This window comes from Triticum dicoccoides, chromosome 2A, assembly GCF_002162155.2.
Source record: "Triticum dicoccoides isolate Atlit2015 ecotype Zavitan chromosome 2A, WEW_v2.0, whole genome shotgun sequence".
Classification (NCBI taxonomy): Eukaryota; Viridiplantae; Streptophyta; class Magnoliopsida; order Poales; family Poaceae; genus Triticum; species Triticum dicoccoides.
In genome coordinates this window covers 585318938-585391026 of record NC_041382.1, presented here as the reverse complement: position 1 = coordinate 585391026, position 72089 = coordinate 585318938, and the positions used below count along the sequence as shown (strand labels likewise).

General features: G+C 46.7%; 2 protein-coding genes, 2 long non-coding RNA genes and 1 pseudogene across 5 annotated transcripts; 2 read left to right on the top strand and 3 right to left on the bottom strand.

Annotated features, from left to right (window-relative positions):
• Positions 1-26441: 26441 nt before the first annotated feature.
• Positions 26442-30165, top strand: LOC119355524 (F-box protein SKIP14-like). Of its 2 annotated transcripts, XM_037622339.1 has the most exons (4): positions 26442-27732; positions 27826-28359; positions 29083-29836; positions 29920-30165. In XM_037622339.1, exons 1-3 carry the CDS (start codon positions 27160-27162, stop codon positions 29611-29613), a joined length of 1638 nt encoding a protein of 545 aa, XP_037478236.1. In that variant the 5' UTR covers positions 26442-27159; the 3' UTR covers positions 29614-29836; positions 29920-30165. The 2 variants fall into 2 exon arrangements, with proteins under 2 accessions (XP_037478236.1, XP_037478235.1); XM_037622338.1 differs by having other exon boundaries at positions 26443-28359.
• Positions 30166-31168: 1003 nt separating this feature from the next.
• Positions 31169-33082, bottom strand: LOC119355522. The gene is made up of 2 exons (XM_037622337.1): positions 32880-33082; positions 31169-32207 (listed from the first exon to the last, which is right to left on the bottom strand). The coding sequence occupies exons 1-2, from the start codon at positions 33001-33003 to the stop codon at positions 31243-31245; spliced, it is 1089 nt and encodes a 362-aa protein (XP_037478234.1). The 5' UTR covers positions 33004-33082; the 3' UTR covers positions 31169-31242.
• Positions 33083-33145: 63 nt separating this feature from the next.
• Positions 33146-34947, top strand: LOC119355523 (annotated as a pseudogene).
• A 489-nt stretch (positions 34948-35436) lies between these two features.
• On the bottom strand, positions 35437-36781 carry LOC119359636. Its single transcript, XR_005172607.1, has 3 exons — positions 36583-36781; positions 36316-36401; positions 35437-35745 (listed from the first exon to the last, which is right to left on the bottom strand). It is a non-coding gene; the product is annotated as an uncharacterized LOC119359636 (long non-coding RNA).
• Positions 36782-45956: 9175 nt separating this feature from the next.
• LOC119359635 lies at positions 45957-46499 on the bottom strand. Its single transcript, XR_005172606.1, has 3 exons — positions 46343-46499; positions 46135-46271; positions 45957-45973 (listed from the first exon to the last, which is right to left on the bottom strand). It is a non-coding gene; the product is annotated as an uncharacterized LOC119359635 (long non-coding RNA).
• Between the last annotated feature and the right edge of the window lie 25590 nt (positions 46500-72089).

The following is a 72089-nucleotide window of genomic DNA, read 5'->3' as shown; positions in this document are numbered from 1 at the left end:
TCACACAAGGAGTATTTCACATCTTACACTAGTGGTGTTGCTGGCCAAGTGAGGATGGGAAATAGTGGTTCGTCAATAATTGTTGGCAAGGGCTCTATATGCATTGAAACAAACACAGGTTGCAGATTGGTGCTCGATGATGTGAGGCATGTTCCCGACATAAGGCTGAATTTGTTGTCAGTGGGCAAGCTTGATGATATCAAACATCCTAATTATTTTGGTGAACGAAAGTGGAAGCTCACCAAAGGCTCTTTGATTGTGGCTCGAGGAAGTAAGCAAGGTAATCTCTATGTGACTAAAACCAAGTTGTGCAATGAGGTGTTGAACATTGTTGAAAAAGACACTTCGGTTGAATTGTGGCACAAGAGGCTTGGGCATATGAGTGAGAAGGGCATGCACGCTACCTCCCTGAGTTGAAAGGTATATCCTTAAAACCCTGTGCACATTGTTTTGCTGGCAAACAACATAGGGCTGCATTTCGTACACTCCCTCCACATCGTGCAGAAAATGTTCTTGATATTGTTCACACTGATGTTTGCTCCATGACTGAAAAATCTCATGGTGAAGCATTATACTTTGTGACTTTTATTGATGACCATTCCAGAAAGGTTTTTGTGTATGTGTTGAAACACAAATACGAGACGCTTGAAGCCTTCAAGGAGTTCCATGCCAAAGTTGAAAGAGAAACTGGCAGGAAATTGAAGTGCGTGAGATCAGACAATGGTGGTGAATACAGAGGTCCTTTTGAAAGGTATTGCAGAAATGTTGGCATCGGGCTTGAGAAGAGTCCACCAAAGACACCTGTCGGTGTCAAAACCGGCGGATCTCGGGTAGGGGGTCCCGAACTGTGCGTCTAGACCGGATGGTAACAGGAGGCAAGGGACATGAAGTTTTACCCAGGTTCGGGCCCTCTCGATGGAGGTAAAACCCTACATCTTGCTTGATTAATATTGATGATATGGGTAGTACAAGAGTGGATCTACCACGAGATCGAGGAGGCTAAACCCTAGAAGCTAGCCTATGGTATGATTGTTGATGTGTACGTTGTCCTACGGACTAAAACCCTCTGGTTTATATAGACACCGGAGAGGGTTAGGGTTACACAAAGTCGGTTACAATGGTAGGAGATCTTCATATCCGTATCGCCAAGCTTGCCTTCCACGCCAAGGAAAGTCCCTTCCGGACACGGGACGGAGTATTCAATCTTGCATTTTCATAGTCTAGGAGTACGGCTGAAGGTATAGTCCGGCTATCCGAACACCCCCTAATCCAGGACTCCCTCGGTAGCCCCTGAACCAGGCTTCAATGACGACGAGTCCAACACGCAGATTGTCTTCAGCATTGCAAGGCGGATTCCTCATCCAAGTACTTCATAGAAGATTTTGAACACAAAGATAGTGTCCGGCTTTGCAAAATAAGTTTCCACATATTGCCATAGAGAGAATAATATTTACACCAATCTAATCTGCTGACGTATTCCGTAGCGTGTCACACCACGGCCAAGCCTTTATCCGAGTTGTTTCATTACCCCACCTCAGCGCGTCATGCGAGGCGGTTTCCTTGGCACGTCTTGTTAAAGCAGAGATCGTGTCCCCTTATCCCGGGATTCTCATCAATACGGGCGTGGGTAACCCAACCGCGCCATTGATTACGGCGCTTGGAGATAAGCGAGTCTTACCAGGCTGGTGGGGACATGTAGTTGCGTCCACCCATATAAGGGGATAAAGATCCACCTTTTCATCTACACCTTCTTCCTCCTTCGCCTATCCATTCTTGCGCACTCGAGCTCCAGCACCCAAATCCGCACTCCTCACCTCAACCTTCTCTAGCCATGTCCGGAGCGGGAGGCAAGTGGATGGTCTCCTCCGTCACGGAGGGACATATCAAAAAGCTGAGGAAGGCCGGATACCTGTCTAACGACATCGCGTACCGGCTCCCCGAAAAGGGGCAGCTCATCCCCACCCCTAGGCCCCATGAGAGGGTGGTGTTGAAGGAAATATGCCCTAGAGGCAATAATAAAGTTATTATTTATTTCCTTATATCATGATAAATGTTTATTATTCATGCTAGAATTGTATTAACCGGAAACATAATACATGTGTGAATACATAGACAAACAAAGTGTCACTAGTATGCCTCTACTTGACTAGCTCGTTAATCAAAGATGGTTATGTTTCCTAACCATGAACAAAGAGTTGTTATATGATTAACGGGATCACATCATTAGTTGAATGATCTGATTGACATGACCCATTCCATTAGCTTAGCACCCGATCGTTTAGTATGTTGCTATTGCTTTCTTCATGACTTATACATGTTCCTATGACTATGAGATTATGCAACTCCCGTTTGCCGGAGGAACACTTTGTGTGCTACCAAACGTCACAACGTAACTGGGTGATTATAAAGGTGCTCTACAGGTGTCTCCAAAGGTACATGTTGGGTTGGCGTATTTCGAGATTAGGATTTGTCACTCCGATTGTCGGAGAGGTATCTCTGGGCCCTCTCGGTAATGCACATCACATAAGCCTTGCAAGCATTGCAACTAATGAGTTAGTTGTGAAATGATGTATTACGGAACGAGTAAAGAGACTTGCCAGTAACGAGATTGAACTAGGTATTGAGATACCGACGATCGAATCTCGGGCAAGTAACATACCGATGACAAAGGGAACAACGTATGTTGTTATGCGGTCTGACCGATAAAGATCTTCGTAGAATATGTAGGAACCAATATGAGCATCCAGGTTCCGCTATTGGTTATTGACCGGAGACGTGTCTCGGCCATGTCTACATTATTCTCGAACCGTAGGGTCCGCACGCTTAACGTTATGATGACAATTTCATTATGAGTTTATGTATTTTGATGTACCGAAGGTTGTTCGGAGTCCCGGATGTGATCACGAACATGACGAGGAGTCTCGAAATGGTCGAGACATAAAGATCGATATATTGGACGACTATATTCGGACACCGGAAGTGTTCCGGGTGATTTCGGAGAAAACCGGAGTGCCGGAGGGGTTACCGAAACCCCCCGGGGAAGTATTGGGCCTTAGTGGGCCTGACGGGAGAGAGAGGGAAGCAGCCCAGGAGGTGGCGCCCCCCCCATGGGGAGTCCGAATTGGACTAGGGAGGGGGCGCGGCCCCTCTTTCCCTCTCCCTCTCCCTCTCTTTCCTTCCCCCTCTCTCTTCCTAGTTGGACTAGGTAAGGGGAGTCCTACTCCCACTAGAGGAGGACTCCCCCCTCCCTTTGGCGCGCCCCATAGGGCCGACCGGCCTCCCCCTTGCTCCTTTATATACAGGGGCAGGGGGGCACCCCAGAACACACAAGTTGATCTTCGTGATCGTTCCTTAGCCGTGTGCGGTGCCCCCCTCCACGATATTACACCTCGGTCATATTGTAGCGGTGCTTAAGCGAAGCCTTGCGACGGTTGAACATCAAGATCGTCACCACGCCGTCGTGCTGACGGAACTCTTCCCCGAAGCTTTGCTAGATCGGAGCCCGGGGAGCGTCGTCGAGCTGAACGTGTGCCAAGAACTCAGAGGTGCCGGAGTAACGGTGCTTGGGTCGGTTGAACCGGGAAGACGTACGACTACTTCCTCTATGTTGCGCCAACGCTTCCGCTTCGGTCTCCGAGGGTACGTAGACAACACTCTCCCCTCTCATTGCTATGCATCACCGTGATCTTGCATGTGCGTAGGAAATTTTTTGAAATTACTACGTTCCCCAACAGTGGTATCAGAGCCTAGGTTTTATGGTTTGATGTTATATGCACGAGTAGAACACAAGTGAGTTGTGGGCGATATAAGTCATACTGCTTACCAGCAAGTCATACTTTGGTTCAGCGGTATTGTTGGATGAAGCGGCCCAGACCGACATTACGCGTACTCTTACGCGAGACTGGTTCTACCGCCGTGCTTTGCACACTGGTGGCTGGCGGGTGTCAGTTTCTCCAACTTTAGTTGAACCGAGTGTGGCTACGCCCAGTCCTTGCGAAGGTTAAAACAGCATCAACTTGACAAACTATCATTGTGGTTTTGATGCGTAGGTAAGATTGGTTCTTGCTTAAGCCCGTAGCAGCCACGTAAAACTTGCAACAAACGAAGTAGAGGACGTCTAACTTGTTTTTGCAGGGCATGTTGTGATGTGATATGGTCAAGGCATGATGCTAAATTTTATTGTATGAGATGATCATGTTTTGTAACCGAGTTAACGGCAACTGGCAGGAGCCATATGGTTGTCGCTTTATTGTATGCAATGCAATCGCCCTGTAATGCTTTACTTTATCACTAAGTGGTAGCGATAGTCGTAGAAGCATAAGATTGGCGAGACGACAACGATGCTACGATGGAGATCAAGGTGTCGCGCCGGTGACGATGGTGATCATGACGGTGCTTCGGAGATGGAGATCACAAGCACAAGATGATGATGGCCATATCATATCACTTATATTGATTGCATGTGATGTTTATCTTTTATGCATCTTATCTTGCTTTGATTGATGGTAGAATTATAAGATGATCTCTCACTAAATTTCAAGATAAAAGTGTTCTCCATGAGTATGCACCGTTGCCAAAGTTCGTCGTGCCCAGACACCACGTGATGATCGGGTGTGATAAGCTCTACGTCCATCTACAACGGGTGCAAGCCAGTTTTTGCACACGCAGAATACTCAGGTTAAACTTGACGAGCCTAGCATATGCAGATATGGCCTCGGAACACTGAGACCGAAAGGTCGAGCGTGAACCATATAGTAGATATGATCAACATAGCGATGTTCACCATTGAAAACTACTCCATTTCACGTGATGATCGGTTATGGTTTAGTTGATTTGGATCACGTGATCACTTAGATGATTAGAGGGATGTCTATCTAAGTGGGAGTTCTTAAGTAATATGATTAATTGAACTTAAATTTATCATGAACTTAGTCCCTGATAGTATCTTGCTTCTTTATGTTAATTGTAGATAGATGGCCCGTGCTGTTGTTCCGTTGAATTTTAATGCGTTCCTTGAGAAAGCAAAGTTGAAAGATGATGGTAGCAATTACACGGACTGGGTCCGTAACTTGAGGATTATCCTCATTGCTGCACAGAAGAGTTACGTCCTGGAAGCACCGCTGGGTGCCAGGCCTGCTGCTGATGCAACTGACGACTTTAAGAACGTCTGGCAGAGCAAAGCTGATGACTACTCGATAGTTCAATGTGCCATGCTTTACGGCTTAGAACCGGGACTTCAACGACGTTTTGAACGTCATGGGGCATATGAGATGTTCCAGGAGTTGAAGTTAATATTCCAGCAGAATGCCCGGATTGAGAGATATGGAGTCTCCAATAAATTCTATAGCTGCAAGATGGAGGAGAATAGTTCTGTCAGTGAGCATATACTCAAGATGTCTGGGTATTGTAATCACTTGATTCAACTGGGAGTTAATCTTCCGGATGATAGCGTCATTGACAGAATTCTCCAATCACTTCCACCAAGCTACAAGAGCTTCGTGATGAACTATAATATGCAAGGGATGGATAAGACAATTCCCGAGCTCTTCGCAATGCTAAAGGCTGCAGAGGTAGAAATCAAGAAGGAACATCAAGTGTTGATGGTCAACAAGACCACTAGTTTCAAGAAAAAGGGCAAAGGTAAGAAGAAGGGAAACTTCAAGAAGAACAGCAAGCAAGTTGCTGCTCAGGAGAAGAAACCCAAGTCTGGACCTAAGCCTGAAACTGAGTGTTTCTACTGCAAGCAGACTGGTCACTGGAAGCGGAACTGCCCCAAGTATTTGGCGGATAAGAAGGATGGCAAGGTGAACAAAGGTATGTGTGATATACATGTTATTGATGTGTACCTTACTAGAGCTCGCAGTAGCACCTGGGTATTTGATACTGGTTCTGTTGCTAATATTTGCAACTCGAAACAGGGACTACGGATTAAGCGAACACTGGCAAAGGACGAGGTGACGATGCGCGTGGGAAATGGTTCCAAAGTCGATGTGATCGTGGTCGGCACACTACCTCTACATCTACCTTCGGGATTATTATTAGACCTAAATAATTGTTATTTGGTGCCAGCGTTGAGCATGAACATTATATCTAGATCTTGTTTGATGCGAGATGGTTATTCATTTAAATCAGAGAATAATGGTTGTTCTATTTATATAGTAATATATTTTATGGTCATGCACCCTTGAAGAGTGGTCTATTTTTGATGAATCTCGATAGTAGTGATACACATATTCATAATGTTGAAGCCAAAAGATGCAGAGTTGATAATGATAGTGCAACTTATTTGTGGCACTGCCGTTTAGGTCATATCGGTGTAAAGCACATGAAGAAACTCCATACTGATGGACTTTTGGAACCACTTGATTATGAATCACTTAGTACTTGTGAACCGTGCCTCATGGGCAAGATGACTAAAACGCCGTTCTCCGGCACTATGGAGAGAGCAACAAATTTGTTGGAAATCATACATACAGATGTATGTGGTCCGATGAATGTTGAGGCTCGTGGCGGATATCGTTATTTTCTCACCTTCACAGATGATTTAAGCAGATATGGGTATATCTACTTAATGAAGCATAAGTCTGAAACATTTGAAAAGTTCAAAGAATTTCAGAGTGAAGTTGAAAATCACCGTAACAAGAAAATAAAGTTTCTACGATCTGATCGTGGAGGAGAATATTTGAGTTACGAGTTTGGTCTACATTTGAAACAATGCGGAATAGTTTCGCAGCTCACGCCACCCGGAACACCACAACGTAATGGTGTGTCCGAACGTCGTAATCATACTTTACTTGATATGGTGCGATCTATGATGTCTCTTACAGATTTACCGCTATCATTTTGGGGTTATGCTTTAGAGATGGCCGCATTCACGTTAAATAGGGCACCATCAAAATCCGTTGAGACGACGCCTTATGAACTATGGTTTGGCAAGAAATCAAAGTTGTCGTTTCTTAAAGTTTGGGGCTGTGATGCTTATGTGAAAAAGCTTCAACCTGATAAGCTCGAACCCAAATCGGAGAAATGTGTCTTCATAGGATACCCAAAGGAGACTGTTGGGTACACCTTCTATCACAGATCCGAAGGCAAGACATTTGTTGCTAAAAATGGATCCTTTCTAGAGAAGGAGTTTCTCTCGAAAGAAGTGAGTGGGAGGAAAGTAAAACTTGATGAGGTAATTGTACCTGCTCCCTTATTGGAAAATAGCACATCACAGGAACCGGTTTCTGTGACGACTGAACCAATTAGTGAGGAAGTTAATGATGATGATCATAGAACTTCAGATCAAGTTACTACAGAACCTCGTAGATCAACCAGAGTAAGATCCGCACCAGAGTGGTACGGTAATCCTGTTCTGGAAGTCATGCTACTAGATCATGATGAACCTACGAACTATGAAGAAGAGATGGTGAGCCCAGATTGCGTGAAATGGCTTGAAGCCATGAAATCTGAGATGGGATCCATGTATGAGAACAAAGTGTGGACTTTGGTTGACTTGCCCGATGATCGGCAAGCAATTGAGAATAAATGGATCTTCAAGAAGAAGACTGGCGCTGACGGTAATGTTACTATCTACAAAGCTCGACTTGTCGCAAAAGGTTTTCGACAAGTTCAAGGGATTGACTACGATGAGACCTTCTCACCCGTAGCGATGCTTAAGTATGTCCGAATCATGTTAGCAATTGCCACATTTTATGATTATGAAATTTGGCAAATGGATGTCAAAACTGCATTCCTGAATGGATTTCTGGAAGAAGAGTTGTATATGATGCAACCAGAAGGTTTTGTCGATCCAAAGGGAGCTAACAAAGTGTGCAAGCTCCAGCGATCCATTTATGGACTGGTGCAAGCCTCTCACAGTTGGAATAAACGCTTTGATAGTGTGATCAAAGCATTTGGTTTTATACAGACTTTTGGAGAAGCCTGTATTTACAAGAAAGTGAGTGGGAGCTCTGTAGCATTTCTGATATTATATGTGGATGACATATTACTAATTGGAAATGATATAGAATTTCTGGATAGCATAAAGGGATACTTGAATAAGAGTTTTTCAATGAGAGACCTCAGTGAAGCTGCTTACATATTAGGCATTAAGATCTATAGAGATAGATCAAGACGCTTAATTGGACTTTCACAAAGCACATACCTTGACAAAGTTTTGAAGAAGTTCAAAATGGATCAAGCAAAGAAAGGGTTCTTGCCTGTGTTACAAGGTGTGAAGTTGAGTAAGACTCAATGCCCGACCACTGCAGAAGATAGAGAGAAAATGAAAGATGTTCCCTATGCTTCAGCCATAGGCTCTATCATGTATGCAATGATGTGTACCAGACCTGATGTGTGCCTTGCTATAAGTCTAGCAGGGAGGTACCAAAGTAATCCAGGAGTGGATCACTGGACAGCAGTCAAGAACATCCTGAAATACCTGAAAAGGACTAAGGATATGTTTCTCGTTTATGGAGGTGACAAAGAGCTCATCGTAAATGGTTACGTTGATGCAAGCTTTGACACTGATCCGGACGATTCAAAATCGCAAACTGGATACGTGTTTACAATAAAACGGTGGAGCTGTCAGTTGGTGCAGTTCTAAACAAAGCGTCGTGGCGGGATCTACATGTGAAGCGGAATACATAGCTGCTTCGGAAGAAGCAAATGAAGGAGTCTGGATGAAGGAGTTCATATCCGATCTAGGTGTCATACCTAGTGCATCGGGTCCAACCTGGCAAAGGAATCCAGATTTCACAAGAGAACCAAGCACATCAAGAGACGCTTCAATTCCATCCGGGATCTAGTCCAGGTCGGAGACATAGAGATTTGCAAGATCCATACGGATCTGAATGTAGCAGACCCGTTGACTAAGCCTCTTCCACGAGCAAAACATGATCAGCACCAAGGCTCCATGGGTGTTAGAATCATTACTGTGTAATCTAGATTATTGACTCTAGTGCAAGTGGGAGACTGAAGGAAATATGCCCTAGAGGCAATAATAAAGTTATTATTTATTTCCTTATATCATGATAAATGTTTATTATTCATGCTAGAATTGTATTAACCGGAAACATAATACATGTGTGAATACATAGACAAACAAAGTGTCACTAGTATGCCTCTACTTGACTAGCTCGTTAATCAAAGATGGTTATGTTTCCTAACCATGAACAAAGAGTAGTTATTTGATTAACGGGATCACATCATTAGTTGAATGATCTGATTGACATGACCCATTCCATTAGCTTAGCACCCGGTCGTTTAGTATGTTGCTATTGCTTTCTTCATGACTTATACATGTTCCTATGACTATGAGATTATGCAACTCCCGTTTGCCGGAGGAACACTTTGTGTGCTACCAAACGTCACAACATAACTGGGTGATTATAAAGGTGCTCTACAGGTGTCTCCAAAGGTACATGTTGGGTTGGCATATTTCGAGATTAGGATTTGTCACTCCGATTGTCGGAGAGGTATCTCTGGGCCCTCTCGGTAATGCACATCACGTTAGCCTTGCAAGCATTGCAACTAATGAGTTAGTTGTGAAATGATGTATTACGGAACGAGTAAAGAGACTTGCCGGTAACGAGATTGAACTAGGTATTGAGATAACGACGATCGAATCTCGGGCAAGTAACATACCGATGACAAAGGGAACAACGTATGTTGTTATGCGGTCTGACCGATAAAGATCTTCGTAGAATATGTAGGAACCAATATGAGCATCCAGGTTCTGCTATTGGTTATTGACCGGAGACGTGTCTCGGCCATGTCTACATTGTTCTCGAACCGTAGGGTCCGCACGCTTAACATTACGATGACAGTTTCATTATGAGTTTATGTATTTTGATGTACCGAAGGTTGTTCGGAGTCCCGAATGTGATAACGGACATGACAAGGAGTCTCTAAATGGTCGAGACATAAAGATCGATATATTGGACGACTATATTCGGACACCGGAAGTGTTCCGGGTGATTTCGGAGAAAACCGGAGTGCCGGAGGGGTTACCGGAACCCCCCGGGGAAGTATTGGGCCTTAGTGGGCCTGAGGGGAGAGAGAGGGCAGCAGCCAAGGAGGTGCCCCCCCCATGGGGAGTCCGAATTGGACTAGGGAGGGGGGGCGCGGCCCCTCTTTCCCTCTCCCTCTCCCTCTCTTTCCTTCCCCCTCTCTCTTCCTAGTTGGACTAGGAAAGGGGAGTCCTACTCCCACTAGGAGGAGGACTCTCCCTCCCTTTGGCGCGCCCCATAGGGCCGGCCGGCCTCCCCCTTGCTCCTTTATATACGGGGGCAGGGGGCACCCCAGAACACACAAGTTGACCTTTGTGATCGTTCCTTAGCCGTGTGCGGTGCCCCCCTCCACGATATTACACCTCGGTCATATTGTAGCGGTGCTTAGGCGAAGCCTTGCGACGGTTGAACATCAAGATCATCACCACGCCGTCGTGCTGACGGAACTCTTCCCCGAAGCTTTGCTGGATCGGAGCCCGGGGAGCGTCATCGAGCTGAACGTGTGCCAAGAACTCGGAGGTGCCGGAGTAATGGTGCTTGGATCGGTTGAACCGGGAAGACGTACGACTACTTCCTCTACGTTGCGTCAACGCTTCCGCTTCGGTCTACGAGGGTACGTAGACAACACTCTCCCCTCTCGTTGCTATGCATCACCATGATCTTGCGTGTGCGTAGGAAATTTTTTGAAATTACTACGTTCCCCAACAGGTGTTCCTCCCCCATTCCCTCCGCGGACTGGGCTTCCCTCTTCACCCATTTGTCCGGGGGCTCATGTTCTACTACGGCCTGGATTTCCATGATCCGGCCCCGAACTTCATCCTCAACATCTCAGCGTTTATCGTCGTGTGCGAGACCTTCCTTCGCATCCGCCCCCATTTCGGCCTATGGCTCAAGACTTTCAACGTCAAGCCGAAGGTGGTGCGCGGCAACCAGGCGGAGTGCGGAGGCGCCATGGTGGGCAAGATGGCCAACGTCCTCTGGCTCGAGGGCTCCTTTGTGGAGACCCTGAAGGGGTGGCAATCGGGGTGGTTTTACATCACCGAGCCGCGCGACGCCGAATGGGTCGCACCCCCTGAGTTTCGATCCAGACCCCCTACGCGGCTCACCTCCTGGAAGGAGACGGGCCTGTCGTGGGGTAAGAAGGGAGAGCTGACCGGACTCCAAACATGCGTCCAAACCCTGGTGGACAAGAAGCTCAAACTTGTCAACGTAGTCCAGGTTATGCTCATCCGCTTGATCCTCCCGTGTCAACCTGTGGGAGTTCGACCCGGCGCGGCACCAAACCCTGAGCAGGCTCTTCGACACGACGTATGAAGATGCCTGGAAGGTGCTTTTCAAGGGCGCCGAGCCTCTCGCATCCGCTACCGAGGATCGCGGATTCAGTGCGTAGCGTCATGCTCTCGCGGTAAGCTGTTTTTTCCCTTTTACAGGGTATCAGTTTTTCATAGTTTGACTCCATGCGGGATCTTCCCTTACCTTTGACAGGATTGGCAGGTGACATCCGGACAGATCAACTGTCCGGCTCCTTTGCCCGAAGGCCCAGCGGATGCTCGCTTGGCGAAGCTGCTGGTTCTGGCACCCTATGTGGTGCCGGAGAAGAAGGCCGCAAAAAAGGCCGCGGGGACTCGAAAGAGTGCCCGGCGCTAGGAGGCGTCGGATCCATCATCCGACGGTTCCGAGGCGCATTCCTCCCGTGAAGACGAGGAGGAAGAAGAAGAGACCTCTCCCCCTCCAGCAGGGGGAGAGAAGAAAAGGAAGGTTGCCCTCTCGGGGAAGGCCGGAGGGTCCAAGAAGGGGAAAACCCTTCCTCTAGACTGCTCCACCGACGCAGACAGCGCCGGAGAGGAGTGGCAGCCCAGGGCCAAGCCCCTGGCAAAATCGTAAGTATCTGGATACCAGAGTAACTCATAGTATTCGTTTATTGCACAACTTTCCCTTACGTCGAATATGTTTATGCAGCCCACCCAAAGACCGGCTGGACGTGTCGTCGAGCGGCTCACTGGACTCGTCGGATGTGAACTCGCTTCCGACGGCTTCCTCCCCCCGCCCTACGGACGACACCGAAGTGTTGTCCCAACAGGTTCCAAGCCGGGAGGAGGTGGTCCTGGAGGCGCCGCAAGGCGACCTCCCGGACTCCAGGAGTAAAGGGGATGAAACCCCCCGGGGCTCCAAGTCCGGCTCTAGGCCGGACACCGCTCCGGAACCTTCAGAGGTTCCAGAGTCCGGCGGGGGACCTCCTTCGAAGAGGAGCAAGTCCGCCGTGCCGGTGGCCCCCGTCCAACCGGAGGCGCCGGACAATATGTTGGAGGCGCTCCAAGGTGCCTCCATCAACGAGGAGCACCGCGCTATTATGAGTGCGGTGGTCCAGAAGGTTCAGTCCGCCAAGAGCGGACTGACTGAAGCTTGTACTAGCCTTTTGACAGGCTTTGAGGTAAGTAAAGAATGTGTAAATAATAGTACCGCATAGACAGTAGCCCCTGATGCTCTGTTTGGCGTTCGGGAAGAAAAGCCGAATAGAGGATCAAATAGAATTCGCAGGAGTCTAACAAAAATGAGTCAATATGCATATGCAGGCTTCCCTGCTTGCGTCCGCCGCACTGACTGCGGAAGTGGACACGCTAAAGCAGAACCTCGAGCGGTCCGAGCAAGAGCTCGAGCGTGCCAAGAAGTAGCTCGAGGATAATGAAGGTAAGAAATACCTTGTTTTTAAATATATATAAAAGGTGCAATTGCAAAAAATGACAGGATTATCGTGGCTATTTTAGGGGCCACGTCTGAAGTGGTGACCCTTAAGCAAGCATTGGTCGAGGCCGAGAAGAGGGCGGCCTCGGAGCACACTGAGCGGGAGAAGTATGAGGCCGAGGTTGGCAAGGTGCGGCAAGAGCTCCAGGCTCTCATGGAAAAACATGAGAGTTTGGAGCTTGACTCGAAGACGCAAGCGTCCGAGCTCGCGGTGGCTATTGAAAATGCCAAATCTGCCAAGGCCGAATCCCAGAAGACCCTCTAGGAGTTGGATGAGGTGAAGAAGATAACGGCGGGTAAGGCATTCTTTATGCAAAGCAAACACATAAACGTGAGTTACTTGTTACTTACCCGAATTCGGAGCTCTTCAGGAGCGTTCGCAAATCTTCCCCGGAGTGTGTCCGTTGCCGCTGCATTCTATCGAGCCGAGGAGGGTAGCTCGACGGAGAAGGTGTTCTGGTCTCAGTACGCTGAGGCCGGACACCCTGTGCCCCTGAGCGACCAGCTGAAGCAACTGGTCGAGCTCCATAAGGCGGCCGAACAGGCCATGAAGGGCCTCATTGTTCGGCTGTGGCCTGGAGGGGCTCTGCCTGGGAGCTATTTCAGGCTGGTGCGGCGGCTGGTGGAGGCCTGTCCAAGGCTCGAAGTCATCAAGTGCTCTGTCTGCATTGAGGGTGCCCGTAGGGCCCTTGCCCGTGCTAAGGTGCACTGGGGCAAGCTGGATGCTGAGAAGCTTGTGAAGGACGGGCCACCGCCGGGGAAAGAGCATCGCAAGCCCGAGAATTACTATAAGGATGTTCTGAAGGGTGCCTGCCTTGTGGCGGATGAATGTTCTAGGGATGTAATTTTTGTGTGAAACTTGCTCGTTTTGTCATGTGCGCTGAAAACTTGTTTATATGCGCTAAGCAATGCTGTTGGAATTTAAAATATTACCTTCTGTGCGGCTGTTTATCAATTCTGAGAGATGGCGAGTCGTCGGCTTCTGCCCCTATGCCGCTAGTGCTGGGGTGTTCGGGGATAAACCTGAGCGCTCTTTTTCCCATGTTTGGGTCCTTCGAGGGAGGCGCTCAGCCCAACGAACAAGGCAATCGGACTATAATGCGTGAACACTCTCACTTAGCCATAGAATTCTATAATTTTAAATTTTGGCGAAGCCCTTGCTATTCAGAAGACCGAGTTCGGGGCGCTATCCATGCCTTGGCCGGACAGAGCCGACTCCTCGCCCTAAGCGGCATAAGTCTTTAGGGACTCGAAAAAACCTCTCGAACAGCGACCAGCTCTCGCTTCATCATGACAGTCGGTTTTAGCTTTCTCCACTGAGGTGCTCGACCCAGCTCAACTGGGGCACAATCGCAGTGGTTCTCCTAGTGCTACCTTAGCCGATATAGCGGAACGTAAGGCACCAAAACATAGGAGCCGGGCAAACCCAACTATTGACCCAAGACATGATTCGGAGCCGATGCATATAATGCTATAAGTTCGGGGTGCCGCACTAGTTAAAGTGTTCGGACTTCTTACACCATATTGAGGGGTACTAAAGCCCCTGGCGTATTTTGGCCGTACCAACGTGCACGGGTGCAGCATGTCGTTAAGGAACATATATAAAGAAAAAAGGTAATGCAAAAATAGACGAAAGCTATGCATTGTTTATTAAAAAGGGGTGCGATCTAGGCAGAACGATACAAGTAATGCGATAAGTAGAAGGTTGGACTAGTTAACATGTCCGCTCTAGGGGCAAGCTGCGGAATAGTATGTGGAACGGGTATACTGCTCGTGATAGAGACCACCTGGGAGTTCCGTAATGCGGCGTGGCTTGTCTGCTTCCCTGGTTCTTGCATCGTTTGTGCAGCAATTGAACTTTCGAACAGGCCTTCTGAAGGATGGAGTCCTGAAAGTAAGAGAAAATTAAAAAATCGGCAGCCCCTGGTACGGTTTAAGCCGTGTTTTGGGCGTGCCGTGATGGTGCCCCTCCCCCTGTGCCCATGGTATCTCTAGAGCGTAGTTATGTACGCGAAGTACTGGCGTCGCCTTTTTGCGAGGGTTGGGGTTGGGGCCGCATTGCTACGCCTGCTCGGATCGTGCCAGGCGGTCTTGTTGTAGGTTACTCCGGGCGCGCTTGACGGTGTCTAGTCGTTTAGTGGCCGGACTGGAGAACTGCCTGGAGAGGCTGCTTTGTACTTCCGCTGCAAGGGTCGCCGTGTGCTCCTCCATTCGGAGGGAGCGTTCGGTGTTTCCATTGACCGTAATTACTCCTCGAGGGCCTGGCATCTTGAGCTTAAGGTATGCGTAATGCGGTACCGCATTGAACTTAGCGAATGCGGTTCGCCCGAGCAGTGCGTGATAACCACTGCGAAACGGGACTATGTCGAAGATTAACTCCTCGCTTCGGAAATTATCCAGAGATCCGAAGACCACTTCAAGTGTGACTGAGCCTGTACAGTTGGCCTCTACACCTGGTATTACGCCTTTAAAGGTTGTTTTGGTGGGCTTAATCCTCGAGGGATCTATGCCCATTTTCCGCACTGTATCCTGGTAAAGCAGGTTCAGGCTGCTGTCGCCGTCCATAAGGACTCTAGTGAGATGAAATCCGTCAATAATTGGGTCTAGAACCAATGCGGCGAATCCGCCATGACGGATGCTAGTGGGATGGTCCCTTCGATCAAAGGTGATCGGGCAGGAGGACCATGGGTTGAACTTTGGGGCGACTGGCTCTACCGCGTATATGTCCCTTAACGCGCGCTTCCGCTCCCTTTGGGGACGTGGGTTGCGTATATCATGTTCACCGTCCGCACTTGTGGGGGAAAACCCTTCTGTCCATTATTGTTCGGCGGCCGGGGCTCCTCGTCGTCATCGCTATGCAGCCCCTTGTCTTCATTTTCGGCGTTTAACTTGCATGCCTGCTTGAACACCCAACAATCCCTGTTGGTGTGATTGGCTGGCTTTTCAGGGGTGCCATGTATCTGGCACGAGCGGTCGAGTATTCGGTCCAAACTGGACGGGCCCCTAGGATTCCTTTTGAATGGCTTTTTCCGCTGACCGAATTTAGAGCCTCTGAATCCGGCATTAACTGCTGTATCCTCAGCATTGTCGCCATTAATGCGGCGCTTCTGCTTGTTGCGACGCGACCTGCCACTACTGTCCCTGGTGTCCGAATTACCAGGGTTCTTGGTCATATTGTTGCTACGAGCAAGCCAGCTGTTTTCTCCCGCGCAAAAGCGGGTCATGAGTGTCGTGAGTGCTGCCATAGATTTCGGCTTTTCCTGTCCAAGGTGTCGGGCCAGCCACTCGTCACGGATATTGTGTTTGAAGGCTGCTAGGGCCTCAGCGTCCGGACAGTCGACTATTTGATTTTTCTTTGTTAGGAATCGTGTCCAGAATTGCCTGGCCGATTCCTCTGGCTGCTGAATTACGTGACTTAGGTCATCGGCGTCTGGGGATCGCACATAAGTGCCCTGGAAATTGTTGAGGAATGCGGCTTCCAGGTCCTCCCAACAACTGATTGATCCTGTTGGCAAGCTGTTAAGCCAATACCGAGTTGTTCCTTTAAGCTTGAGTGGGAGGTATTTGATGGCGTGGAAATCATCGCCGCGGGCCATGTGGATATGAAGGAGATAATCTTCGATCCATACCGCAGGATCTGTTGTGCCATCATATGATTCAATGTTTACAGGTTTGAAACCCTCGGGGATTTGATGATCCATTATTTCGTCTGTAAAGCAGAGTGGGTGTGCGGCACCTCTGTACTGGGCTATATCGTGACGTAGCTCCAATGAGCCTTGTCTACTGTGTTCGGCCCCGCCGAATTTGTAGCCGGCGTGACGGTTACCGTCTCGAGCCGTGGGGCGCCCACGCGATCCGTAGATCGATCTTGTTTGCCTTGCCTTGTCCTCCAACATGTCTCGTAAGTCCGGCGCATATTCCCGTGCCTTGGTACGGGGTGCGGCTTGAGTGGAGGGCCGAGAGGCCTCTCTGTCGCGACCACGAGGTGGCCGGTCGGCCGCATCAAGTGCTTCCTCCTCTAATCGGGGTAGCAACCTGCGCTTTGGGTAGCTCTTGGAGGGGCGTTCGAGTTTATGCTCTTCGGCCGCAAGGACTTCAGTCCATCTGTCGACTAGCAAATCTTGATCAGCTCTAAGTTGTTGCTGTTTTTTCTTGAGGCTTCGCCATAAGCCTGCGTTGAAAATGCTTTTGCTCGACGGGATCCTCTGGCACGACGAATTCGTCGTCGTCGAGGCTTGCCTCGTCTTCAGAGTGAGGCATATAATTATCGTCCTCAACCTCTCTGTCTACCGCTCTCTCATGAGGGCTGGATTCTCCATCCTCCTGTGCCAAATCTTGCTGGAGGGGGTTTTCTTTGGCGCTTTCCGGAGTATTATTATCTCCCGTGCTGGAATCACCGTGTTTGTTTTGGCGGAATTTTGAGCGGCGCTGCTGACGCCGGCGCTTAGGCTGTTTCTTGGAGGGGTCATCCTCCGTTGTTCCATCGCCATCTCCCTATTTTGGGGTGTCCACCATGTATATGTCATATGACTAGGTGGCTTTCCAGGGCCTAGTAGGCGCTGGTTCTTCATCATCTCCTTCATCGGCGTCGCATACCGTCGATATCTTCGGAGTCGAAGTCGAGCATGTCGGTTAAGTCGTCGACAGTGGCTACAAAGTGGGTGGTGGGTGGGCTTTGAATTTCTTCATCGTCCGTACCCCAACCTTGCTGACCGTAGTCCGGCCAGGGCTCTCCAGATAAAGAGAGAGACTTTAGTGACTTCAGGATATCGCTGAAAGGCGAGTGCTGAAAGATGTCCGCGGCAGTGAACTCCATGATCGGCGCCCAATCGGATTCGATTGGCAGGGGCGCGGAGGGTTCGGAGTCCGGAGAGGAGTCTGGCTCCTTGGAGTCACGAGCCTCGCAGAGTACGGGGCTGGTGCTTGGCTCAATCGCCGTTGGGGTCGCAGCCCCCGAGGTGGCGTCCAACCGCCCATCCTCGATCGACGCAGTTGGCTCCAAATTAAGGGTCGGAGCCGATGCGGGTGCGGCCTCCGGGGCACTGTTTGGCGGTAGAGCCAGATCATGCTCGTCGTGACAGTGCGGCGCGCTCGGCAGTGGCTCGAATCCGTCGAAGATCAAGTCCCCGTGGATGTCAGCCGTGTAGTTTAAACTTCCAAATCTGACCTGACGGCCAGGGGCGTAGTTTTCGATCTGCTCCAGATGGCCAAGCGAATTGGCCCACAGTGCGAAGCCGCCGAAGACGAAGATCTGCCCGGGGAGGAAGATCTCACCCTGGACTGCATTGCTATCGATGATCGTCGGAGCCATCGAGCCTGACAGCGACGACACAGAGGAACTCTCAATGAAAGCACCAATGTCGGTGTCAGAACCGACGGATCTCGGGTAGGGGGTTCCGAACTGTGCGTCTAGGCCGGATGGTAACAAGAGGCAAGGGACACGAAGTTTTACCCAGGTTCGGGCCCTTTCGATGGAGGTAAAACCCTACGTCCTGCTTGATTAATATTGATGATATGGGTAGTACAAGAGTGGATCTACCACGAGATCGAGGAGGCTAAACCCTAGAAGCTAGCCTATGGTATGATTGTTGATGTGTACGTTGTCCTACGGACTAAAACCCTCCGGTTTATATAGACATCGGAGAGGGTTAGGGTTACACAAAGTCGGTTACAATGGTAGGAGATCTTCATATCCGTATCGCCAAGCTTGCCTTCCACGCCAAAGAAAGTCCCTTCTGGACACGGGACAGAGTCTTCAATCTTGCATTTTCATAGTCCAGGAGTCCGGCCGAAGGTATAGTCCGGCTATCCGAACACCCCCTAATCCAGGACTCCCTCAACACCCCAGCTCAATGGTCTTGCAGAGAGAATGAACAGGACACTCACAGAGAGGGTCACAGCTATGCTCTCTCATGCTCATTTACCTAATTCATTTTGGGCTGAAGCATTGATGAATGCTATGTATGTGGTTAACCTATCTCCCTCGGTTCCTCTTGCAGGTGATATTCCTCAGAGAGTTTGGTCAGGGAAGGAGGTATCATACAAGCACTTGAAGGTCTTTGGTTGCAGGGCATTTGTACATGTTCCAAGGGACGAGAGATCCAAGCTTGATAGCAAGACAAAGCAGTGCATCTACCTCAGCCAACCAAGTGAAGAGTTTCACTACAGGTTGTGGGATCCAACCAATAGAAATATTGTGAGGAGCCGAGATGTGGTGTTCATTGAAGATGAAACGATAAAAGATATTGGGAAACCAGAGAAGCCAATGACCAGCACACCTCAGGTTGATATGGATACAATCTGTCCTCCTCTCGTGCATGACAATCATGGGGGAGATGATGACACTAAAGACAGTGGAGATGCAACTGATCAAGGCAATACAAGTCAAAGTGGCGAGCAGCCATCAAGTGATGATGATGACGAAGTTGGTAATGATGATGCCAACGAAAATCCACCTGATTCACCACCAGTGCAGCAGCAAAGAAGAAGTGAACGAGGTCACATTCTTTCTTCTAAATATCCACCACATCAATATGTGTTGATGATAGATGCAGGTGAGCCCTCATGCTATGAGGAGGCAATGTCTGATGAGAACAAGGAAGAATGCTCAGAAGCCATGCAGGATGAGATGAATTCCCTGTACAAGAATGATACCTTTGAGTTGGTGAAACTTCCAAAGGGCAAGAAAGCACTCAAGAACAAGTGGATGTACAGAGTGAAGACTGAAGAAAACACCTCACATCCAAGGTACAAGGCCAGATTGGTTGTGAAAGGATTCAGTCAGAAAAAGGGCATTGATTATAGTGAGATATTCTCTCCGGTGGTCAAGATGTCTTCGATCTGAGTTGTGCTTGGCATGGCTGCCACCATGGACTTGGAAATTGAACAACTTAATGTGAAGACAACATTCTTACATGGTGACCTGGAGGAGGAGATATACATGGAGCAGCCAGAGGGATTCATGGTTGCAGGCAAGGAGCACTTAGTTTGCAAATTGAAGAAGAGCTTGTATGGCTTTAAGCAAGCTCCTCGGCAGTGGTACAAGAAGTTTGAGTCTTTTATGACTGGGCTTGGTTACCATAAAGCACAACCTGACCATTGTGTCTTTATGAAGAGGTACGCCGAGGGTGACTTTATTATTCTCTTGTTGTATGTTGATGATATGCTAATTGTTGGAAATGGCACAAAGAGGATTGCTCTCCTCAAGAAGGCATTGAGTAAATCATTTGCCATGAAGGATTTAGGACCTGCTAAGCAAATACTTGGCATGAAGATCTCCCGTGATAGATCAAAGAAGCTGCTTTGGCTCTCACAGGAAAGATATATTGAGAAGGTACTTGAAAGGTTCAATATGAAAGATGCAAAATATGTTATCTCTCAGCTTGCAGGCCATCACAAACTGAATTCAAAACAATGTCCTACAAGCAAGAAGGAGAAAGAAGAAATGAGGAAAGTACCTTACCAATCTGCTGTGGGCAGTTTGATGTATGTCATGGTATGCACTAGGCCTGACATTGCCTATGCAGTTGGAGTTGTTAGCCGGTTCATGACAAATCTAGGTAAAGCTCACTGGGAAGCAGTGAAGTGGATTATCAGGTATCTCAAGGGTACTTCTACATCTTGTCTATGCTTTGGAAATGGTGATCATGTATTGCAGGGCTATACAGATGCAGATTACGCAGGTGACAAGGATCGTAGGAAGTCCACATCCGGATACCTGATGACTTATGCGGGGGGAGCAGTGTCATGGCAATCAAGATTGCAGAAATGTGTTTCTACATCAACTACAGAAGCTGAGTACATTGCAGCAATTGATGCTGGCAAGGAAGTTTTGTAGATGAAGAACTTCTTGCAAGAGCTCGGCATGAAGCAAGAGAAATATGTTCTGTTTTGTGATAGTCAGAGTGCTATTCATCTTGCCAAGAATTCAAGTTATCACTCTCGAACCAAGCACATTGATGTGAGGTACCATTGGATTCGAGATGTTGTGAGTTCCAAGTTGCTGAAACTTGAGAAGATCCATATTGACGACAATGGTTCGGATATGATGACCAAGATATTGCCAAATGAGAAGCTACAAGCATGTTGTAAGGTAGCGGGCATGGCGGTGCACCCCTCATGAGTCGGAGGGGGAGATTTGTTGGGATATCCTCCTCATGTGGGCTGTGAGGAGATGACCATTTGAGACCTTTTAGGCATCCCAAAGAGGTGCATGAGCCCACTACCCATTAGGGTTATGACCTAGGGTCATTTTGGACTTTGCACATGAGTGGATGGGGATGCTTTACCCTCCATCCAGCAGCCACCACCAAGAGTGACGAAAATCAGTTCATCCTCCAAGAGAGAAGAAGAGAGAAAACCAAGAGAGCAAGGAAAGAAGAGGAATATTGAAGGAAGAAGCAAGGGAGCTCCTCCCCAAGGTTGTGATGGTCCAGATCCACTACCTTGCCTCCTTCAAGTTTCGGTTCCATCATATTTGGTGAGATTGTTCCAATCCCTAGTTCTTGAGCCCCAAATCTTGTTGTGTTCATCCAAGATTCAGAAATCTTGATGTATGAGATCTTCTAGTGCTGTCTAGAGAAGAACTTGTTGTATCCCACATTTGATAATAGTGGAAAAGGATTTGGGTGGCTTCGGCCCGTGGTTTTCCCCCTCAAGTTGAGGGATTTTCCACGTAAAAATCAGGTGTCTCTTTGTTGATGCTTGGTGCTGTCCAGAAACTTACTCCTACCACAAAACACTAGGCTGAGGAGTGTCTTGCCTGCCGAGTGACATTTTCTGCCTCCATATATGCTGTTGCATATGTTTCCTTCCGTGCTAAGCAACGATCCTTGAATTAGTACATGATGTGGTTCTGAGATTACTTGTTTCTGCTGCACTTATCAGTTAACGACAAGTGCATTTGTGTGCTAATTCCCAACAGATTTATCTCATTTTTAAGGGAGACCCCAGAAACCAGTCTGCCCATTTGATGCCATTGTGAAGCACCTATATTTTCTGGTGACGCTGAAATTCTGAAATTATTTCTAGACACTCCCATATGCATATATAAAGCATATATATAGGCAAGCTTGGACCCAGACTTGCTCTAGTTTGGAGCAGAGCACCCAAAAAAACCTCATGTCCTTGTTGGCACTTTGTGAAATAAGTGTATTTTTCACCGATCCTTTTTATATGAATTTTTACAGGTTGAATCCCCATCCCAAATAAGACACCTGAGAGGAACTTTAGATCCATGATTGATGATGATGACCAATTGCCAAGCACCAGCATTTTGCTGAATCCCCATCCCAAGTAAGCCACCCGAGAGGAACTTCAGATCCAGGCTTGATGATCAAGACCAATTGCCAAGCACCAACATTTTGCTGTTGTTTTGGAGTTTGAAAACTTTTGCACTATCATGTTGCACGCCCGGGGCTCTCCTCCCTCCCTGATGCTCAAACCAGCAACGAACAACCTCCCAGACAAGGTCTTAAACCCCTTGGCACCCCACAGCATGCTTTCAGCATGGTGACCACGAGTGCGGCGTGCCCCAGAGCGCGACCCCAGTGCGCCCGAGCCCAACCTCCCTGTTCATCCTCGCGCCACTCCCCCAGACGTCGCACCCCGACCCAGAGGGCCATCTACTCGTGAGCTACCCCTTTACCCCGCGCGTGGTTCCTGACTAGCGTCCACGAGGAAAGAAGAAACGTCAGAAACATCGGGGCCGTCAGACTGCTCGGCGCACCGCCAGCCGACTATACATCGGAAACATCGAAAAGAAGGAAGAGACCGACTCGGGTACGAAGCAAGCCACACGAGTGAGTCAACCAAACATCACGCACGCACTCAGTACCAGATCGAAAGACAATCCCCGCTTTTGCTTTCCTTCAGCGGGCAGAAAAGAAAATGAAAATGGCGCGACAAAACGAGTGGCCTTTTCGCCGCCCGCGCGCCCCTCCCTCCTCCGCTCGCCACCAGGCACGGCACGTCGACGCGAGCGCGTGCTCTGGCAGTGCTGCTGCGGTCACGGCCGCGCCCCACTTTTCCCGGTGGACGAGGACCGGACGGAAGCTTTCGTGCCCGCCAAGCCGCGACACGCGCAACGTGCCGCTCCCCGCGACGCGCACGCAAGCGCTGACAGAAGAAACTAGCCGCTACAAGTAGTGAAAAAGGAATCCATCCACTCTGACCCTGCGCAGGCAAGGCAGATCGGGTCGTTTGCCCGACCGACGGCGACCCGTGCTTCGCCGCGAAGGAGCCCCCGCGAGCGGAGGCGTGTTGAAACGCTGCCGGTGTCACGGTGTGGGCGCCTCCCCTGACGCCACGTAGAGGAGGAGGAGAACGAGAGGCCCAGGGCTGCCGCTGCCGAGCATGGACCGTGGAAAACCAGGCAAAGCAACGGGAAAGAAGACGTCGCATTCATGGCCGGGTTGATTGCTGCGCCGCGGCAGGTACTGGCCTTTTTTCCCTTGGGAAACAAACCGGAGCCACCAAACGGGAAAACCCAAATCCCCCGCTCTACTATTGCCCAACCGATCACATCACGTCACGGTCGCGCAACTAATCAAGAAATGCGTTAATTAATGCGCACACCTTATCTCCCTGCAAGAAAACACATTTTTTTGGCAGTACGTCTCGTGTAGTACTACCTGAAATAAAATCGTTATTAAACTCAAGCGGCATTTTCCATTGCGCGATGGAGAAAAAAAAATCTGTCCTTTTTTATGGGCTCAACGACTCTATCTCGATCCAGTTGCGGGTTCGGCCGAATCAGAAGCTCAGCCATCCAAGTCCAACCAGCGAATCCAAAGCGATAGCGCCGGGGCGGTAGGAAGGGGCTCCGTGGAACCGGTCCACCACGCACGCGGTCACGCTTATCCCCGTGCGGTTCCGGGACGCGCACGCCCGATCGGGCGCGATCAGGCGGCGTCGCTCCGTCACGCAGAGCACCACGTGTGCGGGCCACGTGCTACACGTGTAGGCCCGCCGTGGCGGCCAACAGACAGCGCCCATCCGTCCGTCTGCGACGGCTCCATCCATCCATCCGTGCATCAAATGCCTTGGCTCTAGCGGGGTCTCTCCCGTCCTTCCTCGCCGCTGCTACGTAATCCATGGCTGGCTGGCCCTATACGCTTACGTACACGCGATAAGCTGGCCGCACTTACATCAGCCGCGGGTCCCACGTGTCAGTGGGTAGGGCGTGACGATCGAGGACGGTGAGGGGTGACCAGAAAGAAGAGCACTCCATGTTTGTTTGCACAAAAGAGACTTGGCGGTTGGCACTTGCCCGTGGAGAAGACACGCGGTGAACCAAGGGAAAGTTTCACTGCGGTTCAAAAGACCCAAAGGTTTTGCTTGAACTATGCATTTTTTCTAAGAAAATACACGGTACGGGTACTACACTATTTGTTTCTCACAAGTTTCAATTTTTTTAATAGTACGCTCAGGTGTACCATGTTTTTATTAAAGACAGAAGACAAGTATTATAACTTGTTGGTAGTTGAAACTCCACGCCCGAGCTAATCAAACGATTAGCCACCACAACTACTACAAACACAACATAAAGAAGCCAACCCTAAACAGATCTACAAGCCGCATCTCGACCAATGTCGGACAGTCGAAGAGCAACAACTTCGATCAAACTTTTCTTGTCAATGCACCACCCATCCATGAGTGCCTAAGAGGAGACGGCAAATGGGTAGCCGCACACAGTCAGACACGAGAAGGCCGTCGTCATGGATTCACCGGCAGCTGCCTGCATCGCGTCCATGAAGATCAGCTCGGACCGGCGACAAGCACCGGAGAACCACTACACAAAATCTCCAAGCCATGTGTCCGTCCATGATGCTCTCAATAGAGCAATCACTGCACAGAAGTTTCAACTTTGACTTTCGCAATGATTGGTATGAACAAATCCTGACCTTATTTTCTTTGGTTTGTACCTTTTACTTTCAAGATCGTGGTTGATCCCAAAGCGCCCACTTGTTTGGAGGTGATCTTAACTAGAACCACTTGCTACTCTCATTGACATTTACGGTTCGTATGTTTAATTGGTTTTCAGTTGTATTTTTTTTTGCAAAAATGATCAAATTTATTATGAAGATTCACTTGAAGTACAAAACACCCCAACCATAATAAAAATTCCATGTAGGTCCATGGACACCAAACGACCGTTGTCACCGCCAGAACGAGCCACCGACACGTCACCGTCGTCGCTCCCATATCGGAGCCGGCCTGACCTTGTCGATGGCAACCGAAAAGTCTTCAATCGTATTCCATTGTCAAGCTTTTATTTATTGTAGTTTAACACACTATGGTTTGTGAATCGAGCATAGCTAGATGGCTAGATTTCTTGTGGTATAACTTCCACACCAGGGTTCAAGCCTAGGCTTTTTTTTGACACAGGTGGTTGCAAATTTTAGATTTATTTTAGGCTTTTTAACATTTTTTTTGATGGTATTGCTTGCTCATCAACCGATAAGCGTTTGTAGCGATTAGTTAATATAGTTCTAGATACTCCCGCCACTCGGTTGCATAGGGGCATCATACCAAAACCAAATATCTCGGTATAGTAGTTGCACGTGGGAGAACACATGCTGAACAATTTTCGATATTATTACGCAATAGCAATTGCATTAGTTAGTAATTATTACATGCCATGTTCATGACCCAACGGCTAAAACACCCTATCCACCTGACCTGTATTGGTCAGATTAACATTTCAGTCGTACCGATTCAAACCTCCGAGTAACGGGACCAGAACCCGATGCCTTACCACGCGGCCACGCCCCATGACAGAGTATTTGCTAGTGGAACTGTTTTTTTATTAGAAATTATAATCTTAATAGCGTTGCTTTCACCTTACATCTATCATTGTAATGCTCATACCAACCTACCATTGCTTGTTACTCTATTCCTTGATCGGACGATATAAGTTAAACATTTCCCGAATCTCCGAAAGAAAAACCGAGGGATAAATGTTAGCAAAATCGAGCACCAAGAAAACATGGGTATGGCGAAACAAGTACACCCTCTTTCAAATTCGTGTGTGGAAAACTAGTAATAGAGGAAAAAATATGCCCACGTAACAAAATTTGTCTGTCCCTAAAAAAAAACTTTGTGCATGAAACTCCTTTTGAGTCATGTGATTCTCGTCCTTCCCGTAATTGTTCAGAAAAGGAAAAAAACTACTGAGTCACACACACTTTTGGGCACGACCAAAAATTTGTCTAAGATAATAAGTTTTCCAAAGCGTGACCATTCCCGTTCCGTTTCGCACCCTCTGGATTACCTTGTACTCCTAGTGATACTACTACTGCTCCGTCATGCAAGAGTACGACCTAAACAAATCCAATTCAAGAAGGAAATCGATCAATTTGAAGGATCCAGATCGGCCGCAGTAAAGGAGCCGATAAATTCCTTCCCCAAACCGACGAGGCATCCATCCAACCCACGGCCGCACGGACACGGTCGCACGCGCGCGCCTCCCCCCCAAGAGAGAGTCCAACCGGCGCGAAATTCGCACGGCCGCTGCGGTCACAGCAGCGCACGGGAAGAGAAAGCCCGGGAAGAAAATATTCCCCGGAAAAAGAGATCCCCCGCCCGCCCGCGCAGCGCGCACCCAAGAGAAAGGAAAACCCCCACCGGAACGCAACAAACCAGAGGGAGAGCGGGGAGCCGCCCGCCCCGGAAGTAGAAAAGGGGATCGGCCCGGCCGCCCCCACCCCCAGAGCAGGCAGGCAGGCAGGCCACCACGCGCGCGCCCTCCTCCTCTCCAACCCCTCTCCTCCTCCCCGTTCCCTCCCCCTCCCTCGCGCCGCGCGGAAGGCCAAGCGGGAGAAGGAGCCTTGGAGATTTTCCCGGAACCCCCACCCCCTACCTCCTCCCATCAAGGTTTCACCACCACCGCCCGTCCGTCCGCCACCAGCCTCCCCCGCATCGCCGCCCCAACAATCCCAGTCGAGTCATCCGCCCACCCCCACCCCCACCGCCGCCGCAGCAGCCGTCCGCCCCCCGCGTCCGCCGCAGAGCCGCCGATCCCCTCCCGAGAGCCCCCGCCCCGTCGGCTCGTGGATCTCGGCTGCCGCCGTCGCCGGTGCTGGTGGGGATTTCGGGTCCCGTGTTTATTGCTCCGATTCGGGCCCTGATTCTCCCCGGATTGCGTTTCCTTTGATGGGGCCGCCGCCGCCGCTCCGGCTCGGGGTGTGATTCTGATTCTGATTCGGGCGGAAGGTAGAGATTGTCGTCTTTTTATTGAGCCCCCCCTGCCTGCCCTGGTTTCTCTGCCGCTATTGGATTGATTTGGGATCCGCGATCGAGATTGCTCCGTGAAGTTTTTGGTCCTAGGGATATTTTTTGACTGGCCCGGATCAGGAATAGAGGGTTCTCTTGCTGGGGGGAGGGAGATCTAGGGTTGCGTCTTCTATAGTTCTCTTTGTGCATGTGCATACTCCATAGAAAAAAACACCAAAAAAAGGAGGGGGTGAGGAGGAGTTGGAGGAGCAGGAGGAGGAGGATTGGAGCGCAGGGGAGTTTGGAGGTTATTATGGCGCTGAATTATCCGTCGTGCTCATTCTTGGTGAGCGACGAGTGCTCTGCCCTGATGCGAGGGTGTGGATGCTGGTCGGAGGAGGCCTCGCCCCTCTCGTCCCCAGGGGTCAACTCCAGGCGCTGGGATGATTTCGAGCCCGATCCTGCGGATCTATTGCCCGTGGATCCCTTCGGGATGAACTTGGGGAACACCATCACTGCAGCCATCGCCAGTTGCCTCGACCGCACGGTCATGTCTGGTGCAGGGCGTTTTGGAAGCAGTGACGGTGGCGCGGCCGACTTGAGTTTTTACCTGAATCATGCTATTGCCGTCTCCCGGGGGCCATCTTGCCTCCCGGGTGGCTTCGGGCGTGCTTTTGAGGGGCCCTTTGTGTTTGGAGGCCTTTATGAGGCCGGAGGCGCCAACTGCTCTCAAGGGTTGCCTCCCCTTGTGTCCTGCTCAGGCTCAATTGTACCTGGAGAGGATCCATCTACTTCTGGCAGTGCTGCATTGTTGTGCCGTGAAGGAGTTGATGCTGTGGGAGCGTCCTGCTCACGCCCAATTGTACCTGGAGAGGATCCATCTACTTCTGGCAGTGCTGCATTGTTGTGCCGTGAAGGAGTTGATGCCGTGGCAGCGTCCTGCTCACGCCCAATTGTACCTGGAGAGGATCCATCTACTTCTGGCAGTGCTGCATTGGTGTGCTGTGATGGAGTTGATGCCGTGGGAGCGTCATGCTCACGGCCAATTGTACCCGGAGAGGATCCATCTACTTCTGGCAGTGCTGCATTGGTGTGCTGTGATGGAGTTGATGATGTGGGAAGTGCACCACATGACGGGATGATGTATGCTCTTGCCTATCTTGGGCTTCGTGACATCCTAGCTACAGAGATGGTGTGCAAGTCTTTGCATTCGTGGATCCGCAGCGAGTTATCGTGGAAATGTATCCACATTGAACCGGTATTGAGCGGGAAGATCTCTGATCCTGATCTTCTATTTCTGACACAGAAGATTCCAGGTGCTTTGCAGTGTCTAAATATAAATGACTGCATAAATATCACCGACAATGGTTTGAATGCTGTTCTCCAAAGCAATCCGACGTTAACAAAGGTTAGTATGGTCACAATACTTTTTGCAAGTATTTCTAAGAATAATTCAGTTCCTCGAAGGCCTGGGATCATATTTGGCAACAAATTAATCTGTATATGTTCATAATTGCACCAATGTATTTCCTATCTTAGCATACTTTGATAGAAAAAAATAGAATATGCACACAAATTCGAGCTAAATATGACTGACTTAGGTGGTGGTGGTGTACGGACACAACTCCCTCTGATGGAGCTAGGGCCAGTACCTTAGGATACTTTGGGTAGTCGAATGTAGATGTTATATGGGGCATACCATGTTTTTCTTGCTCTTGCTATCTGGGTAGTATTTTCTGCGATGAATATTCACCAAGGTTTTTAAATATGATTTCTCTAGTTATTTTCTGTGATGAATATTCACTATGGCTTTTTTAATACGATTTCTCTAGTAGTTTACATTTAGCACCAACAAAGCTAAGTTAGGTTTCATTTTTTTAGCTAATGCTATTCACTTATCTGTAAATCTGCTAGATCGTTGTCTAGAGGGCAAACTAGTTAAAAAATCAGTATATGTTTTTTACTTTCTCACAATAGTTTAAAGTTGAAACAGCATGATGAAAAACTTGTCCTATCAATTTTAGGGGGGACTCTTGTTATGCTGCATATGCTTTTTGTCATACGTTTTTAATTCAACAGAAATATTTTTGTTTTGTGATTGATTCTAACCTGCTCCTTCTTGTTACAACAGTTGAGTATTGCGCGCTGCCCGCGGTTAACTTTGGATGGCCTTATTGCCAATCTAAAGTCATTTAATATGAAAGCAGTGTCGGGTATTAAGAGCCTCAGAATTGACAAAAACTTCAATTTACCAAAAGAGGATTATGAGGAGTTATTATCCTTGTTGAGCATCGACAAGAGACAGGAGTTGCACAACTGGGCTCCGCGATTCCGTCATTCTAATCATTTTTTATTAGATTGCAATGACGGATATGCTCTTGATATTGAGATGTGCCCCATCTGTCAAAGTTACAAACTTGTTTTTGACTGCCCTGAAGTGGAGTGCAGTGACAAGAGATCTGGCAAGTGCCGAGCATGTGAGGTTTGCATCAAGAGATGCCGGCAGTGTGGAAGGTGCTTAGAACGAAATGAGAAGTTTGAAGAGAAATTTGATCTGGTCTACCTTTGCTACAAGTGTCGAGGCGATCCGGCTTCACCATCTCTTGGTGTGGAAAAGGATCTGGTCTCTATTTTATCCAGTGGAAGAATAGCTTCTCCTTGACCATGGAGGAGCAACAGTACATGTCCAGCCATTCAGCCATCTTTCTTAGCATTACTGATGAAGGGAAAAAAAGGAAAAAAAATATAGTTTGCTATTCATGATGGTGTGTGGTCGTTTGACAGATGGTACATTTGCTTGCAAGAAAAACAAAAAAAGATGTTACTAATTCCAGCAGAAATAAAGGGATGGTTCCCACTATTACAGCCTCACCAGCGACCATGAGGTGGGTGGCGCATTACTTTTGGTAACATTTAGTTGTTTGGTGATGAGGAGACACTCATTTCCTTTATTATTATCTTGTTCCAGGGATGTTTCTTCATGGAGTTTGCAGTTCAAGAGTGTATAGGTAGAGGGTGAGATTGGTGTCGGTGTGTTTGCTTGATGCTGCATCTTCCTGTGAAGAAGACTGAAGATGAACTTATTCCTTGGCTTCCAAGTATATTATATCTGTATATGCGTCACATTGTAATAGTTTGCCCTGTATACGTCGTGTCGTATGACTTGGTAACTTGTTTCATAGAAATAAATAAATCAATGACTTCTAACTATTACTATCACTATCTTAAATTTTGTTGCTACATAAGCATCCTTTTTCATCTGTTGCGTTTAGTTGGAGTTTACTGTGAATCTGTGATCATATCCTGTTATGGTACAATCTGCTCCTTGGCTGTCGTCGCAGGCAGCTTTTGGTAAAACCTGAGCAGTTCGTTATGAAATTTTGGGTATTTGGGGAATCCCTTGTTAAGATTGCTTGATATTAGATCGATTCATCCAAAGCTTGCTCTGCTTGTTCTGCTCCCAATAATGTAAGCGGGTTTGGGAAGCATGTCGACTCCGCCTACCTCGCTTGCTTGTCCCACAGGCAAGGCAAAGCAGGGATTCGTTAGAGCTGAGAGGCGGCCAGCAGTAGGTTGATTCTGTCTTTCGAGAGTAGCAATCCACATTCTCATCCGGCAGGAATCCATGTCCCGGAAGCAAGCAGCACCTGTCGCGTTGCTATGCTTTTCTTGCCTTGCGCGCGAGGGAACGTGTTGGCCAACTTGACCATAGCACCGGCCAGAAGGATCAAGCAAGGGAGCCCATGCTTCTAGGGAAGCAGAGTTCACCACTTTGAGAAGACTGAAATCTGGTGCTACCTTGAGTGATCCCTCTAACCCCTTGTTTCATACGTGAAGCCTGTTTGTTTCTCGTAGACCACTTTGGCCAGAAATGATCCTTTTGGTGTCTGTTATTTACTTTTTTTCTTCTGATATGGATCACTCGGATTCCATTTAAGACACGGAAGATTGCCGGTTACCGCACGGGTTACATCATCAGGGTAGCTATCAAACCATTCACGAGAGAAAAAGATGCGTGATGGCTACATTCCATATGTAAGAAGCAAATTGTGTGTGCACATTTCTTTGGATGACCCCCCACCTGATTCACCGCTACCTGTTTTCTAGTTTCACTAGTTCAAGTAAATCTGAAGAACATGTGGAATGATCCTAGGGCACATCACCTAGGATCTCACATAGTTTTATAACCATACAAAAACAAGTGACAGCGAATGCAATGGTTTGGAAGTAATTCATGATTTCATTTAACGAATAAACAGAATACAGTGCACAACCACCGCCAGAACTACAATCATGGGAAGAATTCTACATGGCCACCAACATCCCTACATAACAACTTGGCTTCAGAAGCTAGTTTCCTGCTCTTAACTATCACTAGATTTGTCAGCCGGTGCTTGGGCTGCGGCTCGAAAGATCTCGCCTCGGCCTCCTTCCCCAGCAGCACAAGCTCCCGAGAGGGCATCACGTTGCCCCACCAGAACTCACGCAGGACGTCGTGGATGAGCTCCCAGTATGCGCGGTCCCGAGGCACTCGGAACAGGCTGCTCCCGTTGGGTGTCCAGCAGTAGAGGTCGACCCAGTCTCTGCCCATGATCTCCATCAGCCCCTGCACCTGCGGCATGTAGTAGTATGGCACGATACGCCATGGAAGAGCAAGCTCGGGCTTACCCTTGTTGTACGGGCACTTGACTTCCAGGATCCCACCATCAGGGTCACACCCAAGAACGCCGTCAGGTGAAGCTCCGAGCCACCCCAATTTAGCCTCGGTGTGCACTGCAAAGCCAAGGGAACCCACTGACCGTCCTGTGATGCTCGTGTACTGCTCTACGGCCATGCTTTCATGATTGGTTCCCCAGGCCATGGCAGCCATGGCTGCATCCGCCAACTTGATATCTGTTGGTCCAAAGACCTTCTCACTCCAAAGCTCTGACCGTCTGTTGCCGGCCCAGAAACCCAAGGCAGTGCTGAAGGTGCTTGTGGTGAGCTTATCCTTGCGCAGAGCAAACCACTCCTCTGACCGCTGGGCTACATCAGCCGGCGGAAGCTGGGCCGACACCATGAGGGCTGAAGATGGCGAGAGAGATAGCGGTGATGACCGGGTAGTGTAGATCTGCAACGATGAACGCGAGCAGCTGCGAGGAATATAGCCTTCAAAGTTTCGTCTTGACGGCAAGGATGCAGATGGAGTTAACCGCACACGCAATGTTGAGCAAAATGCCGTTGGAATCGGCAGGAGCGACCTGAACAAATAAGAAACTGCTCAACGGTTAGACAACATTGTGATGCGGTTTGGATAAGTAGTAGGGAAGAGCTGAGAAAGCATACAGAGGAAGTGCTCCACAAGAATGGTGAACCTATGAATGTGCGTGTAACACATGACAGAGTTTGTGTTGTGCTTCTCTTATATGAAGAGATTGCCTCGCTTCTTGGATAAAGCATGAAAGAATTTTGCAAGCAACCACCAAGGGCTTATTCCTTGCCTGGCTCCAGGAAGCAGACATGCTTGGGACAAGTAAGCATTTCTGACAGGTGCAAAGCTTATGCTGCTACTAGAACGAAAACAAACTCTAGGTAACTGCAAATGACAGCCTGCAATCTTGTTCCATTTTTTATCTACCACTAGTTGGGAGATACTGTACGAGCCTTGTACTCAGATTCCAACATGTACAGACATTACAAAGTGAATCGATTACGATCAAATTTGGAACAACAATCAGTAAGCTACAATAATCCAAAAAACAACCTGAAACTAAACGGGACTACCGCGAGCATTTCCCAAATAATTTCCGCGTTTGGGAGTGAGAAGCATTCATGTCGTCGTTCACGACGCTCTGAAGCTCTCGAGGAGCGTGGGGGTTGCGATTGACACTGAAGGTGAAACCATAGAGCAGCGGGGCGAGCAGTGGCAGGGGTGGGTCGCTCACTCACCTGCGCGTTGCGGGAGCGCGAGCGACGACGCCGGTAGAGCCGAGCGAAGCCTCGGCCGTGGCGGCCCGGCCCCGCGGCTCAGCGCGTGACGGCCGGCGGCGGCCGCCTGCGGAGAAGCTGCCATGGCTAGGTCTCCGCTTGGGGATGGACCTGGTTCCGTCTGGGTTCGGGACGGGACGAGCGAAAGGTCTCGGTCTGGGACTCTGGGTCGAACACAACCAGCCTTCCTTTCCTTCGGTGCAGGGGCAAAAGCGTCCATAAAAAAGTATACGAATCAGGTGGAATTTATCCAACAGTCCCACGAGCAGGGAGCAGCCGCCGCGGCAGCGAAGAGTGGGGACGGGGAAGCGATCGGAGGCAATGGCGAACGGCGGCGACGGCGACGGCGACGTCCCGGAGAACGCCAACGAGCGTAAGGCCAGCCATTCGCTTGCGAGGGTTTTAGACTCGTTTCTGATGAATTTTCTGTGTTTCGCCGCCGCAGATTGCCCCGGGACGCAGTCGGAGGCGGCCGGGAAGGCGGAGTCCTGCGCCGGGGTGCCCCAACCAGCAGATCTGCGCCACCGCGCCCAAGGGCCCCGACCCAGGTAACACCACCCTGCCCCTCTGCACCTTACTTTTCCCCAGTCTGATCCTTGTGCGGTTGGCCACGCGATGTCAGTGTGGCTTGCTTGCTAGCATGTTGCCCCGATGCTTGCTGTTGGCCAGGTTTTTATTGTTGTTACAGCTGAGTACGAGCTTAGTAGAGAGCGTATGGTCTGCACTTGTGTGACTATTCTTTGCGATTGTGTGTGAATTTTGTTGAGCTCGTGTGCACAAGATGTTACACTTTGGTTGTCACATACTCACCATGTGAGCGAATTTGCATGCTTTCTCTGTGTACAAAGTTATTTATCTGACCAGGAATTCCATGATGTTGAAGAAGTTAAGATAGTACATAAATAGCGGTCTGATATGCACTAGAAAATATGAGATACCTGAAAGATCTACAGTTAGTTCACTGACTCTCAGGTACTGTTTATATACCGGATGAGGGTGTTCTTGTTACATCTTGTACCGGTTAGTCAACCCAACTTAATTTGATCACATGAAGAAGTGCTATGTCAGGAAAAAGTACTTGAAGAACGTACTGCCGCATGCCTGCATTTTGATTCTCATACATGTACGCAAATGCAGTTAATTCTGCATGTGTGCCGGTTCTATTACTGGTGATGCCAGCTGTCATTTTTTGACCTAGCTATAAGAACTTTTAACCTAAGGTCCCACAAGCACACAGAAGCCACATTACTCTTGACTGTTTTATGTCACGTGACATATCATACCTGGCCTTTAGCATGATTATACATACATATAAAATGCAATTCATGTCTTATGCGATTGTTTCTGCATCCATAATATCTTGCTGTTCTTTCATCTCTAGTATATTTATTCTTGGCGAGACAATGCTAAGCTGGGTCATTTCATTTTCAGACCTGCTTGCCATCATTGAGCGAATGAATACTGTGAAACATAAGATACTGGTGTTGTCTGGCAAGGGTGGTGTAGGGAAGAGTACTTTTTCAGCCCAGCTCTCATTTGCCCTTGTTGAGATGGACTATCAGGTCGGCCTTCTTGACATAGACATATGCGGACCTAGCATCCCAAAAATGTTAGGCCTTGAAGGCCAGGATATTCATCAAAGCAATGTTGGCTGGTCACCAGTGTATGTTGAGTCCAACCTTGGTGTCATGTCAATTGGATTCATGCTGCCGAACCCAGATGATGCTGTCATATGGAGAGGTCCTCGCAAGAATGGGCTCGTCCGCGCCTATGAAGAACTCCCAACAAGAATTAACAGTAGTGGAAAATGGGCATAAACAATAAAAGCACATGTTCATTCCTATAACAATCGTAGAGCTTAACTGCAAAAAAGCACCATGATCTGTTTCAACCGCTATTGGGTGCTCAGAAATGATTTTCAGTTCTTTTTCCTAGAATGCAGCCTACAATATCAACAAAGGTAGACAAGCCACCAAAACATGAAAGCAAACATTAAGGCAACTACTCATTTTGAAACAGTTCAATTTCAAAATGTCAAAACCGGTCTATTCAATTTTAATTATTTATACTAGGATCACTGGCTGCCTTGAAGCATATGCAACACAGGATTAACGCGTTAGCCTAGGGATGATGAGCTGTAGGTGTCAGCCTACAACAGTATTATCACAGTATCAGTGCATATGAAGAACTCCAACAAGAATTAACAGTCATGAAGTGGGCATAAGCAATAAAATCACATTTTGATCCATCCTACAAGCTTAACTCCAAGAACGTATTGATATTGTGCCAATGTGCTAGTTTTTTTTTTTACATTTTAAAAATGTGCTAATGCGTCCGGTGCACCAGTAGCACCACAAGTGCCGGCATTCTCATACAGAAAAGGCTGAACTTTCCTATGATGGCAGGTCTGCTCCCAATCACCAGCCAAATACAAATCCAAACAACTAAGCAACAAAACTAACCAGAGCCGAGCAGCTAGTCTTGACTGTTGATATGAAACAAAATAGGCTAAAAGCTGTTTGAGACGTAAAATATATAAGCTAGATTGGTAAAAGCTGTTGACACGAAACAAAACTACCCCATCTTATTTCCACAGATATGAAAGAGAAAGAGAGGATAAAGGTATCAACACAAAAATATTGGGGTGAATTTGGTCCAAATATATAAGCTAGATTGGTAAAAGGTATGTTTGACACAATTAAACTTGAACCCAACACATAGCTTGAAAAGCATGTCCGCTTCATGCAGCACACCAATTGGAAGGGAGCATAAATGAAATCGCGATCCATCTTTCCTAACCCTTTCTCCTTCATGGCACCATCCATTCCTGCAGCAAGTAAATTAGCATCAAAATGTGACCTCAGTTATATTTCGATATTTCATAGCCGATATAAAAAATAAATTAGAATGCAAAAATGTGTTCTCTTAAAGAGACATTTTATAGCTAGTTCTGATGTACAGAGAATATAATAATGATTACAGCAAAGATAGCAATGAAGCTAAACAGTAGAACCTTTTACAAACAGAATTTACATATTTAGCCCATAAGAGATATAAATCTATGATGTTATAATCAGATGGGCACTCAAATCTGTCAAGACTAAGAACAAATCTTGTTTGTGGGTAAGATAAAAATTCTGAACCAGTGTAAGCAGCATAAATGGGTTTTTAATAACCAAAATCAAACGAGGAACCAAGATATATCAGCCGCATTTTCCACTGAAAGCTAGATGGCACAAAGCCAGAAGAACTCAGCAAAGCTTCTTCTATTTTCAAAACATCAAGTGTCATTTTTTTCAGATCCAGAGGCAAATGAAATTGTTTTCAATTTGCTGTTCCATAGTTCATTCATTCAGTTTGCCTTTTGCATCAGAATGATTTCTGGGTTCAACCATACCTCAGTTTCCGTTGCTGCATGTGGAGGCACATGATGCAACATTTCCTTTCTCCTCAGAAGCTGGATCAGAGTTTACAAGGCTGTCCCTGGAGATAGTAGAGTAAGAGATGGTATTACTGAGCTAACAAAGCCAAGACAGTATCACTCAATTTTACACTTATACTAGTATTAGTACCAAGCAAACAACAGCAGCACAACTCAAATGATTAGAAAGCAACACAAAAAACTTATCTCAAGAAAGCAACAGAAATGTTACTCAGATTATACCTGCAATGATTCTCAGCATCTTCTTCAAGTCTAGCAACAAAATCATACTGATAATCATCATGAGCAGAATGTTCAAGAGATCCGTCAAATTTTTGCCTTACAACTTCTAAGGCAAAGCGCCGGATCAATCTGTTCAGGTAGGATACGTTGGAGTCATAATACTTATCCCTCAGGTTCCGAGTCATGAAGCCAGCTTCAATTGTTATGCCCTTGACAAATCATGATTTTGTAATGAGTTACAACGAAGTTGAATAAGAAGTATAACACATTTTGGTTTGATTTTTTGCATACATACCAGCAGGGCAGCTTTTTAACCAGAAGAGCAGCATCAGAACAAGCCTGAGAACCTTTCATGCAACTTAAGGCAAACATCCGTATCTGTGTGCTCTCGTGGGGTGATTCTGTTGGGGAACGTAGCAGAAATTCAAAATTTTCTACGCATCACCAAGATCAATCTATGGAGTAATCTAGCAACAAAGGGAAGGAGAGTGCATCTACATACCCTTGTAGATCGCTAAGCGGAAGCGTTCAAGTGAACGGGGTTGATGGAGTCGTACTCGTCGTGATCCAAATCACCGATGATCCTAGTGCCGAACGGACGGCACCTCCGTGTTCAACACACGTACAGCCCGGCGACGTCTCCTACGCCTTGATCCAGCAAGGGGAGAAGGAGAGGTTGGGGAAGACTCCATCCAGCAGCAGCACGACGGCGTGGTGGTGGTGGAGGAGCGCGGGACTCCAGCAGGGCTTCGCCAAGCACTACGAGAGACGAGGAGGGAGAGGGGTAGGGCTGCGCCAACAGGGAGAGGATTCGTGTGTTGGGCAGCCCCCATACCTCAAGTATATATAGGGGGAGGGGAGGGGCTGCGCCCCCACCTAGGGTTCCCTCCCTAGGGGTGGCGGCAGCCCCTAGATCCCATCTGGGAGGCGGCCACAAGGGGGAGAGGGGGAGGCGCACCTAGGGTGGGCCTTAAGGCCCATCTGCCCTAGGGTTTGCCCCCTTCCCCTCTTAGAGGTGCCTTGGGCCTTAGTGGGAGGCGCCCCAGCCCACCTAGGGGTTGGTCCCTTCCCACTATTGGCCCATGTAGGCCTTCGGGGCTGGTGGCCCCACCTGGTGGACCCCTGGACCCTTCCGGTGGTCCCGGTACACTACCGGTGATGCCCGGAACAATTCCGGTGGCCAAAACCATACTTCTTATATATCAATCTTTACCTCCGGACCATTCCGGAACTCCTCGTGACGTCCAGGATCTCATCCTGGACTCCGAACAACATTCGGTAACCGCGTACATACTTTCCCTATAACCCTAGCGTCATCGAACCTTAAGTGTGTAGACCCTACGGGTTCGTGAGTCATGCAGACATGGCCGAGACAACTCTCCGGTCAATAACCAATGGCGGGATCTGGATACCCATGTTGGCTCCCACATGCTCCATGATGATCTCATCGGATGAACCACGATGTCAAGGACTTAATCAATCCCGTATACAATTCCCTTTGTCTAGCGGTACGATACTTGCCCGAGATTCGATCATCGGTATCCCGATACCTTGTTCAATCTCGTTACAGGCAAGTCTCTTTACTCGTTCCGTAACACATCATCCCGTGATCAACTCCTTGGTCACATTGTGCACATTATGATGATGTCCTACCGAGTGGGCCCAGAGATACCTCTCCGTTTACACGGAGTGACAAATCCCAGTCTCGATTCGTGCCAACCCAACAGACACTTTCGGAGATACCTGTAGTGTACCTTTATAGCCACCTAGTTACGTTGTGACGTTTGGCACACCCAAAGCACTCCTACGGTATCCGGGAGTTGCACAATCTCATGGTCTAAGGAAATGATACTTGACATTAGAAAAGCTTTAGCAAACGAACTACACGATCTTTGTGCTAGGCTTAGGATTGGGTCTTGTCCATCACATCATTCTCCTAATGATGTGATCCCGTTATCAACGACATCCAATGTCCATGGTCAGGAAACCGTAACCATCTATTGATCAACGAGCTAGTCAACTAGAGGCTTACTAGGGACATGGTGTTGTCCATGTATCCACACATGTATCTGAGTTTCCTATCAATACAATTCTAGCATGGATAATAAACGATTATCATGAACAAGGAAATATAATAATAACCAATTTATTATTGCCTCTAGGGCATATTTCTAACAGTCTCCCACTTGCACTAGAGTCAATAATCTAGTTCACATCGCCATGTGATTAACACTCACAAGTCACATCGCCATGTGACCAACATCCAAGAGTCTACTAGACTCAATGATCTAGTTCACATCACTATGTGATAAACACTCAAAGAGTTCTGGGTTTGATCATGTTATGCTTGTGAGAGAGGTTGTAGTCAACGGGTCTTGCCATATTCAGATCCCTATGTATTTCGCAAAACTTTATATCGTAGATGTTGCTGCCACGTTCCACTTGGAGCTATTCCAAATTGTTGCTCCATTATACGTATCCGGTATCTCTACTCAGAGCTATCCGGATAGGTGTTAAGCTTGCATCGACGTAACTCTTTACGTCGAACTCTTTATCACCTCCATAACCGAGAAACATTTCCTTATTCCTCTAAGGATAATTTTGACCGCTATCTGGTGATCTACTCCTAGATCACCTTTGTACCCTCTTGCCAGACAGGTGTCAAGGCACACATCAGGTGCGGTACTCAGCATGGCATACCGTATAGAGCCTATGACAAGAGCATAGGGGATGACCTTCGCCCTTCCTCTTTCTTCTGCCGTGGTCAATCTTTGAGTCTTACTCAACTTCACACCTTTACTACTCAGGTAAGAACCCCTTCTTTGACTGATCTATTTTGAACTCCTTCAAAAACATGTCAAGGTGTGCGTTCTTTGAAAGTATCATCAGGTGTCTTGATCTATCTCTATAGATCTTGATGCCCAATATGTAAGCAGCTTTATCCAGGTCTTCCTTTGAAAAACACTCTTCAAACAACCATTTATGCTTTCCATAAATTCTACATTATTTCGGATCAACAATATGTCATCCACATATACTTATCAGAAATGTTGTAGTGCTCCCACTCACTTTCTTGTAAATACAAGTTTCTAGCAAACATTGTATAAACCTAAAAGCTTTGATCACTCCATCAAAACATATATTCCGATTCCGAGATGCTTGCTCTAGTCCATAGAAGGATTGCTGGAGCCAGCATACTTTTTAGCATCCTTAGGATCATCAAAACCTTTTATTGTATTACATACAACTTTTCTTACGAAAACTGGTAAGAAAACTTGTTTTGACATCTATCTGTAAGATTTCATAATCGAAAAATACAGCTAATGTTAACATGATTCCGATGGACTTAAGCATCGCTACGGGTGAGAAATTCTCATCGTAGTCAACTCCTTGAACTTGTGAAAAGACTCTTTCCCACAAGTCGAGCTTCATAGACGGTAACATTACCGCCCACGTCCGTCTTCTTCTTAAAGATCCATTTATCTCAATGGCTTGCCGATCATCGGGCAAGTCCACCAAAGTCCATACTTTGTTCTGATATATGGATCCTATTTTGGATTTCATGGCTTCTAACCATTTTTCGGAATACGGGCCCACCATCGCTTCTCCATAGCTCGTAGGTTCATTGTTGTCTAACAACATGATGTCTAAGACATGATTACCGTACCACTCAGGAGTAGTACATATCCTTGTCGACCTACGATGTTCGATAGCAACTTGATCTGAAGCTTCATGATCACTATCATTAACTTCCTATTCAACAGACGTAGGCGCCGTAGAAAACATCTTTCTGTGTCACATCACTCTCTGGTTGAAGTAAAGGTTTGACAACCTCATCAAGTTCTATCTTCCTCCCACTCAATTCTTTCGAGAGAAACTCCTTCTCGAGAAAGGACCCGTTCTTAGCGACAAACAATTTTCCCTCGGATCTGAGATAGAAGGTATACCCAACTTTCACCTTTGGGTATCCTATGAAGATGTGTTTGTCTGCTTTGAGTTCGAGCTTCTTTGGCTGAAGCCTTAAGCATCGCAGCCCCAAACATTAAGAAACGACAACTTTGGTTTCTTGCCAAACCAATGTTCATACGACGTCGTCTCAACGGACTTAGATGGTGTCCTATCTAAAGTGAATGCAGCTGTGTCCAACGCATAACCTCAAAATGAAAACGGTAGATTGATAAGAGACATCATCAATCGCACCATATCTCATAAGGTTCGATTACGACGTCCGGACACACCATAACCCAGTGGTGTTCCAGGTGGCTTCAACTGTGAAACAATTCCACAATGCCTTAAGTGTTTACCAAACTCATAACTCAGATATTCTCATTGATCAGATCGTAGGAATTTGATCTTCTTGTTATGATGATTCTTAACTTCACTCTGAAATCGCTTGAACTTTTCAAACGTTTCAGACTTGTGCTTCATTAAGTAAATATACCTATATCTACTCAAATCGTCAGTGAAGATGAGAAAATAGCGATATCCACCGCACGCTTCAATTCTCATTGGATCACACGCATCAGCATGTATGATTTCCAACAAGTCACTTGCCCGTTTCATTGTACCTGAAAGCGGGGTCTTAGTCATCCTGCCCATGAGGCATGGCTCGCATGTGTCAAGCGATTCAAAATCAAGTGACTCCAAACGTCCATCGACATGGAGTTTCTTCATGCATCTTACGCCAATATGACCTAAGCGGCAGTGCCACAAGAAAGTGGTACTATCATTATTAACTCTACATCCTTTGGCGTGAACATGTGTATTACCACGGCCGAGATTCAATGAACCATTCACATAGGGTGCATGACCATGAAAGGTATTATTCATGTAAACAGAATAACCATTATTCTCTAATTTAAATGAATAATCGTATTGCAATGAACATGATCTAATCATATTCATGCTTAACGTAGACACCTGATAACATTTATCTAGGTTCAATACTAATCCCGAAGGCAGATGGAGCGTGCGATGGTGATCTCATCAACTTTGGAAATACTTCCAACACACATCGTCACCTCGCCCTTAGCCAGTCTCCGTTTAGTCCGTAGCTTTTGCTTCAAGTCACCAGTAATAGCAACTGAACCGGTATCCAATACCCAGGTGCTACCAGGAGTACTAGTGAGGTACACATTAATAACACGTATATACTTTGTTGAAGTTGCCAGCCTTCTTATCTACCATGCATTTGGGGTAATTCCGCTACCAGTGACCGTTCCCCTTACAATAGAAGCACTTAGTCTCGGGTTTGGGTTCAACCTTGGGTTCCTTCACTGGAGCGGCAACTGGTTTGCCATCCATAAAGTTTCCCTTCTAGCCCTTGCCCTTCTTGAAACCAGTGGTCTTGTTAAACCATCAACACTTGATGCTCCTTCTTGATTTCTACCTATTGTGGTCTTAAGCACCGCGAACAGCTCCGGGATCAACTCCATCCCTTGCATGTCATAGTTCATCACGAAGATCTAGTAGCTTAGTGATAGTGGCTAGAGAACTCTATCAATCACTATCTTATCTGGAAGTTTAACTCCCACTTGATTTAAGTCATTGTAGCACCCATACATTCTGAGCACATGCTCAGTAGCTGAGCTATTCTCCTCCATCTTGTTGGCAAAAGAACTTGTCAGAGGTATCACACCTCTCAACACGGGTATGAGCCTGAAATCCCAATTTCAGCTCTTGGAACATCCCATATGTCTTATGGCGTTCAAAACGTCATTGGAATCCCGATTCTAAGCCGTAAAGTATGGTGCACTAAACTATCATGTAGTCATCAGGATGTATCTGTCAGGTGTTCACAACATCCACAGGCGACGTTGTAGGGGTTTGCACATCGAGCGGTGCATCAAAGACGTAAGCCTTCTGTGTAGCAGTGAGGACACTCCTTGGACTACGGACCTAGTCCGCATCATTGCTTACAATATCTTTCAACTTAATCTTTCTCTAGGAACGTATTGAAATAGGGAACGTGAGCTATTTATCTACAACATATTTGCGAAGACAATTCAGACTATGTTCATGATAATTGAGTTCATCTAATGAACTCCCACTCAGATAGACATCCCTCTAGTCATCTAAGTGAAACATGATCCGAGTCAACTAGGCCGTGTCCGATCATCACGTGAGACGGACTAGTCAACATCGGTGAACATCTTCATGTTGATCGTATCTTCTATACGACTCATGCTCGACCTTTCGGTCTTCCGTGTTCCGAGGCCATGTCTGTACATGCTAGGCTCGTCAAGTCAACCTAAGTGTTTTTGCTGTGTAAATCTGGCTTACACTCGTTGTATTCGAACATTAGAGTCTATCACACCCGATCATCACGTGGTGCTTCGAAACAACGAACCTTCGCAACGGTGCACAGTTAGGGGGAACACTTTTCTTGAAATTTTAGTGAGGGATCATCTTATTTAAGCTACCGTCGTTCTAAGCAAATAACATGTAAAACATGATAAACATCACATGCAATCAAATAGTGACATGCTATGGCCAATATCATTTTGCTCCTTTTGATCTCCATCTTCGGGGCTCCATGATCATCGTTGTCACCGGCATGACACCATGATCTCCATCATCGTGTCTTCTTGAAGTTGTCTCGTCATCTATTACTTCTACTACTATGGCTAACGCTTTAGCAATAAAGTAAAGTAATTACATGACGTTTATGTTGACACGCGGGTCATAAATAAATAAAGACAACTCTTATGGCTCCTGCCGGTTGTCATACTCATCGACATGCAAGTCGTGATTCCTATTACAAGAATATGATCAATCTCATACATCACATATATCATTCATCACATCCTTTTGGCAATATCACATCACAGGGCATATGCTGCAAAAACAAGTTAGACGTCCTCTAATTGTTGTTGCAAGTTTTTACGTGGCTGCTATAGGTTTCTAGCAAGAACGTTTCTTACCTACGCGAAAACCACAACGTGATATGCCAATTTCTATTTACCCTTCATAAGGACCCTTTTCATCGAATCCGATCCGACTAAAGTGGGAGAGACAGACACCCGCTAGCCACCTTATGCAACTAGTGCATATCAGTCGGTGGAACCAGTCTCACGTAAGAGTACGTGTAAGCTCGGTCCGGGCCGCTTCATCCCACGATGCCGCCGAATCAAGATAAGACTAGTAACGGCAAGTAAATTGACAATATCGACGCCCACAACTGCTTTGTGTTCTACTCGTGCATAGAAACTACGCATAGACCTAGCTCATGATGCCACTGTTGGGGAACGTAGCAGAAATTCAAAATTTTCTACGCATCACCAAGATCAATCTATGGAGTAATCTAGCAACGAGGGGAAGGAGAGTGCATCTACATACCCTTGTAGATCGCTAAGCGGAAGCGTTCAAGTGAACGGGGTTGATGGAGTCGTACTCGTCGTGATCCAAATCACCGATGATCCTAGTGCCGAACGGACGACACCTCCATGTTCAACACACGTACAGCCCAGTGACGTCTCCTACGCCTTGATCCAGCAAGGGGAGAAGGAGAGGTTGGGGAAGACTCCATCCAGCAGCAGCACGACGGTGTGGTGGTGGTGGAGGAGCGCGGGACTCCAGCAGGGCTTCGCCAAGCACTACGAGAGACGAGGAGGGAGAGGGGTAGGGCTGCGCCAACAGGGAGAGAATTCGTGTGTTGGGCAGCCCCCATACCTCAAGTATATATAGGGGGAGGGGAGGGGCTGCGCCCCCACCTAGGGTTCCCTCCCTAGGGGTGGCGGCAGCCCCTAGATCCCATCTGGGAGGCGGCCACAAGGGGGAGAGGGGGAGGCGCACCTAGGGTGGGCCTTAAGGCCCATCTGCCCTAGGGTTTGCCCCCTTCCCCTCTTGGAGGCGCCTTGGGCCTTAGTGGGAGGCGCCCCAGCCCACCTAGGGGCTGGTCCCTTCCCACTATTGGCCCATGTAGGCCTCCGGGGCTGGTGGCCCCACCTGGTGGACCCCCGAACCCTTCCGGTGGTCCCGGTACACTACCGGTGATGCCCGGAACAATTCCGATGGCCAAAACCATACTTCCTATATATCAATATTTACCTCTGGACCATCCGGAACTCCTCGTGACGTCCGGGATCTCATCCGGGACTTCGAACAACATTCGGTAACCACGTACATACTTTCCCTATAACCCTAGCGTCATCGAACCTTAAGTGTGTAGACCCTACGGGTTCGTGAGTCATGCAGACATGGTCGAGACAACTCTCCGGTCAATAACCAACAGCGGGATCTGGATACCCATGTTGGCTCCCACATGCTCCATGATGATCTCATCGGATGAACCATGATGTCAAGGACTTAATCAATCCCGTATACAATTCCCTTTGTCTAGCGGTACGATACTTGCCCGAGATTCGATCGTCGGTATCCCGATACCTTGTTCAATCTCGTTACAGGCAAGTCTCTTTACTCGTTCCGTAACACATCATCCTGTGATCAACTCCTTGGTCACATTGTGCACATTATGATGATGTCCTACCGAGTGGGCCCAGAGATACCTCTCCGTTTACACAGAGTGACAAATCCCAGTCTCGATTTGTGCCAACCCAACAGACACTTTCGAAGATACCTGTAGTGTACCTTTATAGCCACCCAGTTACGTTGTGACGTTTGGCACACCCAAAGCACTCCTACGGTATCCGGGAGTTGCACAATCTCATGGTCTAAGGAAATGATACTTGACATTAGAAAAGCTTTAGCAAACGAACTACACGATCTTTGTGCTAGGCTTAGGATTAGGTCTTGTCCATCACATCATTCTCCTAATGATGTGATCCCGTTATCAACGACATCCAATGTCCATGGTCAGGAAACCGTAACCATCTATTGATCAACGAGCTAGTCAACTAGAGGCTTACTAGGGACATGGTGTTGTCTATGTATCCACACATGTATCTGAGTTTCCTATCAATACAATTCTAGCATGGATAATAAACGATTATCATGAACAAGGAAATATAATAATAACCAATTTATTATTGCCTCTAGGGCATATTTCCAACAGATTCTTCAGGGTCCAGAAGACTGGGATGACAGCTCAGCCTCTCAACGATCAACTCGCTCTCCTTCGCAACACACTTTGGACCATTGCAATGTTTCATAAATGGCACAAAGATAGTAGTAAGCCCAAGGTATAAAATCCTAAATTTAAATACAGGGTATAAAATCCTAAATTTAAAGTGGCGCACAAGTTTATTTAGTCAAATTAGATGCTTATTGTGGCAGCGATCATGGAAATAGAAGAATCTCCTTCACCACTGTTGGAACAGATAAGTTCATAAGCGCAGTTTTGGATATCGTCACTCAGACTGATCTCATCATGGGGGACAAGGGTGTGCTTGTACAGCCACTCAGACTTCAATTTAATTTCTTGATCCATACACTTCCAAGGAGAGAAATCATGGGTTAGTTTGCAGTTGGTGCAGATCAAGAATTCCAAATGATACATACTGCGAGCTAGCAACTAGATATATGGCCACATGTACATGCAAATCCGCTTGTTTTGATTTCATGCAATCGGGGTAGGTTAGAGATGTTAATTACCAACTTGTAGGCATCGGGATCATGATAACGAGGAGCATTATGATCGCAGAACTTCTGGAGGTATGCACGATACGGACACCAGTCATCTAAAGCTTGAGGATATAGGCGATTATTTCCCCATGCTCTCTCAAAAAGACCTGAAACTGTATGATTAGAAAGATTGTGCACGCATCCCAGCAAAATAAAGCAAATAATTTGAGGGACTCACGGGGAAAGTGGATCATCAACAAGGGAGGAACGGATCTATCCCCTCCCTCCTCAATATCAATATCAAGGAATTGGTCACACCATGAGACCATCATCGCATAGAGACCCCTGAGGGCAGCGGCAGGCTCAATCATCACATCACAATCATCCTGATCTTGATCCGATTCAGGGGCTGTTTGGTTCTAGGACTGGCATTGTCATACTTTGCCACACATTTTTGCCAAACTTGCCTAAGGTTAGTTCATCAAAATGAGAGCCACAAGTTGGCAAGCCTAAGGGAATCTTGCCACACCTTTTGTGTGTATGCCATGTGGGGCACAAGTGTGGCTTGAACCAAACACTCTCCTAAGTTGGTCAAACTTGCCTAACCTTAGGTGTGGCAATCTTTGGCAAAGTTAGTCACAAACCAAACAGCCTCTCAACTTCCCTCACACCCTCCCCCTTCGAGGTCGGGATAGGAGGAGATCCCGAAGACGCTCGCATTGCGGCGGGCTAGATCTGATCATACCTGGCCAAACAGGCCGGCCCGGCCCGGCACGGCCCGGCCCATCGTATCGTGCCTGGCCCGGCACAGCCCGCCAGGGCACGATTACTATATGGGCCGTGCCGTGTCGGCCCGCGTGCTGCGCCCCCAGGCCCAGGCACGACCCAGTTAGTAAATGGGCCGGCACGTTGGCCCGTTTAGCACGGTGGGCCGCATATTTTCAGCCTATTATTTGATGCACTAAGCATTTTTGGTCTATTTTTACATGTTGGGCCATATATAGATGTATATAGAAAAACTTAATCGGGTCGTGCCGTGCCGGCCCGTGTGTCCAGCCTCCAGGCCCGGGCACGGCCCAGGGTGTGCCGCGTGCCGGGCCCGGCCCATTTAGCCCGTTCCGTGCCTGGCCCAAGGCGGGCCGTGCCGGCCCGAAAAAACCGGCCCATTTGGCCAGCTATAGATCTGATGTATGGCTTAGGGTGTTAGGCAAATTTGACAATTTTGACCTCGGGACGAAATCAATTCACAGAATGAACTGCCCGTAAAACTATTTCACAACCCTGACCCTTTTGTGTAGCACCCGCCATGCAGGCGCCACACACTATGGTGCAACGCCCAGCTCTGGGGCGTTGCACGCCAGTCCACCGTGGCAGCCCTTGGGCCCGCACCCAGCAGTGCAGCGCCTCCGAGCTAGGCGCCACACATGTAATGTGCAGCGACTAGCGCTCAGGCGCTACACTGTGACTTAGATAGGGGCTGGCCCCCACTCCCCCACCCCACACACCCCAACCCGAGCTTTGTCCCCTCTTCCACTCTCTCCCTCTCTCAAATCCTCTCCCAAATCTTGCAAATTTGAAGAATTTGTCCGTGGGTTTCGAAGTCAAACCCTCCCTCAAGGTAATCTTCTTCGACCCCCTTGTTTTGATCCAAGTAATGCTAGTTTGGGGAAACCCTAGTTTTGTTTGGATCTAGAGATTTGTATGGAGATGTTAGATCTTTGTTTGCCAATTTCCTATGATTAGGCTTTGTTAGTATGTTAGGGTTATTCTTATGGGTGTTCTTATGTTGGTGCTAGGGTTATGGTTAGGGTTAGGGTTATTGTTAGGGTTATGGTTATTGTTAGGGTTATGGTTAGGGTTAGGGTTGTTGTTTGATATATATTTTAGGGTTTGTATTCTGTGTTAATCCTTAAATTAGTACTCATGGAAGCAATGTTACGTTGTGTGGTTTGAATGCTTATAGGGATGGGAAGAACATGTGTGTTTGTTCATCATGGGGACAAAGACGCCTTCTTGAAAAGCAATATTGAACCGGACCCGGATGAGCTTGATATGGTGTTTGATAGTAGTCCTAGCTATGCGGAGCTCTTGCAACAAGTGAGGAAAGATTTGAATTGGATGGACCCTAGTGATATTGTTGAGTTGGAGGGAAGGCATAATGTAGGTTTTGGAATGCACATCCGTTGAAAGACAATGCGTGTCAACTCGGAGCAACGTTGGGTTGCATACAAGGAAACGGTGGCCGATTCACTTGACAATGCTGTTGAGTTATTTGCAACGAAGAAGGTTGATTCAAGTTTGCATTTGGACTTGAACCGGAAACCCTCCCCTTTGGTTGCTAGTAGCCCCCCCACCCTTGAAGCGAGATGAAATTGTTGAACCTCTTTTGACCCAAGAAGTGAGGCCAACATTGAGCCCGTTTACAAACAACCAAGATGAAGCTTTGCAAGAGGACAATGATGAGTATGCAGACGATGACAATGAAGTTGATCTCCATGACAACAATGTGGGTGATCTTGACAAATATCATTTGCAAGAGACAATGGACCATTCCATCCCTTTTTCCCGTGCATATGCATCAGATTCGGATGACGAAGGTCCCAATGAACAAGTTGATGAGGAGGGGTTCACGGTGAAGGAGGCCGATGTTGGGGAATGTAGTAATTTCAAAAATTTCCTACGCACACGCAAGATTATGGTGATGCATATCAACGAGAGGGGAGAGTGTTGTCTACGTACCCTTCGTAGACCGGAAGCGAAAGCGTTAGCACAACGCGGTTGATGTAGTCGTACGTCTTCACGATCCGCCCGATCCAAGTACCGAATGCACGACACCTCCGAGTTCTAGCACACGTTCAGCTCGATGACGATCCCCGGACTCCGATCCAGCAGAATGTCGGGGAAGAGTTCCGTCAGCACGACGGTGTGGTGACAATCTTGATGTTCTACCGTCGCATGGCTTCGCCTAAGCACCGCTACAATATTATCGAGGATTATGGTGGAGGGGGGCACCGCACACAGCTAAGAGATCAATGATCAATTGTCGTGTCTATGGGTGCCCCCCTGCCCCCGTATATAAAGGAGCAAGGGAGGGAGGCGGCCGGCCTAGGAGGAGGGCGCGCCAAGGGGGGAGTCCTACTCCCACCGGGAGTAGGACTCCTCCTTCCCTTGTTGGAGTAGGAGAGAAGGAAAGAGGGGGAGAGGAACAAGGAAAAGTGGGCTGCACCCCTTGTCCAATTCGGACCAGAGGGGGGGCGCGCGCCTCCTTCCTTTTGGCCTCTCTCCTCTATTCCCGTATGGCCCAATAAGGCCCATATACTCCCCTCCGAATTCCGGTAACTCTCCGGTACTCCGAAAAATACCCGAATCACTCGAAACCTTTCCGATGTCCGAATATAGTCGTCCAATATATCGATCTTTACGTCTCGACCATTTCGAGACTCCTCGTCATGTCCCCGATCTCATCCGGGACTCCGAACTCCTTCGGTACATCAAACTCATAAACTCATAATATAACTGTCATCGAAACCTTAAGCGTGCGGACCCTACGGGTTCGAGAACAATGTAGACATGACCGAGACACGTCTCCGGTCAATAACCAATAGCGGAACCTGGATGCTCATATTGGCTCCCACATATTCTACGAAGATCTTTATCGGTCAGACGGCATAACAACATACGTTGTTCCCTTTGTCATCGGTATGTTACTTGCCCGAGATTCGATCATCGGTATCTCAATACCTAGTTCAATCTCGTTACCAGCAAGTCTCTTTACTCGTTCTGTAATACATCATCCTGCAACTAACTCATTAGTTGCAATGCTTGCAAGGCTTAAGTGATGTGCATTATCGAGAGGGCCCAGAGATACCTCTCCGACAATCGGAGTGACAAATCCTAATCTCGAAATACGCCAACCCAACAAGTACCTTTGGAGACACCTGTAGTGCACCTTTATAATCACCCAGTTATGTTGTGATGTTTGGTAGCACACAAAGTGTTCCTCCGATAAACGGGAGTTGCATAATCTCATAGTCAAAGGAACATGTATAAGTCATGAAGAAAGCAATAGCAACAAACTAAATGATCAAGTGCTATGCTAACGGAATGGGTCAAGTCAATCACATCATTCTCCTAATGATGTGATCCCGTTAATCAAATGACAACTCATGTCTATGGTTAGGAAACATAACCATCTTTGATCAACGAGCTAGTCAAGTAGAGGCATACTAGTGACACTTTGTTTGTCTATGTATTCACACATGTGTTATGTTTCCGGTTAATACAATTATAGCATGAATAATAAACATTTATCATGATATAAGGAAATAAATAATAAATTTATTATTGCCTCTAGGGCATATTTCCTTCAGTCTCCCACTTGCACTAGAGTCAATAATCTAGTTCACATCGCCATGTGATTTAATACCAATTGTTCACATCACCATGTGATTAACACCCATAGTTCACATCGACATGTGATCAACACCCAAAGGGTTTACTAGAGTCAATAATCTAGTTCACATCGCTATGTGATTAACACCCAAAGAGTACTAAGGTGTGATCATGTTTTGCTTGTGAGAGAAGTTTAGTCAACGGGTCTGCCACATTCAGATCCGTACATATTTTGCAAATTTCTATGTCAACAATGCTCTGCATGGAGCTACTCTAGCTAATTGCTCCCACTTTCAATATGTATCCAGATTGAGACTTAGAGTCATCTGGATCAGTGTCAAAACTTGCATCGACATAACCCTTTACGACGAACCTTTTGTCACCTCCATAATCGAGAAACATATCCTTATTCCACTAAGGATAATTTTGACCAATGTCCAGTGATCTACTCTTAGATCACTATTGTACTCCCTTGCCAAACTCAGGGCAGGGTATACAATAGGTCTGGTACACAGCATGGCATACTTTATAGAACCTATGGCTGAGGCATAGGGAATGACTTTCATTCTCTCTCTATCTTCTGCCGTGGTCGGGTTTTGAGTCTTACTCAACTTCACACCTTGTAACACATGCAAGAACTCCTTTTTGACTATTCCATTTTGAACTACTTCAAAATTTTGTCAAGGTATGTACTCATTGAAAAACTTATCAAGCGCCTTGATCTATCTCTATAGATCTTGATGCTCAATATGTAAGCAACTTCACCGAGGTCTTTCTTTGAAAAACTCCTTTCAAACATTCCTTTATGCTTTGCAGAATAATTCTACATTATCTCCGATCAACAATATGCCATTCACATATACTTATCAGAAATGTTGTAATGCTCCCACTCACTTTCTTGTAAATACAGGCTTCACCGCAAGTCTGTATAAAACTATATGCTTTGATCAACTTATCAAAGCATATATTCCAACTCCGAGATGCTTGCACCAGTCCATAGATGGATCGCTGGAGCTTGCATATTTTCTTAGTACCTTTAGGATTGACAAAACCTTCTGGTTGGATCATATAAAACTCTTCTTTAATAAATCCATTAAGGAATGTAGTTTTGTTTATCCATTTGCCAGATTTCATAAAATGCGGCAATTGCTAACATGATTCGGACAGACTTAAGCATAGATACGAGTGAGAAACTCTCATCGTAGTCAACACCTTGAACTTGTCGAAAACCTTTTTGTGACAATTCTAGCTTTGTAGATAGTAACACTACTATCAGCGTCCGTCTTCCTCTTGAAGATCCATTTAATCTCAATGGCTCGCCGATCAATGGGCAAGTCAATCAAAGTCCATACTTTGTTCTCATACATGGATCTCATCTCAGATTTCATGGCCTCAAGCCATTTCGCGGAATCTGGGCTCATCATCGCTTCCTCATAGTTCGTAGGCTCATCATGGTCAAGTAACATGACCTCCAGAACAGGATTACCATACCACTCTGGTGCGGATCTCACTCTAGTTTACCTACGAGGTTCGGTAGTAACTTGATCTGAAGTTACATGATCATCATCATTAGCTTCCTCACTAATTGGTGTAGTAGTCACAGGAATAGATTTCTGTGATGAACTACTTTCCAATAAGGGAGCAGGTATAGTTACCTCATCAAGTTCTACTTTTCTCCCACTCACTTATTTCGAGAGAAACTCCTTCTCTAGAAAGGATCCATTCTCAGCAATGAATATCTTGCCTTCGGATCTGTGATAGAAGGTGTACCCAACATTTTTCTTTTGGGTATCCTATGAAGATGCACTTCTCTGATTTGGGTTTGAGCTTATCAGGTTGAAAACTTTTTCACATAAGCATTTCAACCTCAAACTTTAAGAAACGACAACTTAGGTTTCTTGCCAAACCATAGTTCATACGGTGTCGTCTCAACGGATTTAGATGGTGCCCTATTTAACGTGAATGTAGCTGTCTCTAATGCATAACCCCAAAACAAGAGTGGTAAATCGGTAAGAGACATCATAGATCGCACCATATCTAATAAAGTACGGTTACGACGTTCGGACACACCATTACACTGTGGTGTTCTAGGTGGCGTGAGTAGTGAAACTATTTCACATTGTTTTAACTGAAGGCCAAACTCGTAACTCAAATATTTTACTTCTGCGATCATATCGTAGAAACTTCTATTTTTGTTACGATAATTCTCCACTTCACTCTGAAATTCTTTGAACTTTTCAATTGTTTCAGACTTATGTTTCATCAAGTAGATATACCCATATCTGCTCAAATCATCTGTGAAGGTCAGAAAATAACGATACCCGCCGCGAGCCTCAACAGTCATCAGACTGCATACATCAGATGTATTATTTCCAATATGTCAGTTGCTCGCTCCATTGTTCCAGAGAACGGAGTCTTAGTCATCTTGCCCATGAGGCATGGTTCGCAAGCATCAAAATGATTCATAATCAAGTGATTCCAAAAGCCCATCAGCATGGATTTTCTTCATGCACTTTACACCAATATGACCTAAACGATAGTGCCACAAATAAGTTGCACTATCATTATTAACTTTGCATCTTTTGGCTTCAATATTATGAGAATGTGTATCACCACAATCGAGATCCAACAAACCATTTTCATTGGGTGTATGACCACAGAAGGTTTTATTCATGTAAACAGAACAACAATTTATTCTCTTACTTAAATGAATAACCGTATTGCAATAAACATGATCAAATCATATTTATGCTCAACGCAAACACCAAATAACACTTGTTTAGGTTCAACACTAATCCCGAAAGTATAGGGAGTGTGCGATGATGATCATATCAATCTTGGAACCACTTCCAACACACATCGTCACTTCACCCTTAACTAGTCTTTGTTCATTCTGCAACTCCCGTTTCGAGTTACTACTCTTAGCAACTGAACCAGTATCAAATACCGAGGGGTTGCTACGAACACTAGTAAAATACACATCAATAATCTGTATATCAAATATACCTTTGTTCACTTTGCCATCCTTCTTATCCGCCAAATACTTGGGGCAGTTCCGCTTCTAGTGACCAGTCCCTTTGCAGTAGAAGCACTTAGTCTCAGGCTTAGGACCAGACTTGGGCTTCTTCACTTGAGTAGCAACTTGCTTGCCGTTCTTCTTGAAGTTCCCTTTCTTTCCCTTTGCCCTTTTCTTGAAACTAGTGGTCTTGTTAATCATCAACACTTGATGCTCTTTATTGATTTCTACCTTCATCGATTTCATCATCATGAAAAGCTCCGGAATCGTTTTCATCATCCCTTGCATACTATAGTTCATCACGAAGTTCTACTAACTTGGTGATGGTGACTAGAGAATTCTGTCAATCACTATTTTATCTGGAAGATTAACTCCCACTTGATTCAAGCGATTGTAGTACCCAGACAATCTGAACACATGCTCACTGCTTGAGCTATTCTCCTCCATCTTTTAGCTATAGAACTTGTTGGAGACTTCATATCTCTCAACTCGGGTATTTGCTTGAAATATTAACTTCAACTCCTGGAACATCCATATGATCCATGACGTTCAAAACGTCTTTGAAGTCCCGATTCTAGGCCGTTTAAGCATGGTGCACTAAACTATCAAGTAGTCATCATATTGAGCTAGCCAAACGTTCATAACGTCTGCATCTGCTCCTGCAATAGGTCTGTCACCTAGCGGTGCATTAAGGACATAATTCTTCTGTGCAGCAATGAGGATAATCCTCAGATCACGGATCCAATCCGCATCATTGCTACTAACATCTTTCAACTTAATTTTCTGTAGGAACATATCAAAAATAAAACAAGGGAGCTAAACGCGAGCTATTGATCTACAACATAGATATGCTAATACTATCAGGACTAAGTTCATGATAAATTAAAGTTCAATTAATCATATTACTTAAGAACTCCCACTTAGAAAGACATTCCTCTAATCTTCTAAGTGATCACATGATCCAAATCAACTAAACCATAACCGATCATCACGTGAAATGGACTAGCTTTCAATGGTGAACATCAATATGTTGATCATATCTACTATATGATTCACGCTCGACCTTTCGGTCTCAGTGTTCCGAGGCCATATCTGCATATGCTAGGCTCGTCAAGTTTAACCTGAGTATTCTGCATGTGCAAAAACTGGCTTGCACCCGTTGTAGATGGACGTAGAGCTTATCACACCCGATCATCACATGGTGTCTGGGCACGGCGAACTTTGGCAACGGTGCATACTCAGGGAGAACACTTTTATCTTGAAATTTAGTGAGAGATCATCTTATAATTCTACCGTCAATCAAAGCAAGATAAGATGCATAAAAGATAAACATCACATGCAATCAATATAAGTGATATGATATGGCCATCATCATCTTGTGCTTGTGATCTCCATCTCCGAAGCACCTTCATGATCACCATCGTCACCGGCGCGACACCTTGATCTCCATTGTAGCATCATTGTCGTCTCGCCAATCTTATGCTTCCACGACTATCGCTACCGCTTAGTGATAAAGTAAAGCATTACAGGGCGATTCCATTGCATACAATAAAGCGACAACCATATGGCTCCTGCCAGTTGCCGATAACTCAGTTACAAAACATGATCATCTCATACAATAAAATTTAGCATCATGTCTTGACCATATCACATCACAACATGCCCTGCAAAAACAAGTTAGACGTCCTCTACTTTGTTGTTGCAAGTTTTACGTGGCTGCTACATGTTGGGGAACGTAGTAATTTCAAAAAAATTCCTACGCACACGCAAGATCATGGTGATGCATAGCAACGTGAGGGGGAGAGTGTGATCTATGTACCCTTGTAGATCGACAACGGAAGCGTTTGGTTGATGTAGTCGTACGTCTCCATGGCCCGACCGATCAAGCACCGAAACTACGGCACCTCCAAGTTCTAGCACACGTTCAGCTCGATGACGATCCCCGGACTCCGATCCAGCAAAGTGTCGGGGAAGAGTTCCGTCAGCATGACGGCATGGTGACGATCTTGATGTACTACCGTCGCAGGGCTTCGCCTAAGCACCGCTACAATATTATCGAGGACTATGGTGGAAGGGGGCACCGCACACGGCTAAAATATGATCACGTGGATCAACTTGTGTCTATGGGGTGCCTCTTGCCTTCGTATATAAAGGATCCAAGGGGGGGTGCGGCCGGCCCTAGTAGGAGGCGTGCAGGAGGAGTCCTAATCCTACCGGGAGTAGGACTCCCCTCCCTTTCCTTGTCCAATTAGGAGAGGGGGAAGGAAGGGAGAGAGGAGAGGGGGGCGCCGCCCCTCCCTCCTTGTCCAATTCGGATTAGGGGGAGAGGGGGCGCGCGGCCTGCCCTGGCAGCCCCTCCTCTTCTCCACTCTAGGCCCATGAGGCCCATTAACCCCCCAGGGGGTTCCGGTAACCCCCCGGTGCTCCGGTTTTATCCGAAACTTCCCCGGAACACTTCCGGTGTCCGAATATAGCCGTCCAATATATCAATCTTTATGTCTCGACCATTTCGAGACTCCTCATCATGTCCATGATCACATCCGGGACTCCGAACTAACTTCGGTACATCAAAACTCATAAACTCATAATATAACTGCCATCGAAACCTTAAGTGTGCGGACCCTACGGGTTCGAGAATAATGTAGACATGACCGAGACACGTCTCCGGTCAATAACCAATAGCGGAACCTGGATGCTCATATTGGCTCCTACATATTCTACGAAGATCTTTATCGGTCAGACCGCATAACAACATACGTTGTTCCCTTTGTCATCGGTATGTTACTTGCCCGAGATTCGATCGTCGGTATCTCAATACCTAGTTCAATCTCGTTACCGGCAAGTCTCTTTACTCGTTCCGTAATACATCATCTCGCAACTAACTCATTAGTTGCAATGCTTGCAAGGCTTATGTGATGTGCATTACCGAGAGGGCCCAGAGATACCTCTCCGACAATCGGAGTGACAAATCCTAATCTCGAAATACGACAACCCAACATGTACCTTTGGAGACACCTGTAGAGTACCTTTATAATCACCCATTTACGTTGTGACGTTTGGTAGCACACAAAGTGTTCCTCCGGCAAACGGGAGTTGCATAATCTCATAGTCATAGGAACATGTATAAGTCATGAAGAAAGCAATAGCAACATACTAAACGACCGGGTGCTAAGCTAATGGAATGGGTCATGTCAATCAGATCATTCACCTAATGATGTGATCCCGTTAATCAAATAACAACTCTTTGTTCATGGTTATGAAACATAATCATCTTTGATTAATGAGCTAGTCAAGTAGAGGCATACTAGTGACACTCTGTTTGTCTATGTATTCACACATGTATTATGTTTCCGGTTAATACAATTCTAGCATGAATAATAAACATTTATCATGATATAAGGAAATAAATAATAACTTTATTATTGCCTCTAGGGCATATTTCCTTCAGTCTCCCACTTGCACTAGAGTCAATAATCTAGATTACACAGTAATGATTCTAACACCCATGGAGCCTTGGTGCTGATCATGTTTTGCTCGTGGAAGAGGCTTAGTCAATGGGTCTGCAACATTCAGATCCGTATGTATCTTTCAAGTCTCTATGTCTCCCACCTGGACTAGATCCCGGATGGAATTGAAGCGTCTCTTGATATGCTTGGTTCTCTTGTGAAATCTGGATTCCTTTGCCAAGGCAATTGCACCAGTATTGTCACAAAAGATTTTCATTAGACCCGATGCACTAGGTATGACACCTAGATCGGATATGAACTCCTTCATCCAGACTCCTTCATTTGCTGCTTCCGAAGCATCTATGTACTCCGCTTCACATGTAGATCCCGCCACAACGCTTTGTTTAGAACTGCACCAACTGACAGCTCCACCGTTTAATGTAAACACGTATCCGGTTTGCGATTTAGAATCGTCCGGATCAGTGTCAAAGCTTGCATCAACGTAACCTTTTACGATGAGCTCTTTGTCACCTCCATATATGAGAAACATATCCTTAGTCCTTTTCAGGTATTTCAGGATGTTCTTGACCGCCGTCCAGTGATCCACTCCTGGATCACTTTGGTACCTCCCTGCTAGACTTATAGCAAGGCACACATCAGGTCTGGTACACAGCATTGCATACATGATAGAGCCTATGGCTGAAGCATAGGGAACATCTTTCATTTTCTCTCTATCTTCTGCAGTGGTCGGGCATTGAGTCTTACTCAATTTCACACCTTGTAACACAGGCAAGAATCCTTTCTTTGCTTGATCCATTTTGAACTTCTTCAAAACTTTGTCAAGGTATGTGCTTTGTGAAAGTCCAACTAAGCGTCTTGATCTATCTCTATAGATCTTAATGCCTAATATGTAAACAGCTTCACCAAGGTCTTTCATTGAAAAACTCTTATTCAAGTATCCCTTTATGCTATCCAGAAATTCTATATCATTTCCAATTAGTAATATGTCATCCACATATAATATCAGAAATGCTACAGAGCTCCCACTCACTTTCTTGTAAATACAGGCTTCTCCAAAAGTCTGTATAAAACCAAATGCTTTGATCACACTATCAAAGCGTTTATTCCAACTCCGAGAGGCTTGCCCCAGTCCATAAATGGATCGCTGGAGCTTGCACACTTTGTTAGCTCCCTTTGGATCGACAAAACCTTCTAGTTGCATCATATACAACTCTTCTTCCAGAAATCCATTCAGGAATGCAGTTTTTACATCCATCTGCCAAATTTCATAATCATAAAATGCGGCAATTGCTAACATGATTCAGACAGACTTAAGCATCGCTACGGGTGAGAAGGTCTCATCATAGTCAATCCCTTGAACTTGCCGAAAACCTTTTGCAACAAGTCGAGCTTTGTAGACAGTAATATTACCGTCAGCGTCAGTCTTCTTCTTGAAGATCCATTTATTCTCAATTGCTTGCCGATCATCAGGCAAGTCAACCAAAGTCCAGACTTTGTTCTCATACATGGATCCCATCTCAGATTTCATGGCTTCAAGCAATTTTGCGGAATCTGGGCTCACCGTCGATTCTTCATAGTTCGTAGGTTCATCATGATCTAGTAGCATGACTTCCAGAACAGGATTACCGTACCACTCTGGTGCGGATCTCACTCTGGTTGATCTACGAGGTTCAGTAGTATCTTGTTCTGAAGTTTCATGATCATCATCATTAGCTTCCTCACTAACTGGTGTAGGTGTCACAGAAACAGTTTTCTGTGATGCACTACTTTCCAATAAGGGAGCAGGTACAGTTACCTCGTCAAGTTCTACTTTCCTCCCACTCACTTCTATCGAGAGAAACTCCTTCTCCAGAAAGTTTCCGAACTTAGCAACAAAAGTCTTGCCTTCGGATCTGTGATAGAAGGTGTATCCAATAGTCTCCTTTGGATATCCTATGAAGACACATTTCTCCGATTTAGGTTCGAGCTTATCAGGTTGAAGCTTTTTCACATAAGCATCGCAGCCCCAAACTTTCAGAAACGACAACTTTGGTTTCTTGCCAAACCATAGTTCATAAGGTGTCGTCTCAACGGATTTTGATGGTGCCCTATTTAACGTGAATGCGGCCGTCTCTAGAGTGTATCCCCACAACGATAGCGGTAAATCAGTAAGAGACATCATAGATCGCACCATATCTAGTAAAGTACGATTACGACATTCGGACACACCATTACGCTGTGGTGTTCCGGGTGGCGTGAGTTGCGAAACTATTCCACAATTTTTCAAATGTACACCAAACTCGTAACTCAAATATTCTCCTCCACGATCAGATCATAGGAATCTTATTTTCTTGTTACGATGATTTTCAACTTCACTCTGAAATTCTTTGAACTTTTCAAATGTTTCAGACTTGTGTTTCATTAAGTAGATATACCCATATCTGCTTAAGTCATCTGTGAAGGTGAGAAAATAACGATATCCGCCACGAGCCTTAACGTTCATCGGACCACATACATCTGTATGTATGATTTCCAACAAATCTGTTGCTCTCTCCATAGTACCGGAGAACGGTGTTTTTGTCATCTTACCCATAAGGCACGGTTCGCAAGTACCAAGTGATTCATAATCAAGTGGTTCCAAAAGCCCATCAGTATGGAGTTTCTTCATGCGCTTTATACCGATATGACCCAAACGGCAGTGCCACAAATAAGTTGCACTATCATTATCAACTCTGCATCTTTTGGCTTCAACACTATGAATATGTGTGTCACTACTATCGAGGTTCAATAAAAATAGACCACTCTTTAAGGGTGCATGACCATAAAAGATATTACTCATATAAATAGAACAACCATTATTCTCATATTTAAATGAATAACCGTCTCGCATCAAACAAGATCTAGATATAATGTTCATGCTTAACGCTGGCACCAAATAACAATTATTTAGGTCTAATATTAATCCCGAAGGTAGATGTAGAGGTAGCGTGCCGACTGCGATCACATCGACTTTGGAACCGTTTCCCATGCACATCGTCACCTCGTCCTTAGCCAATCTTCGCTTAATCCGTAGTCCCTATTTCGAGTTGCAAATATTAGCAACAGAACCAGTATCAAATACCTAGGTGCTACTGCGAGCATTAGTAAGGTACACATCAATAACATGTATATCACATATACCTTTGTTCACCTTGCCATCCTTCTTATCCGCCAAATACTTGGGGCAGTTCCGCTTCCAGTGACCAGTCTGCTTGCAGTAGAAGCACTCAGTTTCAGGCTTAGGTCCAGGTTTGGGTTTCTTCTCTTGAGTAGCAACTTGCTTGCTGTTCTTTTTGAAGTTCCCCTTCTTCTTCCCTTTGCCCTTTTTCTTGAAACTAGTGGTCTTGTTGACCATCAACACTTGATGCTCCTTCTTGATTTCTACCTCCGCAGCTTTCAGCATTGCGAAGAGCTCGGGAATAGTCTTATTCATCCCTTGCATATTATAGTTCATGACGAAGCTCTTGTAGCTTGGCGGCAGTGATTGGAGAATTTTGTCAATGACGCAATCATCTGGAAGATTAACTCCCAATTGAATCAAGTGATTATTATACCCAGACATTTTGAGTATATGCTCACTGAGAGAACTGTTCTCTTCCATCTTGCAGCTATAGAACTTATTGGAGACTTCGTATCTCTCAATCCGGGCATTTGCTTGAAATATTAACTTCAACTCCTGGAACATCTCATATGCTCCATGACGTTCAAAACGTCATTGAAGTCCCTATTCTAAGCCGTAAAGCATGGCACACTGAACTATCGAGTAGTCATCACCTTTGCTCTGCCAGACGTTCATAACATCTGGTGTTGCTCCAGCAGCAGGCCTGGCACCCAGCGGTGCTTCCAGGACGTAATTCTTCTGTGCAGCAATGAGGATAATCCTCAAGTTATGGACCCAGTCCGTGTAATTGCTACCATCATCTTTCAACTTTGCTTTCTCAAGGAACGCATTAAAATTCAACGGAACAACAACACGAGCCATCTATCTACAATCAAGCATAAACAAGCAAGATACTATTAGTTACTAAGTTTCATGATAAATTTAGGTTCAATTAATTTACTTAAAGAACTCCCACTTAGATAGACATCCCTCTAATCCTCTAAGTGATTACGTGATCCAAATCAACTAAACCATGTCCGATCATCACGTGAGATGGAGTAGTTTCATTGGTGAACATCACTATGTTGATCATATCTACTATATGATTCACGCTCGACCTTTCGGTCTCCGTGTTCCGAGGCCATATCTGTATATGCTTGGCTCGTCAAGTATAACCTGAGTATTCCGCGTGTGCAACTGTTTTGCACCCGTTGTATTTGAACGTAGAGCCTATCACACCCGATCATCACGTGGTGTCTCAGCACGAAGAACTTTCGCAACGGTGCATACTCAGGGAGAACACTTCTTTATAATTAGTGAGAGATCATCTTATAATGCTACCGTCAAACAAACAAAGATAATATGCATAAAAGATAAACATCACATGCAATCAATATAAGTGATATGATATGGCCATCATCATCATGTGCTTGTGATCTCCATCTTCGAAGCACCGTCGTGATCACCATGGTCACCGGCGCGACACCTTGATCTCCATCGTAGCATCGTTGTCGTCTCGCCAATCTTATGCTTCCACGACTATCGCTACCGCTTAGTGATAAAGTAAAGCATTACAGCGCGATTGCATTGCATACAATAAAGCGACAACCATATGGCTCCTGCCAGTTGCCGATAACTCGGTTACAAAACATGTTCATCTCATACAATAAAATTTAGCATCATGTCTTGACCATATCACATCACAACATGCCCTGCAAAAACAAGTTAGACGTCCTCTACTTTGTTGTTGCAAGTTTTACGTGGCTACTACGGGCTTAAGCAAGAACCAATCTTACCTACGCATCCAAACCACAACGATAGTTTGTCAAGTTGGTGCTGTTTTAACCTTCGCAAGGACCGAGCATAGCCACACTCGGTTCAACTAAAGTTGGAGAAACTATCACCCGCAAGCCACCTATGTGCAAATCACGTCGGGAGAACCGGTCTCGCGTAAGCGTACGCGTAATGTCGGTCCGGGCCGCTTCGTCCAACAATACCGCCGAACCAAAGTATGACATGCTGGTAAGCAGTATGACTTATATCGCCCATAACTCAGTTGTGTTCTACTCGTGCATATAACATCAACATATAAAACCTAGGCTCGAATGCCACTGTTGGGGAACGTAGTAATTTCAAAAAATTTCCTACGCACATGCAAGATCATGGTGATGCATAGCTATGAGAGGGGGAGAGTGTGATCTACGTACCCTTGTAGATCGACAACGGAAGCGTTTGGTTGATGTAGTCGTACGTCTCCACGGCGCGACCGATCAAGCACCGAAACTACGGCACCTCCGAGTTCTAGCACACGTTCAGCTCGATGACGATCCCCGGACTCCGATCCAGCAAAGTGTCGGGGAAGAGTTCCGTCAGCACGACGGCGTGGTGACGATCTTGATGTACTACCGTCGCAGGGCTTCGCCTAAGCACCGCTACAATATTATCGAGGACTATGGTGGAAGGGGGCACCGCACACGACTAAGAATATGATCACGTGGATCAACTTGTGTCTATGGGGTGCCTCTTGCCTCCGTATATAAAGGATCCAAGGGGGGGTGCGGCCGGCCCTAGTAGGAGGCGCGCAGGAGGAGTCCTACTCCTACCGGGAGTAGGACTCCCCTCCCTTTCCTTGTCCAATTAGGAGAGGGGGAAGGAAGGGAGAGAGGAGAGGGGGGCGCCGCCCCTTCCTCCTTGTCCAATTCGGATTAGGGGGAGAGGGGGCGCGCGGCCTGCCCTGGCAGCCCCTCCTCTTCTCCACTCTAGGCCCATGAGGCCCATTAACCCCCCGGGGGGTTCCGGTAACCCCCCGGTGCTCCGGTTTTATCCGAAACTTCCCCGGAACACTTCCGGTGTCCGAATATAGCCGTCCAATATATCAATCTTTATGTCTTGACCATTTCGAGACTCCTCGTCATGTCCATGATCACATCCGGGACTCCGAACTAACTTCGGTACATCAAAACTCATAAACTCATAATATAACTATCATCGAAACCTTAAGCGTGCGGACCCTACGGGTTCGAGAATAATGTAGACATGACCGAGACACGTGTCCGGTCAATAACCAATAGCGGAACCTGGATGCTCATATTAGCTCCTACATATTCTACGAAGATCTTTATCGGTCAGACCGCATAACAACATACGTTGTTCCCTTTGTCATCGGTATGTTACTTGCCCGAGATTCGATCGTCGGTATCTCAATACCTAGTTCAATCTCATTACCGGCAAGTCTCTTTACTCGTTCCGTAATACATCATCTCGCAACTAACTCATTAGTTGCAATGCTTGCAAGGCTTATGTGATGTGCATTATCGAGAGGGCCCAGAGATACCTCTCCGACAATCGGAGTGACAAATCCTAATCTCGAAATACGACAACCAACATGTACCTTTGGAGACACCTGTAGAGTACCTTTATAATCACCCATTTACGTTGTGACGTTTGGTAGCACACAAAGTGTTCCTCCGGCAAACGGGAGTTGCATAATCTCATAGTCATAGGAACATGTATAAGTCATGAAGAAAGCAATAGCAACATACTAAACGATCGGGTGCTAAGCTAATGGAATGGGTCATGTCAATCAGATCATTCACCTAATGATGTGATCCCGTTAATCAAATAACAACTCTTTGTTCATGGTTAGGAAACATAACCATCTTTGATTAACGAGCTAGTCAAGTAGAGGCATACTAGTGACACTCTGTTTGTCTATGTATTCACACATGTATTATGTTTCCGGTTAATACAATTCTAGCATGAATAATAAACATTTATCATGATATAAGGAAATAAATAATAACTTTATTATTGCCTCTAGGGCATATTTCCTTCACTACGGGCTTAGCAAGAACCATTCTTACCTACGCATCAAAACCACAACGATAGTTTGTCAAGTTGGTGCTGTTTTAACCTTCACAAGGACCGGGCGTAGCCACACTCGGTTCAACTAAAGTTGGAGAAACTGACAGCCGCCAGCCACCTATGTGCAAAGCATGTCGGTAGAACCATTCTCGCATAAGCGTACGCGTAATGTCGGTCTGGGCCGCTTCATCTAACAATACCGCCGAACCAAAGTATGACATGCTGGTAAGTAGTATGACTTATATCGCCCACAACTCACTTGTGTTCTACTCGCGCATATAACATCAACGCATAAAACTTGGCTCGGATGCCACTGTTGGGGAACGTAGTAATTTCAAAAATTTCCTACGCACACGTAAGATCATGGTGATGCATAGCAACGAGAGGGGAGAGTGTTGTCTACGTACCCTTCGTAGACCGGAAGTGGAAGCGTTAGCACAATGCGGTTGATGTAGTCGTACGTCTTCACGATCCGACTGATCCAAGTACCGAACGCACGACACCTCTGAGTTCTAGCACACGTTCAGCTCGATGACGATCCCCGGACTCCGATCCAGCACAATGTTGGGGAAGAGTTCCGTCAGCACGACGGCGTGGTGACGATCTTGATGTTCTACCGGTGCAGGGCTTCGCCTAAGCACCGCTACAATATTATCGAGGATTATGGTGGAGGGGGGCACCGCACACGGCTAAGAGATCAATGATCAATTGTTGTGTCTATGGGGTGCCCCTGCCCCCGTATATAAAGGAGCAAGGGAGGGAGGCGGTCGGCCTAGGAGGAGGGCGCGCCAAGGGGGGAGTCCTACTCCCACCGGGAGTAGGACTCCTCCTTCCCTTGTTGGAGTAGAAGAGAAGGAAAGAGGGGGAGAGGAACAAGGAAAAGTGGGCTGCACCCCTTGTCCAATTCAGACCAGAGGGGGGCGCGCGCACCTCCTTCCTTTTGGCCTCTCTCCTCTATTCCCGTATGGCTCAATAAGGCCCATATACTCCCCGACGAATTCCCGTAACTCTCCGGTACTCCGAAAAATACCCGAATCACTCGGAACCTTTCTGATGTCCGAATATAGTCGTCCAATATATATATCTTTACATCTCGACCATTTCGAGACTCCTCGTCATGTCCCCGATCTCATCCGGGACTCCGAACTCCTTTAGTACATCAAAACTCATAAACTCATAATATAACTGTCATCGAAACCTTAAGCATGCGGACCCTACGGGTTCGAGAACAATGTAGACATGACCGAGACACGTCTCCGGTCAATAACCAATAGCGGAACCTGGATGCTCATATTGGCTCCCACATATTCTACGAAGATCTTTATTGGTCAGACCGCATAACAACATACGTTGTTCCCTTTGTCATCGGTATGTTACTTGCCCGAGATTCGATCATCGGTATCTCAATACCTAGTTCAATCTCGTTACCGGCAAGTCTCTTTACTCGTTCAGTAATACATCATCCCGCAACTAACTCATTAGTTGCGATGCTTGCAAGGCTTAAGTGATGTGCATTACCGAGAGGGCCCAGAGATACCTCTCCGACAATCGGAGTGACAAATCCTAATCTCGAAATACGCCAACCCAACAAGTACCTTCGGAGACACATGTAGAGCACCTTTATAATCACCCAGTTACGTTGTGACGTTTGGTAGCACACAAAGTGTTCCTCCGGTAAACGGGAGTTGCATAATCTCATAGTCATAGGAACATGTATAAGTCATGAAGAAAGCAATAGCAACAAACTAAACGATCAAGTGCTATGCTAACAGAATGGGTCAAGTCAATCACATCATTCTCCTAATGATGTGATCCCGTTAATCAAATGACAACTCATGTCTATGGTTAGGAAACATAACCATCTTTGATCAACGAGCTAGTCAAGTAGAGGCATACTAGTGACACTCTATTTTTCTATGTATTCACACATGTATTTATGTTTCCGGTTAATACAATTCTAGCATGAATAATAAACATTTATCATGATATAAGGAAATAAATAATAACTTTATTATTGCCTCTAGGGCATATTTCCTTCAGCTGAAGCTTTCGAGAAGGTATTCGGTCGGGATCACAAGACACCATTGTTCAAGGATGTTAGTCTCGCGGATGAAGCCGTTGTGGATGGTGGAAAATCTATATCTCTTGGGGTTAGGTCAAGCTCTCACCGTGATTTGGGAGACGACAAGAACCGGATTGCTAAAGGGTCTAAGTTCGAAACCTTCTTGGAATTGAAGATGTGGCTCGACAACTACTCGGTTACGCATTGTCGTCCACACAAGGTGGTGCACTCGGATGTCAATGTGCGCTACACGGTTGCATGTGCATGTGAAGATGAAATATGTCTGTGGATTGTGCATGCAAGACCATGGAAAGGAGGTCCAACTTGGCACGTAGTGAGTTGTGTGCCAACTCACATGTGCCGAGGCAAAAGGGTGGATGGCAAGATTGTGTACCAAGACCACAGACAACTCACGTCTGAGTTCATCGCTTACAGGCTCTCCAACTCAATATCCACACTTCCAACAATGAGCGTCCAACATGTCATTGACCTTGTGAAAGCCATCTTTCATTACAAGGTGAAGTATGGCAAGGCATGGAAGGCGAAGCAAGCCGCATTTAAGATGTTGTATGGTACTTGGGAGGAAGCATACAACTGAATCCCTAGGTTGTTGTTAGCCATGGCCGCCACAAACCCGGGCATGGTTCATGTGGTCGAGCCTCATGGGCACCAAACAACGGTTCATGAAGGAAGGAAAGTCCGTGTATTTGGCCGTACATTTTGGGCGTTCGAGCAATGCGTGAGGGCTTTCGAACACTGTAGGCCGGTCATCGCCATTGATGGCACGTTCTTGACCGGACAATACAAGGGCACCTTGTTGGTTGCGATAGCAAGTGATGCCAATAACCAGGTGTTGCCATCGGCATTTGCTTTGGTTGAGGCGGAGAATAATGACAACTGGGAGTGGTTTTTGCGTCTTTTGAGGACGAATGTGTTACCCGCTCAAAGGGAAATTTGTGTCATATCGGATCGGCATCAAGGAATTCTTAACGCGGTGGAGATTGACATTCCCGGGCATGCTCTGTTGCACCATCGATGGTGCATGAGGCACTTTTGTTCGAACTTCTATAGGGCATGTGGCCTTAAGGAGTTGGCCGATGATCTTCAAGATTGTTGTCTCGCTTTCTCCGAGAAGCGGTTCACCACTTTGTTGAACAAATTGCTTGCACACAAAAATCTTGATCCCGGGGGTCAAGACTTTATCAATAGGCACATTCAACACCAGAACAAGTGGGCACGTGCTTTTGATGAAGATGGCCGGAGATACGGTCAAATGACAAGCAATATGGCCGAATGCTTCAATAGGGTGCTCAAAGGTGCACGTGGATTACCCGTGACGGAAATAGTTCCATACACATTTGATAAGATGAACGCGTACTTTCTAAAGTACTCGATGGAAACTGATGCACAGATAGCGGGTGAGAACCCGCGCAAGTACAAGTACAAGTTCCCACCAAATGTTGATGAATGGTTAGAATTTCAATCACGAAGGCGGACTCAGAAGAAGCTATATTATATGACAACGAAGAGTGGAAGTACGAAGTGAAAGAGCGAGGAGGAACCACAAACGATGGCCGGCAACATGGAGGTCGGGCTCTCAAGGTGTCGTTAACACAATGTGATTGCTCTTGCGGGAGGCCATTGTTGCTTCATCTCCCATGCTCACACTTGTATACCGTCGATCGCGTTAGAAATGTGGACATCAATCACCCACGCATCATGAGGGAGTTGGAGTTCTCAATCATGACGGTCAAGAAAACATGGGCTCCCCGCTTTCACCCATACTTTGACCAATCACATTGGCCGGAGTACCATGGAGTTCAACTGTGGCCGGATCCGAAGTTGAAGGTTGTTAAACAGGGTAGACGTAAGACAAAGCGTCTTAGAGGCTACATGGACGGATGGGGCCATGGTGGCCGCCGCGAAGCGGGAAATGACCAATTCCAAGAGCCTCGTGAGAGCTCCCGTTGTGGGGAATGCAAAGGTCATGGCCACAACAAAAGAAAATGTACGAAACCAAGGAAAAGGTCCAAGAAAAATGATGCAAGCACTAGCCAACAAGGAGCTACACAAGGGAGCCAACCAAGTGGTAGCCAACAAGTGCCAAGCCAACCAAGAGGTAGCCAACAAGCGCCAAGCCAACCAAGTGGGAGCCAACCTAGTGGTAGCCAACAAGTGCCAAGCCAACCAAGTGGTAGCCAACAAGTGCCAAGCCAACCAAGTGTTAGCCAAAGAGGATCTAGGCAACAAAGAGGTCGGCAACTAGTACTTACAAGAGGCCGTGGTGGTGGTAGTCTAGGCCGTGGTGGTGATAGAGCTCGTGGTGGTGGTGTTGGCCGTGGTGATGGTCTTGGCCGTGGTGATGGTCTTGGCCTTGGTGATGGACTTGGCCGTGGTGATGGACAAGGGCAAGGTCGTTATAGAGGAATGTTTGGATACCTCGATGGACCATTTCCGTATGTTGCTCACTAACTATAATGTTTCATATGTTCTTGTTTTTCATATGTTCTTATTTTTCATATGTTCTTGTTTTACATGTGCTTCCATTTGTTCTTATTGTCTTTACTAACCATTATGTTTCACTCATTGTAGGTATGGCGGCTTCCCAACCCAACAAACCAACAATGAAGGAGGATGGCGAAGATGAGATGGCGGGATGGTGGGAGAAGGCTGCGAAGAAGCTTAGAGAGGAGGATGCAGCCAAGCTAAATAAGAAGAAGGAAGAGGAGCTTGAGGAGAAGAGGAAGGCAAAAGAGAGAGCATCAAATGCGAGCAAGCGTTGGTGAGGAAATGTGAGGAGGCACAGAAAAAGCGTCAAAAGGATTTTGAAGAAGGAACCATGAAGCTTTGGGCAATTACAACTAAAAAAAAGAGAGGGAGGATCAGATATTCATGGAGAGGGTGGTTAAGGAGGCCCACCTCATAAGGAAAAGGGAGGAGGAAGAGGAAGAAGAGAGGAAGAAGAAGAAGGGAAAGGGGCCTTGCTCTACGCAATAGAGCTATGTCATCTTCAACTTGCTTGTGGATGATGATCGTGTTATCCTCTAAACTATGCTCTTCGATTTGGTTGTGAACTACTATGTGTCATGAACTACTATCTCTCCTCCTCGATTTGGTTGTGAACCACTATGTGTCGTGAAGTACTATGTATTATGAACTAGTATGTGTCGTGAAGTACTATGTGTCGTGAAGTACTTTGTGCATATGTTGTCTTCACAGTTCTTTGCTTGCTATGTATCAATCCTACTTCACATCATCGGAATATGTGTGCATGTGACAAAAAATTCGCTAAGTACAAGTGTAACGCCTAGCTCCAGGGCATTGTACAGTGTGACGCCTAGCACCGAGGCGTTGCATTCCTGGGATGAGCTAAGCAGAGAGCAAACACTTTGTTTGCAAGTTACAGCCGCTGCAGCGCCTAGCCTGGAGGCACCACACTGAGCAGTGCAACGCCCGGGAGCTAGGCGTTGCACTGCTCAGTGTGGCGCCTCCAGGCTAGGCGTTGCACGGCTGTAACTTGCAAACTTGGTCATTTTCAGGCACAGTGCAACATTTCCTAGAATAAGCAGTCAAGAACTTTAAGTTCACATTTCAGTCACAGTTGAACATTATTAAGACAACAAGTGCAACATAGAGGATCAAGTTCAACATAGATCTACCACAACATAGAGGATCAAGTGCAACATAGAGGATCAAGTTCAACATTGCTAAGACAACCACTCCAAGTTCAACATAACTAAGACATACAAAGAGGATCAAGTTCAACATAGAGCTACCACAACTCCAAGTTCACCGACATAACAAGTTCCACATTACTACAAGCTACCACCACTTCAAGTTCAACATTACAAATAGAAGATGATGACTAGTTCCTTGAGCGCTTTTTGGCTACTCCCCCCTCTTGCTGGCTAACTTCTTCACCTTCCTAGGAAGAGGAACCCGCTCCCGCTTCGGCTCCGGTTCCTCCACGTCATCGACATCGTCATCCAAATAGTCATCGAAAGCCGCCATCCACGAGGTGCCGACCGTCCTTTTGCCTCTTTGGGTGAAGTATTCAGGTGTGTACTTATTGATTCCCGTCCTAGGCTTTAACCTGTATGCATACCTAACCTGATACGTCCCCAAGGTCATATCATCAGCAACCTATGCATCAACAAAAGATATGGAAAGACCGTGTGTGAGGATATAGTTAGCAATGCATCAACAATTGGATATATATGCTCATGCCATACCTCTTGGGTGACCACACCCACATCCTCATCCTCCAAATGATCACCATGGCCCTGCCCCGAAGCGGGATCTGATGGTGTCGCCGACCTAGGCCATTCTGGTGATACATACTCGGGGTCACGACAACCGAAAAGGTTTGATAGCCGCCTTAACTTTTGGCCCTGGCACTGCAACATGTACAAGTGAATGAGATATCGAACGTAGCAACACATGTTAAGTGCTAGTTTGAAGGAGATGTGAACCTTGATGAATGCTCGAAGTGCACCTTCCCCATCGCTTTTGCCAGCCGGGATTGTTTCAAGAATAGTGTCAGTCTCATCAGCTGCTTTCTTGATCTGGGCACGCTATGAACAGAAATGGTATTAACGTTTTTTCGCAAAATACGATGGCCCGTCCAGTGGGTCCCTGCTGTCAGTTGGAGGAATCATTATTTTCCGCATAATAAGGAGTCACTTACTTGCTGCGGCTGTGGACCCAGCTGAGACTCTCCACGTACAGTATACTTCCAATGGAAGTTGTTCCTTGACCACGTTGACCTCGCTGCGTTCCGTTGCATGCATGCGTCCATGGGCGTGGTGCGTCCCCACTGTCAGCCTCTCACGTATAGTCATCTTCCGATGACTCTCAGTTGTTAACCATGTTGACCACACCGTGCCAAGCGCACTCAGACTGGCACGACCCGGAGATGGGGAAGACGAGGCAGTGGAGTCGCAGATGGAGAGGAGTGGGAAACTTCACTAGTTCGGGTGCGTGGCAGCACAGCCGCGGTGCCGCCCACGGGAGACAGGAGCAAGAATAGAGGTTGAAGAAGGAGCACGGCTATTGGATTAACATCCAATGGTCCAGCTGCTAGAATCATTTGTTGATTAAGTTGACAAAGCCGTGCGTACACGTCTGCTTACTAGGCCCACAAGTCAGTCACCAAATCTGACGGGTCCCAGCTGTCAACGGGGTGAATAATTTTTTTCGCAAAACAAGGAGGCACTTCCTTCCGTGTGAAGATACAGCCGATGAGTCCTAGCTGTCAGGTGGAGGAAACATTTTTTTCAGCTTAATAAGAAGGAACTTTCCTTGCGTGCGACCATGGACCTCATGGGTCCCAACCGTTAGGCTCTCCACGTATAGTCCTCTTCCGATGACTCTCGTTTGTTGACCACGCCGCACCGAACGGAGTGAGGTGGTGGACGATGGCGAGGCCCCGGACGGGAACGACTCAGAGATGGGAAAACACGGCAGTGGAGTCACAGATTGAGAGGAGGAGAAGGGTTATAACTGGTTCTATTACGGCGTGGGGCTGTAGTCTGTGGAGAATAACAGGAGGTGTCGAGAGGTGGAGGGATAGCCTGGCCGACGGTGGGGTAGCGCTTCACAGCGATGCGTGCTAAGCAGAGCCGCTAGCCGCCGGAGGCCGGACCAGGCGGTCCCGGCGATGCTGGAGGAAGAAGACGAGAGATTGAAGGTGCATGTCAGCCGTTGGATATAAATCCAATGGTTGTGGATGACACAATCATTTGTTGACCAAGTTGACAACGCCCTGCGTAGGCTTCGACCTATTGGCCCACATGTCAGCCTGCAAAAATGTGGCATATATTTAACTCATGTTTTCTAGAATGTATAGTCCATTTGCTGGGCTGGGTGAACAAATAATTTCGCGTCAATCAGGCCCATTTATATTTTCTAAGAAATCCCAGCCCATTTGCACTTCCTTGAAATACACGTATTAGGTGGGCCCGTTATATATATAATGTTATGTTAGAAGGAGCAATTAATATCAAAGAATAAACCAGAGAGGCACATTTTTTATATATATAATTAAGAAATTAGCGAGTTATTACT

Bases quoted from the DNA above. Each gene is read 5' to 3' on its own strand.
- LOC119355522 (XM_037622337.1), bottom strand. From the start codon at position 33,003: ATGGCAGCTTCTCCGCAGGCGGCCGCCGCCGGCCGTCACGCGCTGAGC. The intron at 32,208-32,879 runs GTGAGTGAGCGA...ACCGTTGAGCAG, and splicing joins CGCGCTCCCGCAACGCGCAG to TTTCTTATTTGTTCAGGTCG.
- LOC119355524 (XM_037622338.1), top strand. From the start codon at position 27,160: ATGTGCATACTCCATAGAAAAAAACACCAAAAAAAGGAGGGGGTGAGG. The intron at 28,360-29,082 runs GTTAGTATGGTC...TTGTTACAACAG, and splicing joins GCAATCCGACGTTAACAAAG to TTGAGTATTGCGCGCTGCCC.